Genomic DNA, 70,585 nt, shown 5'->3' with positions numbered 1-70,585 from the left:
CTAGAGTATCATTTGGCTCTCCGCTGGGGAAAGGTCAAGAACCCCTCACAATCACCACGATCAGAGCCACAGACAATCACCAACCTCCACTCGACGATGCTCGCTACTCCAAGCCATCTAGGTGGCAGCAACCACCAAGAGTAACAAGCGAATCCTATAGCGAAACACGAACACCAAGTGCCTCTAGATGCAAACACTCAAGCAATGCACTTGGATTCACTCCCAATCTCACAAAGATGACGAATCAATGATAGAGACAAGTGGGAGGGCTTTGACTAATCTCACAAGGTTGCTATGTCAATGAAAATGGCCAAGAGAGTGAGCTTGAGCTAGCCATGGGGCTTAAATAGAAGCCCCACAAAATAGAGCCATTGTACCTCTTCACTAGGTACTGCTTGGGGCGACCGAACGCACCTAGTCCAGCGTTCGGTCAACGGATGCACGCCATGTGTCGCCTCTATTCAACCTCAGTCGCTTGATCTCAACGGTCAAGTGATGACCGGACGTAGCTGAAAGGTCCTCATGTGGTTTTGGTAATTGAGTGACAACCTAGATGGACTAATTGTGTTTATGTGAGATACACATGTAATTAGTCCACAGGTACATGTGTGTGAGCAACATATGCCATGAAGGTGAAAATGGCTTGGAGATGTTGCAAAGCTCACACATGTGATGATGAAGGAGCTTATTGCACATGAGACATGACATTGAGTCATGTGATCAAGGTGGAGAAGATCAAGACATGACTTGGCTTGATGGACCGGTTGCAAGCGTGAAGGGCAAGTCGGAGGCTTTGGAGCAATGGACCGTGTGGCGGTGAAGCTTGAGCAAGACTTGGCGCCGATGGATGAAGGCAACGGTGAAAAGCAAGTGATGTCAAGATCGATGAACCAATATGACCACGTGATGATATGAAATGGATCATATCATTGTTGATCATGTTGGTGCATGTGTTGCATCGACATTGGAGGAGATGGAATGGAATGCGCAAGGCAAAGGTATAACCTAGGGCATTTCATTTCACTGGTCATAGGTGTGTAGAGAAGTTGATGACCGGGTTTAGGATAGATGGTCGTACTATCAAGAGGGGCAAACTTGTTTGCATATCGGTCATCTAGTGCCACTCGAGTGATCTAACTTTGTATCGTCGCTAGGATTGAGTGACATGGCAAGTTGAGTGGCTAATCCTTTGAAAAATGATTGTGAAAATGCTAACACACATAAACATGGTGGTGTACACTTGGTGGTGTTGGCACATTTACAAAGGAGATGAAGTTAGAGTTGATGTGGATCAACTCGGCGATGGAAAGGAGGTGAGAAGGGTTCAAAACACCACCGGCGGAGTGTCCACCCATAGAGTGCGGACAGTCCAACGGTGCCACCGGCGCCCTGTTCCGAAAGATAGGGTCTCACAGAGTGGACCGGACACTGGTCATGTAGTGGCCGAACGCTGGGTTCTAGCGTCCGATCAGCAGTGGCAGTCAGTGGGCAGGCGTCGGTCATCGACCGGACGCTAGCACTAGAAGTGACCGGACGCTGATAGGGTGCGTCCGGTCAGGGTGACGTGTGATGAAGCAGGCAGAGCAGAGAAGCTGGAAGTGACCAAACGCTGGTGCTACGTCCGATCGCGACCGACCGGACGCGCCCGGTCATGTCTGGTACCTTACTAGAAACGACCAGACGATGGGGTTGCTGCGTTCGGTCAGTTCAAGCTGCTGTGTCCGGTCGACAGATGGCCGTTGAGATAGGGCGAACTGTGTTTGAAGAAGGGGACATGTGGCATGCATCGCACGATCGGACGCTGAGGTCCAGCGTCCAGTCGATCGGACCGGAGCATCCGGTCGTCCCGACTTTTGCCTAGTGAAGGGGTAACGGCTCTATTTATTCGTGTGATTATAAATAGAAGCCATGGTCGGCCTTTAGCCATGAGCTTGGATAAGCAAAGCACATTAGAGCCTTTGGTGGCTTGTGTAGTAGTGCTTGGGAGCCCTCCATCTCACATATACTTGATAGTGATCATTTGATTGTGTGAGAGAGCGATTCTAGTGCGATTGCATCATGAGGTTGCATCGAGTGGCACTAGGTGATCGAGTTACAAGCTAGTGGTGCTTGTTACTCTTGGAGGTTGTCACCTCCTAGACGGCTTGGTGGTGGTCTCCATCAAAGCCCGCAAGAAGCTTGTGTGGTGCTCTGGAGAAGAGCTTTGAGGGGCATTGTGCTCGCCCCGCAGGAGCCACGAAGAGCAACTCTAGTTGAGCATGTCATTGAGCTACCCTCACTTTTGGGGTAGGTTCTTGTGATGCAAATTAGCCGCCGAACCTCCAAGTGAGCGGTCGACACAACGGGGACATAGCGTGTTGGCAAGCACATGAACCTCACGAGAAAATCACCGTGTCAACCTTGTTTTTCCCGTTGGTTTGCAATCCCCTTACACAGCTTGTGATTACTTTTATATACATTGTGCTTGTGTAGTTGCTCTTGTAATTAGTTAGCTTGTGTAGCTCACTAGTTACCTTCTTGCTTGTGTAGCATAGAAGTAGCTCCCTTGCATGGCTAATTTGGTTTGTGTAACCTTGTTAGTCACTTTGCTTAGTTTGTGTAGCTAAGTATTTGCGCTCTCTAATTTGGCATTGGTTGCCTTGTTATTGAGCATTGCTAGTGAGCTTAGTTGGCTTTGTGCTTTTGCTTACTAGCATGTGTAGGAGCTCCCTTGTTGCTTAAAGGACTAGTGGCATAGGTTTGTGTGACCTTACTCCTAGAATTGGTTAGGTGAGCTCTAGCTAGCCCAGCACCTTTGTTGCTTAATTAGTATCTTTGGAAGGTGCTAGAGAACATAGATAGAGGGGTGTAGTCTTGGCTAGACCGATAGTTCTAATTTCGCACTTGTTTCGGTTAGCCAATGTGATTAATTTTAGAAAAGACTATTCACCCCCCCCTCTAGTCCGCCATCTCAACCCTACAACAGCACAGTGCCAAGACCGGACGTACCTCTGTCGAGTTCAGTTGTTTCTAGAGAGGTTCCATTCACGACTGAACACGTCAGTTTGATCACGACTAGATATAGGACCCCAGTGTCCGATCACTTCCAGTAAGGTTCCAGAGGTGGAAATTCATGACCGGAAGTGTCCGATCGATCACGATTGGACGCAGCATCAGCGTCTGGTCCTTCTCCTCATCTTCTATGTTGCCACATCTGTAACACCCTAGGTGTTTGGCTTCCACATTATTGCATTTCATTTTATAAACAGATGCATCATCTATGTCATCATGCCATTGTCACTAAAACATACATATGCAACATTCGCAAATTCTGATTGTTTCATACTTGATTTGCTTGAGAATGGTAGTAGTGCAACATGTGAATGCAACATGAGTTTCTCATACCTTGAAACATGGCAACATGGTAGGAATGTGGCAAGTTAAGCTTGCAACAAAAGTAATGAAACATGTGAAACATGGAATTGCAACAATTGAGTGAATTGATTGTTTTATGCTTCATCACATGTGATCATTAGAAATTGGTATAACAATTGTGTAAAGTGGTTGATCATGGTCTAATACACCTTAACTACACTTAGGGTAATTGTTTGGACATTGTTCATGTGGACCAAAATGACCAAATTGCCCTTTAGGAGAGGTTTGACTTGAATTGACCCTTAGAGTGCCACTATTTGACTGAGTCAAAAGACCAACTTAGAGACTTTGCATGGCTGTGTACTCTTTACCAAAGTTGTAGCTAATTTATCAAGGAACAAAAGTTGTTTTATGATCAACTCATGAAAATGTGTGGAACATCCTCAAACATGGCCCACAAGTCATTATTGATGGTGGATTCAACACTAAAAAATATTCTAAGTCCTAACTGTATTTTCAGTTTGATTGAGCCACCTTTGGCTTGATACAACTCAGGATACAGGGTGAATTAGCTGTAGATTTCTAAATCAAAGTTGTAGCCCTACCATAGCTCTGCAACTTTTGTATACATTACTTTCACTAAATCGTCACGGTTTAAGAGATCCATCACGGTTAAGTTCGCCTGTCAGTCATCGTCGTTGATCTCTGAATTGGAAATTTCAAAAAACAGTCAGAGTTCGCCGTGGCCGACCGGCGCAGGAGCTGCTCGTCGCGTGGCGCGCATGCTCTCTCGACGCCTCCACGTCACGCGTCCAAGCTCCAGAAGAAGGCCAGCGCCTGCCCGATGCACTCGCCTGCTCCATTTGCCTCTCTCTCGCCTCCACCGCGCGCAGCGCCAAGCCGCAGCAGCTTCCCCATTTCTGATCGAGCGTCGCCGTCGTTGTGCGCGCTCGCCACTGCAAAAACACGTTGCCCAGTTCGTCAACAGCTTCGCCGTGATCCCCTCTACCACTTCCATCTCTCAGTCGGTTCGTTTGAGTCTTGGTAAGCGCGAATTCATCATTTCTTCCACCACCGCCATGGCAGGACCTTGCCGGAGTTGGCGCTCCACGTGGCCAACTATCATCGCGCCCCTTGCCGTCCCTTCTCTCCCTTGTGCTAGGTCTAGTGAATGCCACTGATGCTCGTAGGGTCACCCATTAGAGCCGTGACGCCGTCATCTCGCCAGAGTCGGCCATGCCATGGCCGTGCGCCGCCATGGCCGTCGCCATTGCCAGTAGCCACAACAATAGCTTCGATTGAGGGCACCGCTAGATGCGCACGGGCGAGGTGAGCACCATAGTACCGCTGGACTCACCGGAGAGGCCACTGGTGACGAGTTGTGCCGCCGCCTCCTCCTCCTCCCCTGCCTGTGTCACTGTCGCGCGGGTCCCCTTTGTCAGCCGCTGATGCCAAGGCGAGAGCCAGCTTGGGCTGCTCTGTGTTTGGGCCACGCTTGCACGTGTTGCGTGGGCCGCCGGGTTTGTTCGGGCCGGCCCAGCAGTAGAGTTAGGATTCAAATTCATTTTTGGTTTTATTCTTTTCATAGATTTTTGTGTATAGATTCAAAAATATGTATCTCCTAGTTGGTAGCTTCAAATGATGTGGTTCCAATTTTGCTGAGTTCATGATAATGTCTAGTTTTTATTAAAAATATAATTTATGCTATGTTCTGTTATGAAAAATGGAGTTGCTAATTATCTCTTTTAATCATGAAAGAAATAGGGGTAATTATATCTTTTTCTATGTAGCTCCAAATGGAATGAAATTTTTATGGTGTATTGCTCATATCATGAATAGTTTGTAGTTAAATTTTTATACATTTTGGACACTACATGTAGGAGTTAGAAAATTCTCTTGTTTGCATGGATGGATCTTGTGTGAATTTTCATAATTTTTCTATAGATCCAGTAAAGGAAAAATTTGGTGAGTGCTGTTCTTATGCTAGAATTATGCTAGGAAAAATGAGAAATCTGTTTCTCGACAATTTTCAATAGGGTTTCCTAATTATGCTAAAAATAGACATGCCACCTGTTATTTTGAGTACAGCAAGTTTTGCTTGCTCAATGGCTTTGAAATTTTTATGGTAGTCTATGTGAAGCATGAGATAGCTACTGTAATTTTTGTAGATTTTTTTGAATAGTTTTACTATATATTGCTTTAATCACCTAATTAACTAAATAAATTAGAAAAGGACATTAAATAAATTATTTAGAAGTTGGCACTATACTTTCTGATGTTCCTCTGATATGTGCAATAAGTTGGTAAACTTGGTTTGGTCCAATTATGCTTTTGCATCATCGCTAAATATTTAAATTAGTAGACCTGTCATTTTTGGATAGATTCTAGGCTTACTGGAATTCGATTTGGTTAACGTAAGAATCATGCTTTGATGTTTACAAATGATTTGTAGAGAATTTCATAAGCTTTCCAGAATATCTTCTTGCAAGTCATTTGAATTTATAGAACTCTGGTTAGGATTGAATTAAGGCACTACCCGTGTGCATATGAAACTTTAACTGTTGTTTTAAGTATGCCTTTACTATTTCCTAAGCTTGTGGTAATGTTCCTAGGTGTTAGGCCTTTAACTGAAGATGAGCATCTTTATTTTAGGTTATTCAAGTTAGGTAAGTTGATCTTGTTCTTCCAGTTAAGTTAGATACATGTTTTAAAGTAATTTGAATAGAGCTATTCTTAATCGGTAAACGAGTGTCCAGTGATGTTTTCGTTAAACACTTACTGTGATTCATTCATCATGATCATCATGTCATTCCTTATGCATCCATGATATTTATCTTGTGCATCGGCATGCAATAGGTGTACCGGAAGGAGTGACCCTACTGGAATTCGAGGAACCGAGCGAGCAACAGCAGCCGACACCGGAGGTTCAGGAGGTGCAGCCTTCAGGAGAAGTGCCAGACGAGGTCGCCGTTGAGTGCCCGGATCACCGTCCGTGCAACTTTGTGAAAGGCAAGCCCCGGAGCATATTAAGCCTCCTAATTTTCAAAATGTAGTTATAGTATTATTGTTACATATATATATTGTTGCATTAAGTTTAGATGTTGGATACAAACACTTGCTGCATTGGTTATCCAATCCTTGTCCAGATATTGATACCCTAAATCCTATGTAGCTCAGGCTCGTGTAGTGCTTAGCCCTACTTAAACACGGTAGAAGTCAGGTGATTTCCTATCACCTGTGAGATATAGGAAGATACATATGGCATGGTTGGCTATATTTGCTATCATAGAAAAGAACCAGTCTTAATTTGAAATGAAGACCAGACGGAGGCTTGCCGGTTTGCAGTGACTCCGTCTGTGTCGCTTAAGGACTGAATCTTAGAGCCTTTCCTGTTCATGTTGAACACATGCCTCTCTCTTAGTTGGCCGTGTCTGAAGACCGACCGCGAAGCCGAGTAGCTCACCTCAGGCCGAGAGTCGATAAGTATAAAGTACGCCTCGGAAGGGAGCCATAGGCGTGAGTCCAAGGGCAGATGATTTAAAAGTCCTGATTGTCCTAGCAGAAGGGTAATCCCTGAGAGCGATGGCGCTGATCGAACCTGCGAATTTGGTTCCTGAGTTGTCCCAAAGGTGACCCACGGCTACCCTTGCAAAGTATGCCAGGGTGAGAGTTAGGAATACCCCCTCAGCTGAGTTGTAATTCGATTCGAGTCGCCGTCTCTCCCGGTTAGTGAGAACTTGACGGGCTTATCTCCAAAGTAGATACACTAAATGACCTAATGGTTCGGAAATGATGATATGATGATGACAGCCTTATTATACCTGCTATGGTTAATATTGTTTGCCCCTAATAAGTGAGTGCTCTAGTACAGGTGCTAATCTAGTGGATAGGTAAATGATGATAAGCTTGATGCTAAGTTTTAAATTGGTTACTATATTCATAAGCTCTTTTATGCAACTGTGTCAAGTTAGCCCACCTCATAAGCCTTGCATGACCCTTAGTGTCTTTTATTTCTAGTTTTGACGGGTAAGTCTAGCTGAGTACCTTCTCATACTCAGGGTTTATCTCCCACCTGTTGCAGATGACCAGTTCTACTTTGGTTGCTGCAAGTATTGCCTTCTCCCGGTTGGGGATGAAGACTAGACCGTTGGGCATGGTCTCTACTAGTTCTCGTACCTGTTGATGCTTTTGTGGGACATGACTCAGACTTGGCAATATATTTGAAACTATGAAGTTATGTATTAAACTATGTTGCTTCTGCAAATTCGAACTTGGTTTGTAATATTTATTTGAACTCTGATGGATGTAATCCGAATGCTACTTGTGAAATGTTGTAACAAATGATGTGTTGTGTTGAATCACTACGGTCTTGGTTTGTATGTCGAGAGTTGGTTGAAATTCTTTGTGATTTCCGGACTACCGGGATTATGGGAGCTTAAGTACAGGAATTTGATCACTTCGGTGATTGTTTTTGTACTTACGTTCTTATGATTTGGTCGGTTCTGTTACAACATCAGCGGGACTGGACGCACCCACTTCGCGTATGGTCACGAAGTGACCCAGCATTCGGTCGAAGACCGACACCTAGCATCTTCACTACTTCCACTGACTGGACGCGCCGGTCTAGTTGAGGCCAGCATCCGATCCACTCTGTGAAACCCTATCTTTTCTATTCAGGGCATCGGTGGCACCGTCAAACTATCCGCACTCTATGAGTGGACACTCTACCAGTGAAGTTTTGAACCCTTGCTCCCAAGTGCTAAACACAATGTGTATCACCCTTATGCATGTGTGTTAGCATATTTTCACAAACATTTTCAAGGGTGTTAGCACTCCACTAGATCCTAAATGCATATGCGATGAGTTAGAGCATCTAGTGGCACTTGGATAACCATATTTCAATATGAGTTTCACCCCTCTTAATAGTACGACTATCAAACCTAAATGTGATCACACTCGCTAAGTGTCTTGATCACCGAAACGAAATGGCTCCTACCACTTATACCTTTGCCTTGAGCTTTTTGTTTTCCTCTTTCTTCTTTTCAAGTCCAAGCACTTGATCATCACCATGGCATCACTATCATCATGTCATGATCTTCACTTGCTTCACCACTTGGAATGTGCTACCTATCTTATGATCACTTTGATAAACTAGGTTAGCACTTAGGGTTTCATCAATTCACTAAAACCAAACTAGAGCTTTCAGTAGGTGCTTTGCGAAGTGTTTAGGTTGATTAGACCTCCACTGATGTGCTTGCTCTAGATTTAGGCCTAGTGTTTAGTGAGGTTTGCACACCTCTTATCACTCGGAGCTTGCGCGCAACATTGTTGTACATCAGAGGGCTTGTAGTCTTATGAGATCACACCAACCACGTTTGTGGTGTGGCCACCATCATGTACCGAAGGGAACAAGACCCGTGGCATTTCGTTCGGAAGCTTGATAGTGAAGATGGTGAGGTGCATCCGAGAGAGGCTTGCCGGAAGGCACATCGGAGAACCACTTGCGCGTGGGGAAGGCCCAAGGCTATCCATAGAGTTACCTGACCAAGAGCTTAGCCCTTGCGAGTGATTCCTTGAGAGGGGATCCAACGAGGACTAGGGGGAAGCTTGCACGCTTCTCGATACCTCAGTAAAAATACCGGAGTCATCGATGGGAGTTTGCATATCTATACCTTACTCTTTAGCTTCCACATTTACATTGCAATCTTAGTGTGTGCTTTACTTTCCTAGCTTAGTGATAGGCTAGTTGATAGGTTTAGAACCTAGGTTGCATAACTCCTTTTGCGGTAGAGATAGCAACATACTAGCTAAATCGTAGTTGCACATTTAGATAGTTTATCTTTTGCATAGGTTTTGTTAAGGGTAGAAAAAGAGGGCTTAGTTAGAGGTAGAGTTTTAAGTTGCCTAATTCACCCCCCTCTTAGGCATCATGGTCCCTTACAAGTGGTATCAGAGCCAGGTTGGCTCAATTTGGACCTTTGGCTTCACCGTCGTTGAACTGACGCTATTTAGAGTGGTTGGGATGGATACCTCTATGTATTGAGAAAAAGAAAACAAAGGACAACAAGTTGAGACAAGCTCAAGCTCAAGCACCTCAAGTGAAGATGAAGAAGAAGATGAGGATGACGACGACAAAGAATCAAGTGATGATGATCAATCTTCCTCCTCCACCTCCGACCTTGATGAAGAATCTATCAAGCTTATCAACAAGGTGGAGAGATGATCCAAAAACTCAATGTCAAGGGTGTGTCCATCCAAATTCAAGATTTCATCTTCACCAATCAAAGAAATGAGCAAAGAAAGAAAGGATGCTATGGATGCAGCGAGTTGGGGCACTTTGTGGAAGTTTGTCCAAACAAGCCCACACCCAAGACAAAGAAGAAGGCATGCAAGGACAAAGCCCTCACATCAATAAGGTCATGGGATGATTCTTCAAGTGAAGAAGAAGACCACCACAAGAGGCACAGGCACAAGCACTCATCATCAAGCACCTCTTGTGTGTGCCTTATGGCACGAGGTAACAAAAAGCCTATCCCTAGTGATAGTGATAATGCTAGTGATAGTGATGATGAGCTACCTTCTTATGATGAATAGAATTTGATTGATGAAATAAAAACTAGCATGCATAGGATGATAGCTAGACACTTGGTATGCTTTTCAAGTAATGCTAGTACCTTGCTTTTAATGTTGATCTCACGAGGTATCTAGTGCTTTTATTTCCAAGTGATATCTAGCTAACCATTGTGCTAAGGATGAACTTAAAGGTGCAACTCTGATTGGTATCACGCTTCAAAGGTTTACTCTATAAACCTTAGCATCATTTGGTAATAATTACTCTCCCACAATTCCAATCTATGCATATGTGCGAGCTTCAAACCAAATACTCTAGAACATATGGAGGGGGAGCTAATACTACCAATTCGGGTTTGTGGTACTTGTCCAAAATCATTTACACATAGTAAGATTGCTTGGGCAAGCAACATGAATCCAAAAGAGCTTAATTTTCATATCTTTATAGAGTTGTCATCAATTACTAAAAAGGAGGAGATTGAAAGGTCCTTGTTTAGTTTTGGTAATTGAGTGACAACCTATATGGACTAATATGTGTTTATGTGAGATACAGAGGTGATTAGTCTACAAGTACATGTTTGTGAGCAACATATGCCATGACAGTGAAGATGGCTTGGATATGTTGCAAGGCTCACACATGTGATGAAGGAGCTCATTACATATGAGACATGACATTGAGTCATGTGACTAAGATGGAGAAGATTAAGACAAGACTTGGCTTGATGGACCGGTTGCAAGCGTGAAGGGCAAGTTGGAGGCTTTGGAGCAATGGACCGTTTGGCGGTAAAGCTTGAGCAAGACTTGGTGTTGATGGACGAAGGCAACGGTGAAAAGCAAGTGAGGTCAAGATCAATGAACCAATATGGTCACGTGATGATATGAAGTGGATCATATCATTTGGTGATTGGTTGGTGCATGTGTTGCATCAACAATGGAGGAGTTGGAATGGAATGTGCAAGGCAAAGGTATAACCTAGGGTATTTTATTTCATCGGTCATAGGTTGTGTAGAGAAGTGCTTGACCGGGTTTAGGATAGATGGCCGTACTATCAAGAGGGGCAAACTTTTTTTGCATATCGGCCATCCAGTGCCACTTGAGTGATCTAACTTTGCATCATTGCTAGGATTGAGTGGCTCAGCAAGTTGAGTGGTTAACACCTTGAAAATGTTTGTGAAAAGCTAACACACGTGCACAAGGTGTTGTACACTTGGTGGTGTTGGCATATTTGTAAAGGAGAAGAAGTTGGTGAAGAAAAGGAGTTGAATGCGCTGGTCATGGTGTGACCCAACGCGTCCGACATGAATACCGAATGTGTCCAGTATCTGACTCAAGCGGCAGTGTTCCTGACATGATCGGATGCGTCTGATATCAATACTAGACACGTCCGGTATTCTGGCTAGGCGCGAGCAGAGTTGCCAAGGTGACCAGACTCTGGCTCATAGTAATGACTGGACGCTGAGCAATCACTGTTTTGCGTCAGGTCATGGTGACATGGGGCACGGGTGTTGGTCTAGAGAGGACTAGACGCGGGGGCATGTCCGATCATAGTTGAGTGGCTCTAGGAGCTCTCTAGACTCGATCGGATGCTGCCTCTCCTGCGTCTGATCACTTCACTGCAGTGTGTCCGATGCGTCATGTCAGATCATGTCAGAGAGGGCTGTTGGGCGACAATGGCTACTTTGTTTGAATGGGACATGTGGTGGTCAAGCAGTGACTAGACGCAGCGATCGGACATGTCCAGTCGCCACCCCAGACGCATCCGGTGCACACGACCTACGCGTCCGGTCGTCTCGAAATCTACCCAGTGAAAGGGTAATGACTATTTTAGCCCATGGGGCTATAAATAGAAATGTTGGTCGGCCTTTGGCCAAGAGCTGAGCACCCTTGAGCCTTGGTGGCTTGTGTAGGTGTGCTTAGGAGCCCTCTAAGTCACTTGAGCTTGATAGTGTTCATCCGATCTAGTGAGTGAGTGATTCTAGTGCAATTGCATCGTGAGGTTGCATCGAGTGGCACTAGGTGATCAAGTTGCAAGCCGATGGTGCTTGTTACTCTTGGAGGTTGCCACCTCTTAGATGGCTTGGTGGTGGTCTCCGTTGAAGCACGCAAAGAAGATTGTGCGGTGCTCCAGAGAAGTGATTGTGAGGGGGATTGTGCTCACCCCGTGGGAGACGTGAAGAGCAACTCTAGTAGAGCGAGACGTGAAGGGCGATAAGTGGTCTGGCCAGGTCAAGTGCTAGAGCTTGTGGTAAGCACTCCACATGGGAGAGTGTGACTTGTGGGTCACCACTAGTAAGAGGACCGACAACAACCTTGGAGCTTGTCTCAACGGGGACTAGCGTGTTGGCAAGCACGTGAACCTCGGGATAAAAATCATCATGTCGTCCTTGTATTCCTGTTGGTTTGCATCCTCAATACACAAGCTTGTATTTACTTCATTTACATTATGCTTGTGTAGTTGCTCTTGTAATTAGTTAGCTTGCGTAGCTTGCTAGTTACCTTCTTGCTTGTGTAGCATAGAAGTAGCTCCCTTGCGTGACTAATTTGGTTTGAGTAACCTTGTTAATCACATTGCTTAGTTTGTATAGCTAATAAATTTGTGCTCTATAATTTGGCTTGTGTAGCTTTGTTATTGAGCATTGCCAGTGAGCTAGGTGGCTTTGTGCTTTTGCTTACTAGCATGTGTAGGAGCTCCTTCGTTGCTTGAAGTACTAGTGGCATAGGTTTGTGTGACCTTGCTTCTAGAATTGGTTAGGTGAGCTCTAGCTAGCCCGGCACCTTTGTTGCCTAATTAGGATCTTTATAAGGTGCTTGTGAACTTTGATAGAGGAGTGTAGTCTTGGCTAGACCGATTGTTTTAATTCCGTATTTGTTTTGGTTAGCCGGTGCGATTAAATTTAGAAAGAACTATTCACCATCTTTCTAGTCTGCCATCTCGACCCTACAACTACAATATGTGCGACACCAAATCTAGTTTGCAGCATCTAGAGGAAATATTTGCAACATATGTCTGAAAATAGTTGAAACACTTGCAACATATGTATAAAACATGAGGAAACACACATGTGTAGCCACTACAAAACAAATGCAATATCTAGATAAAATACTTGCAACATATATGTGAAAACATATGTAGCATTCGAATAAAACACTTATACAACATAGGTGTGAAACATATGCAACACCTAGACACGTGCAACATCCGTCTGAAATAGTTGAAACATTTGGAATAGACTCTTGCAACATACGTGTATAGCCATTGCAACATATACAACATCTCGATCTACTTTTGCAACATCTACATGAAACAATTACAACATGCATATCAAACACCTAAAACACTTAGAACATACGCTTGCAACATGTGCTTGCAACATCTGAGGAAGGAAGGGAGCGCGAGGTGCAGCCAGAGATGCCCACTCCAGGTCTGACCACTCCCGATTTCATGATGTTGTGAGCTAAGGTCGAGCGTTGCGGCAGCGTTGGAGTCGATAGCGGCCCATGACCTCCTGGTGGGGAACGGCTGCGGCGATAGCACCTCGAGGAGGCGAGGGACGGTGACCGGGCACAGCGTGATGAGGCAGAGTGGGCATGGTGGGGGATGGAGCATGGCACAATGATAGACGTGGCGCGACTCGACACGACATGGGGATGCCGCCGCGAGGCGGTTTGGAGCGGGGTGAACGGTGCGGTGAGCCGCAATGAGCGAAGTGAGGAGTTGGGGATTTCTGTCGGCTATCGCAGTGTAGATGGAGTAGATAGAGGAGAAAGCGTAGATAGGCCTGTTAGGCTGGTCGCTTTGCTAGAGCGAGCGCGGAGTAGAGCACTCATTTTTTCAAGATTTCGAACATATGGTATGTAGCATGACCGATTTAAAATATACTATTGATTACTCGCTAACAAACAGCTTCTGCTCACTCTTCTTCCAGGCCTCCAGGGCACATTGCCTTTTCTTTTCATTTTTATATACTTTTTTTCTTGCTTGCTGCATTGTGATGTCTGCAGCAGCAACAAAAACACAACAATACGCTGGATTCAGAAGGTCAGTTTAGATTCAGTTTAAAGTTGGATCTCCAACAGCACAAAAAACTAAAGCAGCGCCACAGCCGCTATCGCCGTTGCCGCTGCCTTGCACCCCCGCTGGTCCCCCTCCCTTATCCTTCGGCATCTCACCGAAGACCGGAGGAAGTGAGGATCCATTATTTTCATAAGTTTTTCTAGTAGATCGAGTCCTTAGAGTTATGGTCTTTTCATGCTAAATTTGTTGGTATTGGAGATTTATCTCCACATCTTCCTCTCTGGCGGCGGTGAAAGGGTCGAGATAGCGACTAGAGGGGGGTGAATAGTCCTTTTTGAAACTTAATCACGTTGGCTAACCGAAACAAGTGCGGAATTAAAACTATCGGTCTAGCCAAGACTACATCCCTCTATATATGTTCACTAGCACCTTGCAAAGATACTAATTATGCAACTAAGGTGCAGGGCTAGTTAGAGCTCTCCTAAACAATTCTAGGAGCAAGGTTACACAAACCTATTCCACTAGTACTTTAAGCAATAAGGGAGCTCCTACACATGCTAGTAAGCAAAAGCACAAAGCTAACTAAGCTCACTAGCAATGCTCAACAACAAGGCAACCAATGCCTAATTAGAGAGCGTAAATACTTAGCTACACAAACTAAGCAATGTGACTAACAAGGTTACTAAAACCAAATTAGCCACGCAAGGGGGCTACTTTTATGCTACACAAGCAAGAAGGTAATTAGCAAGCTACACAAGCTATCTAATTACAAGAGCAACTACACAAGCTTAATATGTATAAAAGTAATTGCAAGCTTGTGTAATGGGGATGCAAACCAATGGGAAGAACAAGGTTGACACGATGATTTTTCTCCCGAGGTTCACGTGTTTGCCAACACGCTAGTCCCCATTGTATCGACCGCTCACTTGGTGGTTCGGTGGCTAATTAGCATCACCCGCTAAGCCCGCACGACGGGTGCCGCAAGAACCTACCCCTTGAGTGAGGGTAGCTCAATGACACGCTTTACTAGAGTTGCTCTTCGCGGCTCCCGCAGGGCGAGCACAATGCCCCTCACAAGCACTTCTCCGGAGTGTCGCACAAGCTTCTTGCAGGCTTTCATGAAGACCACCACCAAGCCATCTAGGAGGTGGCAACCTCCAAGAGTAACAAGCACCACCGGCTTGCAACCCAATCACCTAGTGCCACTCGATGCAACCTCACGATGCAACCGCACTAGAATCACTCACTCACACAATCGGATGATCACTATCAAGTATGTGTGAGATGGAGGGATCCCAAGCACTCTCAAGCATGGACACAAAGCCCCCCAAGGTGCTCAGCACCAGCCATGGCCGAAGGCCACTTCTATTTATAGCCCCAAGGGCTAAACTAGCCGTTACCCCTTCACTGGGCAAAAGTCGGGCCGACCGGACGCTCCGGTCGTGTTTACCGAACGCTGGACCTCAGCGTCCGGTCGCCCGCAGACGGCCACATGTCCTGATTCCAACGGTCACTTAGTTGACCGGACGCTCCGGCTAAAACTGATCGGACACAAAATCCTTAGCGTCCGGTCATTTCCAGTAAGCTCCCCGAGGTGTATTTCTTCGACCGGACGCGTCCGGTCCACCTTGACCAGACACAGACCAGCGTTCGGTGCAATACCCTTGGTACTGTGCAGACCCGTCAGTTTGACCAGACACATACTGCCAGGGTCCGGTGCTTTTAGACCCAGCGTCCGGTCAGTTGACCGACACCAGCGTCTTCGTGATCAACTCATTTTCACTTCTAACTTCTTCATCCTTGCTCCAATGTGCCAACCACAAGAATTTGCATCCGGCGCAATAGAAAATAGGCATTCCATTTTCCTGAAAGCGTCGAATACCACCAAGTGTACACCACCATATGTATGTGTGTTAGCTTTTCACAATCATTTCCCAAAGGATGTTAGCCACTCAACTTGCCACGCCACTCGATCCTAGCGATGATGCAAAGTTAGATCACTCGAGTGGCACTAGATGACCGATATGCAAACAAGTTTGCTCCTCTTGATAGTACGGCCATCTATCCTAAACCTGGTCATATACTTCTCTACACACCTATGACCGATGAAATGAAATGCCCTAGGTTATACCTTTCCCTTGCACATTCCATTCCATCTCCTCCAATGTTGATGCAATACATGCACCAACATGATCAACAATGATATGATCCACTTTATATCATCACGTGATTATATTGGTTCATCGATCTTGACTTTACTTGCTCTTCACCGTTGCCATCGTCCATTGGCGCCAAGTCTTGCCTAAGCTTCACTGCCACACGGTCCATCACTCCAAAGCCTTCGACTTGCCCTTCACGCTTGCCACCGGTCCATCAAGCCAAGTCTTGTCTTGATCTTCTCCACCTTGATCATATGACTCAATGTCATGTCTCATGTGCATTTAAGCTCCTTCATCATCACATGTGTGAGCTTTGCAATATTTCCAAGCCATTTTCACCTTCATGGCATATGTTGCTCACACACATGTACCTATGGACTAATCATCTGTGTATCTCACATAAACACAATTAGTCCACCTAGGTTGTCACTCAATTACCAAAACCAAACAAGGACCTTTCAGGCGGTGAAGAGGAAGGGTGGAATTATTTTCTCCATGGCGGCTCTGTTGGAGCTGAGGGCGGCAACTACGGTGTCATCAACTTCACCGGCTTGATGACATGGAGACCTTTCTTTCTGGACGGCAGCATCAAAGTTGAGATGATATCGTCGCCATGGAATAATTTTCTCTGGTCTCTTCTCCGTTTTGTCATGGTTAGATCTGACCACGATAAAGGACTAGGGAGAATAATTTTCAGATCAGTCTTCCTCATTCTTTGGTGGCAGAAAGAAGAAGAAGAAAGAAGATACCTGAAAGAAAAAGTTTCTCAACTCCACCGACATGAATGTGGGCCGTCGTTCGTTGGGCATATATTCTCATGCCTTTTGCTGAGTGTTTACCTATGCGGTCATCCATAGCGCAAAGTGTCAGTGTTTTGGACCGGTGGGCCCTCAACCAACTAGTGAAAATGTACTGCGTGCTCTCAATTCCAGATGGTGATGCAAAGAGACACAAGGTTTATACTGGTTCAGACAATAGGTGCCCTACGTCCAGTCTGAGAGATCGATCTTGTATTCCTTGCACCGAAGTGCTTGTAGTAGGGGGTTACAAGCAGGGCGAGAGAGGGAGCTAGTCCCAAGTCTCTGCGTGGAGTGGTGTGAGTCACTTGAGATGTTGATCTCAAGCGATGGGGAAGTGTGTGTGTTACAGAGTGTCACTTGCGCGAGTGAGTCTATGCCTGCCTGCGTCTATCCCCTCTCAAAATGGCCCCGGTCTCTCCCTTTTATAGTTGAAGGGGGGACAGGGGTGATACATGGGGTTGCTACGTAGCGTCGTGCGAACAGAGGCGGCATGTTTGAGCCCTGTAGCCTATCACTGTGGCGGCATGGTTGATGGAGTGGTCCTGTCCTTAATGCACTGGTGCAACGCGTCAGTCGCACCTGATCCTATGCAACGTGGGAGCTCCAGTGATAGCTTGACGTAGGGCATGGCGGACGACATGCCGATTACTGTGTGTTGACAGTGTGAAGAGCCGAGGCTCAGTTGGTGCCAAGGCCGAGCCATCGTGGGGGCTCAGCGGGCGTGAATCCTGAGGCTGTCGAGACCCTAAAGTGGATTGCCGAAGCTTGGAGGGAGCAGTTGGTCTTGTACGTCGATTTCAAGGCTACAGCGACCCGGACTTGACTCCCCACGTCGCGTTGTTGCTAGAGCAGGGGTTTAGGTAGCATAGTGCAGTGCGGGCGTCAGTCGTGGGCATAGTACCAAGCACAGCGGTCGGTACCCCCTGCCCCATCCCGTCCTAGATGGCCTGGTGTTGATGCGACTTCCCATCTCATCAGCCACTCCATTGTGTCAAGCCATTATCCGGCTGACATCGCGGGAGTGATTGGTCGCGTTAGTTGGACATGACGTTTTGTCAGGGAAATCGGTCGAGGTAGAGGCAACGGGGCTGTTGCTGAGCCGGCCTCGAGCAGGACGAAGAATTGATACCGCGTCCAAGGCCTTATGTGCGGGGCCTCGAGCGAGACAGAGAATTGATGCCCCATCCGAGGCCTTACGCGCGGGGCCTCGAGCGAGACGAAGAATCGATGCCCCGTCTGAGGCCTTATGCGCGGGGCCTCGATCGAGATGGAGAATCGATGCCCTGTCTGAGGCCTTACGTGCGGGGCCTCGAGCGAGATGGAGAATCAGTTCCCTGACCGAGGCCTTTCGTGCGAGGCCTTGAGCGAGGCGGAGAGTCGATAGGCCGTCCGAGGCCTTTCGTGCGAGGCCTCGAGCGAGGCGGAGAGTCGGTAGGCCGTCCGAGACCTTTCGTGCGAGGCCTCGAGCGAGGCGGAGAGTCGGTAGCCTCAGACAAGGCTAGGGATTAGCCAATAGTTGTGTCTTAGCTTTGATTTTGACAGGGTCTAAGCGATTTTTTTGGTTTTCGCTTAGGGGACCCCTTTTTATGGTACCCAATAGTAGCCCCCGAGCCTCAGGGAGAGTGTGAGCACTCTCCCTAAGGTTTTGACGAGACTCGGCTCATGGCAGCTCCTGGCAGGATGGTGTTTCGTACTCGAGGCCTCGGTGGGTGCGCGCGAGCGCACCCGCCAGGTGTAGCCCCTGAGGCCCTAGAGGAGTGGATTTATTCCTCTAGGGGCTTTTCTCACGTCATGCGAGGGGTTTCATTGCATTTGCCGAGACCCTAAACATGAGTTCGGGTCGCTGGGGTCTTCGGCTTGGTTGTAGGAAGGGCCCCTGAGCCTCTACGCGGAGCAAGAGGGCGATCAGGAGTTTCCTTGTTCTTTTTATGCGACCCTCACGCATCCTTTTCATTCGAAAGGAGGGGTGGAGGATGCCAGGCTACCCTCGATGGGCGCGAGCAGTGACACCTCCGATGAGCTGTTATTGGGTAAGTCCGAGTGGAGGCCCGTGCCCCATTCAATAGGGGTCGGCTAGCAGTCCAGAGACGCACTCCAAAAGTACCAGAGGGCTTCTCTAGTGGGTCCTAGGGCCGTTTGATTGGCCCTAGGGGCTCGACGCCTCCCTACAGTGGGATCCCATTCGGAGACCTCCCTGTCGGTCTCGGACATGACTTAGGGCATCCCAAGCATTTGCTTGCTTGGGCCTTGGCCATGTATGGGCTTGCCCATAGTCATCCTTAACTCTGTTTGTCTTGGGGAGGCTGTCAAAACCTTTGGGGCCCAGCCTTCAAACCCCTAGACTGTAACGGGCTTGGTGTCCTTTATTGCGTTTTTCCGAGCCTTTGAGTGCGAGCTTGGGTTGCTTGTCTTCATCTTAGGTGCAGGAGCCCCCAAGCCTCCGCACGGAGCGAGAGGGCGGTCAGGAGTTCCCCTATCTTTTTGTGCGACCCTCGTGCCTCCTTTTCGTTTGGAAGGAGGGGTTGTTTACTGAGCCCTCGGGTGCGAGCCTAGGTCGCTGGGTCTCGACATGATTGCAGGAAGAGCCCCCGAGTCTCCGCATGGAGCGAGAGGGCGATCAGGAGTTCCCCTGGCTTTTTGTGTGACCCTCACGCATCCTTTTCGTTCGGAAGGAGGGGTTGTTTGCCGAGCCCTCGAGTGTGAGCCTAGGTCGCTGGGTCTCGGCAAGGTTGTAGGAAGAGCCCCCGAGCCTCTGCACGGAGTGAGAGGGCGATCAGGAGTTCCCCTGGCTTTTTGTGCGACCCTCGCGTATCCTTTTTGTTCAGAAGGAGGGGTTGTTTGCTGAGCCCTCGGGTGCGAGCCTGGGTCGCTGGGTCTCGGTAAGGTTGCAGGAAGAGCCCCCAAGCCTCTACACGGAGCGAGAGGGTGATTAGGAGTTCCCCTGGCTTTTTGTGCGACCCTCACGCATCCTTTTCATTTGGAAGGAGGGGTGGAATATGCCAGGCTACCCTCGGTGGGCGCGAGCGATGACACTTCTAGTGAGTTGTTATTGGGTAAGTCTAAGTGAAGGCACGTGCCCCGTTCGATAAGGGTCAGCTAGTGGTCCAGAGACGCACTCCAAAAGTACCAAAGGGCTTCTCTAGTGGGTCCCAGGGCCGTTCGATGGGCCCCGGGGGCTCGGCGCCTCCCTGCGATGGGATCCCATTCGGAGAATTCCCTACCGGTCTTGGACATGACTTAGGGCATCCCGAGCGTTTGCTTGCTCAGGCCTCAGCCATGTACGGGCTCGCCCATAGTTGTCCCTGACTCTGTTGCCCTAGGGCGACTGTCGAGACCCTTGGGGGCCTAGCCTTCGAACCCCTAGACTATAATGGGCTCGGTGCCTAGTTCCTTCATCTGAAAGGAATTAGGTGGGGGATATTCCCCTCCCGCCGGCTGACAACAATAGGTGCGCCTTTTGAGGTGGTTTTCTCGGGGAGGTGGAATGGCGTCTGCCACTACTGCGGTCGGACGCGACGCTGTGTCAGCGGATGGGACATAACTGTTCATGCGATTAATAAGGAAACAGTGGGCACATGGGCAGTAAAATCGGATCTGGATTAACTATATCAGATTTGAGGGAAACTTCCCCAATTTCATCGCCCATCTGCTTTGCCCCCTTCCTACATAAATACGCAGCGAGCCTCGCCCCTCCCCTCCTTACCTTGCCTGCATTCGCCTTTGCTGCCCTCGAGCCGTTGCTAGGAACAGAGAGCGTCGGGGAGAAGAAGGGAGAAGGGCGAGAGAGCAAGAGAGAGGAGGAGAGGCAGAGCGAGGTTTACCACCGTAGCCGCATTCCCCACCGCGCAATGGCCGGTGGACCTGTTATCCTCCCGGTGGATCTTTGGGGTCCGTCCAACATGTCCGTGGAGACGCTGCAGTCGCTCGTCGTCGACGGCATTCTCTGCCCAGTTACCGACCCCAATAGGCCAGAGTGGATTTCTCCGTCGGGTGAGCCGGAGCCGAGGCCACGCAACGGGTACATTGTGAGCTTCGTGTCTTTTCACGAGCGTGGTCTCGGCCTCTCGGTGGACCGGTTCATGTGGGCGCTCCCGCATTACTATGGCGTGGAGCTTCACAACTTCAACCCCAACTCCATCGTGTAGGCGGCCATCTTCGTCGCCGTCTATGAAGGGTACTTGGGCATTGCCCCCCATTGGGAGCTGTGGCTCCACCTCTTTTGGGCGGGGCATACCACCAAGCTGGCGAGCACGACGAGCACGAGGAAGGCGATGAGGGCCGACGGCTGCACTCTCCAAGTGTGCCAAGACCGGCAGCACCTTTACATCCTAGCCCAGCTCGCATCATCTAATCACCGCTGGTACACCAGCTGGTTCTACCTCCTCAACAACGACGGCGGACTTCCCCCCTACACCGGGCGGATCGTGGAGAGCCAGCCAAAGAAGTGGAGGTACGGCGTCCTGCTGGCCGACCAGCCCAAGCTACAGCCGCTCCTGGAGGGGCTGGAGAGGCTACGCAGCCATAGCCTCACGACAGCTGTGGTCATGGCGGCCTTCCACCACCGGAGGGTGCTTCCGCTGATGGCTCGGTGGTGGCGCATGTTTGACATGAGACCAGATGAGCCGATCGAGGGCATCCGAATGTCCGCCGTCGCCCTCTCCGATGAGGAGATTCTACGGCGGGTAAGGGAGATGGTGGAGGGGTGGCTGAAGAGCAGTGGTCTGACCCCTATCATGATGCGCCCATCACGGGGGTACCTCTCTCTGGTGAGTCATGCGCTGCTACAGCCCCCGAGGCCTCCTCGTTTCTCACCGTATTCTGATCCCTTATTTGTGTTCGCCATCCCCGCAGGGGATGAGGGACGTGCGAGCCTCCCCGCTGCCCGTTCTCAAGGACGTAGAGCGGCGAGCGGTGAACCACGCGCTCGCCGAGACGCAGAAGAGGCGGAAGGACGCCAAGGAGGCAAAGCGCAAGAGGAAGATCCTTGAGCGCGAGGAGCTGGAGAAGCGCCGCCGGCAGTAGAGGCAGGACGGTCTCCCGGTGGAGGTGTCTCTGTCGCTGTCACTGTTGATGGACTCTTCGGGCGAAGGTGACAAGAGCGAGGTGGGGCGGGGTCCCTTGGACCATCTCCCTGATGTTAGGGGGACAGCGCTCGGGGTGTCAGCGAGCAGCCCAACACTTCTAGGAAGAGGAGGAGGTGCCTCGGGGCCGGTGATTGCTCGCCCCAAGGCCAAGGCCGAAATGCCCGAGGCACGGGCGTTAGGGAAGCGTGCCATCAGCCCGGTGGGCTCGACTGTGGAGGTGGAGCAGGCGGTGGTAGGGGCAATGCAACTACCCTCGCAGAGGGTCGAGGGGGCGACGGAGTCCAACAAGGACCGACCGGCACCAGCGGATACAGAGGTCGTGCCACCACCGCCGCCACCACCGTTGTAGAGGAGGGACACAGTGACGAAGCTGTTGTGTCCCCGTTCAAGGTGAGTGTTTTTTTTCAGCGGAGTTGGCAGCATCTCCTATTCGTTCCTTGGTCGTATGCTGACCTTGTCGGAGTTTTGTTTTCAGCCAAAAGTGTTAGGCGGAAGTGCCCACCCTGGTGCCACATAAGGCGCTCAAGGTGAGCACTAGCTCCACCACCCAATGGGTGGTGGAGGCGCAAGCTGCCATACAACGTGGCGCGGCGATGGCGAGGACCAACCCGAAGGAGCCGGTCACTCAGGGGGAGGCTACCGAGGCGGCCACGAGGCAAGCAGGAGAGGAGGAACCTATGCCCCGTGGGGCCAAGGCCCGCGAGTCAGATGGGGCCAAAGTGCCCTCAGTTGCCAAGGCCACCGAGGGTGAGGCCGAGGCCCCCTAGACTTCCGAGGCTAAGGCGATGGAGGCCGGGGCACCCAGGACCACCGAGGCCGAAGTGGCGGGGACTAGAGCCCCCGAGACCACCGAGGCTAGGGTGGCGGCGGCCGGCGTGAGCGTGGTGAAGCCAGCGGCCTAGGAAGTGGAGATGGAGGCGGGGCAAGCTTCAATACCTCCGCCAGTCCAAGGCTCGCCGCCATTGCAGGAGAGCGCCCGAGAAGTGGAGGTCCATTCGATTTCCTCCGATGATACTTCCTGGGCGAAGGAGGTGGCCGATGCTGAGGCGGCGGGTATCATGGAGCAGCCGGCTCTGACCTCTGGCAAGGGAAGCTTGGCCCTCGTGCGAGTACAACCCGAGCCCTGCGGGTGGGATCACCCACGTGTCTTGTGGCGGAGCCGGGATGACCCTAAGGGGGAGCCTCTGTTCGCCCTCGAGGATGCGGCCGAGGGGGGCGCTAGGACACCTTCGAGCAATACCACCGTCTAGCAGAGCGGTCACTGCGGACAGCGCTGTCTATCATGGCCAACGATCTGCCTAGGGTCACCCAGGTTTGCGCCTTCTTTTCTCGTGCGGTGCTAGTCTTTTTCTGAGTTTTGTCGCAGTGCATGACCCCTGTTTTGCCTATCAGGAGCTCGAGGCCCGGTCTCTTAGGAAGTCGTTGTTCCTCCAGTGGGAGAGAGACATCTGGGACCAGCTTCGGCAGCAGAAGGACCTGCTCGCCAATGCCAACGAGCTTCTATCGGCGCAAAGCGCAGAAGTGGAGGACCTTCGCCTTCGCTGTGCTGATATGAAGGCCGAGGCGGCCATGGCTCGGGAGCAGGCCACCCCTTTGGCGGCGCGGATCAAGGAGTTAGAGGAGGAGCTAACCCAGGCGGTCGGCGATCGGGACACCTTCAGGTCCCGGGCTGAAGAAGCGATGGTCTCTGCCAAAGCCCTTGCTGGGTAGCTAGGGGCGGAGTAGGGTGTGCACCTACTGACAAAAGGCGCCCTGGCAGAGGCCCTCAAGGGGGCCAAGGCATCCCGGACCGAGGCTCTAGTCTAGAAAGGAAAGGCCAATGGTGAGTCCCATTCCCTTCGTTTTACTTGTTTTTCTTGTGTTCAACCCCTAACTCCCTGGTATGATGCAGAGCTGGAGACAGAGGCTTCCAGAGTGGCCGAGGCTTCTCGGGTCGAGGTCTAGAGCTGGAAGGAGAAAGCTAAAGCCTCTCGGGTCGAGGTCCAGCACTGGAAAGAGAAAGCCGAGGGTGAGTCTCATAGGGCTTCGCCCCTGTTTGGCTTATCTTCTTTTGCACTTAACCCCATCCTACTTGTTTTGGCGCAGGGTTGGAGAAGGAGGTCTCCCAGGCAGCTGAGGCCTCTGTCGCAGTGCAGGCAGTGCTCGAGGCCGAGATCGGGGAGCACGATGCGTTGCAGAGCGCCGCCCGTACTGTTTGTGAGGCCCTAGAGGTTGAGGGGGTCGAGTCGGGCAGCTCCCTTAGGAGCCGCTTGACCGTGCTGAGCGGCCAGGTGCGCGAGAGACTCTGGGGAGCGCTGCACATGGGCGTCAAGCGTGCCCTGGCCATCGTCTCCTCGCACTACACCGGCGTCGACCTCGAGGCCGTTAGTGACGGCTACGTCTTGGCTGAGGACAACGAGGAGGCCAATGAGGAGGTCATGAAGCTGATGCAGGCAGCTGAGGGCCCCAGCACGGTGCTGGCTAAGCTATTCGAAGAGGAGGTGGTTCCTCCCACATCGTTCGCCGACGTAGGAAACCCTAAACCTTGACCTAGGCCAAAGGGGCCATGTAAATAAATTAAGATTATTGTCGTGATGTTTGTGGCCGTCGAGGCCCTTTTTTAAAGTACTTATGCGCCTACGCTTTCTAATTGTTTTTACAATATTTCCGAGCCTCTGCCCTCTGTCTCATTTCTAAACATATCTCTTGTAAAAACATCCTCGGAGCCTAAGTTGCCCCACGGGCAAAAGGTGGTGAGGGAGTGCCGTAGCCTAGAGGCATAGGCCATCTCGCGACTCGGCCGGCCTTTTGGCCCTGAGACAGGCTTTTGGTCCTTAGGTCTTTTACAATCGATTTGACAGAGCGTGTTAGAGAGTTTGGCGTAGAATTTTTTTTTGAAAACGACTAAAAAATGGTGCGTGGGACTTAGGGGGGAATCCCCCTTTCTAGCCCCCAAGGGAGGCTTGGTTCTATAGAGGTAGAGCCGTGTTTCCCTTATGGTGTTATCGTAACGCTGAGGCCCACGATGGGCTCGGGGGATTTCTAAAAAATTAGAACAATTAAAGAACGCTTCTTTATTGTATTTCGAGAAACAATGTATACAATGCTTGGAAATTTAAGGGTAAAAGCGATGTAGCTATTCTATGTTCCAAGCGTTGGTGAGGATTTCGCCCTTTTCATTGGCTAGCTTGTAGGTCCTGGGCTTCAGCAATTGGGCGACGATGTATGGCCCTTCCCATGGCGGGGTCAGCTTGTGGCGGCCCTTGTTGCTCTGCCTCAGTCTTAACATAAGGTCGCCCACCTTCAGGTCTCAGCTTCGAATGTGCCAGGCTTGATAGTGTCGTAGGGCTTGCTGGTACTTGGCCGAATGTAGTAGCACAACGTCTCGGGCTTCCTCTAGTTGGTCGAGGGCGTCCTCACGGGCAGTGCGGTTGCTTTGCTCGTTGTAGGCCTACAGCCTCGGGGAATCGTACTCTAAGTTAGTGGGGAGGATGGCCTTGGCTCCATATACCAGGAAGAATGGTGTAAACCCCGTGGCTCGGCTCGGGGTGTTCCTCAGGCTCTAGATGACCGATGGGAGTTCGGCAAGCCATTTCTTACCAAATTTCTTCAACCGGTTGTATATTCTTGGCTTGAGGCCTTGTAGGATCATGCCGTTGGCACGCTCTACTTGGGCGTTTGTCCTGGGATGTCCTACGGCCGACCAAGCCACATGGATGTGGTGGTCATCGTAGAACATCAGGAACTTGTGGCTAGTGAATTGTGTCCCGTTGTCAGTGATAATGGTGTTTGGGACGCCGAACCTGTGGATGATATCAGTGAAGAACAGCACTGCCTGCTCGGACTTGATTCGATTGATTGGGTGAGCCTCGATCCACTTGGAGACCTTATCGATTGCTACCAGCAAATGGGTGTAGCCCCCAGGGGCCTTCTATAGAGGCCCAACCATGTCGAGCCCCCACACGGTGAACGGCCATGTGATGGGGATGGTTTGGAGGGCTTGGGCTGGGAGATGCGTCTGCCGTGCGTAGTACTGGCATCCCTCGTAGGAGCGTACAAGCTTGGTGGCGTTAGCAACAGCCGTTGGCCAGTAGAACCCTTGGCAGAAAGCGTTTCCGACGAGCGTCCAAGGCGCTACATGGTGCCCGCAGGCTCCCACGTGCAAGTCCCAAAGTAGGGCTTGACCTGCCTCGGTGGTGATGCATCGTTGGAGGACGCTAGATGGGCTTCGCCTGTACAACTCGTCGTTGCTGAGGACGTAAGTCTTGGCTCGCCGAGCAAGCCATCAAGCTTCGGTCCTATCTACGGGAAGCTCTCCTCGGACGAGGCAATCAAGGAATGGGACTCACCAGTCTATGCCCTTGTTGGCCTCAGGAGGCTCCGCGTTGACTTCCATGACCTCAGGCTCGGCCGAAGGAGTCTCGATGATAGAGGGGGCCTCGAGCCCTATGGTGGGCTCGACTAGTGGGCCCTCTTCTGCTATCGAGGCGTAGTCGATGGAAGGCTTGTGGAGATCTCTGGCGAAGATGTTTGGGGGGACCGGGGCCCATGCCGACGCCATCTTTGCCAGTTCATCTGTGGCTTCGTTAAATTTCCACGCGATGTGGTTGAGTTCGAGACCATCAAACTTGTCTTCAAGGTGACGTACCAACTTGCAGTATGCCTCCATTTTGGGGTCATGGCAGTTCGACTCCTTCATCACTTGATCGACAATGAGCTACGAATTGCCCTGTATGTCGAGACCCCGTACTCCAAGTTCGATGGTGATCTGCAAGCCGTTGTCGAGGGATTCGTACTTGGCTGCGTTGTTGGAGGCGGTGAAGTGGAGCCGAATCATGTAGCGCATGTGCACTTCGAGGGGTGAGATGAAGAGCAGACCCGCGCCTACCCCGGTCTTCATCAGGGACCCGTCGAAGTACATGGCCCAGCATTCCGCTTGGACTTGAGCAGGTAGCAGTTGGGTGTCAGTCCACTCAGCCACAAAATCGGCCAAGACCTGAGATTTGATTGCTTTCTGAGGCACAAAAGACAGGGCTTTCCCCATGAGTTCGACAGCCCACTTGGCTATCCTACCCGAGGCCTCCCGGTTATGGATTATCTCTCCTAGGGGAAAAGACGACACCACGGTCACCGGGTGAGACTCAAAGTAGTGACGTAGCTTGCGTCGAGCCAAGACTATGGTGTAGATCAGCTTCTAGATGTGGGGGGTAGCGTGTCTTAGTCTTAGAGAGCACTTCGCTGATGAAGTAAATAGGTCGTTGGACGGGTAGGGCACACCCCTCTTCCTGCCTCTCGACCACCATGGCCGCGCTGGCCACTTGGGTCATTGAGGCGATGTAGAGTAAGAGGGCCTCGCCCTTGGCCGGCGGTACCAGGATGGGAGGATTGGTGAGTAATGCCTTGAGCTTGGCGAGGGCTTCTTCGGCTTTGGGGGTCCAAGAAAAGCGTTCTGATTTCCTCAAGAGGCAGTACAGAGGCAAGCCTTTTTCGCCAAGGCATGAGATGAAGCGGCTTAGGGCCGCAAGGCATCCCATAACCCTCTGTACTCCCTTGAGGTCTTGGATTGGTCCCATGTTGGTCACGGCCGAGACCTTCTCTGGGTTGGCCTCGATGCCGTGCTCCGAGACTATGAATCCCAAGAGCATGCCTCAGGGGACCCCGAAGACACACTTCTCGGGGTTGAGCTTGATGCCCTTTTCTCTGAGGCATCTGAAGGCTATTTCCAAGTAGCCGATGAGATCACTGGCCTTCCTAGACATGACCATGATGTCGTCCATGTAGGCCTCGATGGTTCGCCCGATGTGCTTGCCAAAGACGTGGGTCATGCACCGCTGGTATGTGGCCCCTGTGTTTCTGAGGACGAACAGCATAGTCGCATAGTAGTACATGCCGAATGGTGTGATGAAAGAAGTCACGAGCTGGTCGGACTCTTTCATCTTGATTTGATGGTAACCGGAATACGCATCAAGGAAAGATAGGGTTTCACATCCCGCAGTGGAATCGATGATTTGGTCGATTCGATGTAATGGGAAAGGGACTTTTGGACATGCTTTATTCAAACCAGTGTAGTCCATGCACATTCTCCACTTCCCATTTTTCTTCTTAACTAATACAGGATTAGCTAACCACTCCGGATGAGATACTTCCTTGATGAACCCGGCCGCCAAAAGCTTCTGCACCTCCTCGCCGATGGCCCTACGCTTTTCCTCATCGAATCGGCGCAGGCGCTGCTTCACCGGTTTGGAGCCGGCCCGAATGTCCAAGGCATGCTCGGCGACCTCCCTCGGTATGCCCGATATGTCCGAGGGACTCCACGCGAATACATCGGCATTCACGCGAAGAAAGTCGACGAGCACTGCTTCCTATTTGATATCGAGGGTGGCGCTGATCCTCAACACCCAGTCGTCGGAGCCATTGGGGTCGACCGGGATGAGCTTGACGGCCTCCGTGGGCTTGAAAGTCTCGGCGCGATGCTTGGAGTCAGGCGCCTCGCTACCAAGTTGGTCGAGGTTGATGATGAGGGTCTCGGCCTCTATGAGAGCCTCGGCGTACTCGATGCACTCGACATCGTAGTCGTATGCATGCTCGTATGTGGACTCGACAGTGATGATGCCATTGGGGCCCGGCATCTTGAGCTTGAGGTAGGTGTAGTTGGGGACCGCCATGAACTTAGCGTAGCATGGCCGCCCCAGGATGGCGTGGTAGGTTCCCTTGAACCCAACCACCTTGAAGGTGAGGACCTCCTTATGGTAGTTGGAGGGAGTACCAAAGCAAACGGGCAGGTCAATGCACCTGAGGGGCCGCGTGCATTTCCCTGGCACAATGCCATGGAAAGGCGTGGCATCACCCTAGAGCTGTGACTGGTCGAGCTCCAGGAGCTCTAGGGTATTGGCGTAGAGGATGTTAAGACCCCTGCCTCTGTTCATCAACACCTTAGTGAGCCGAGTGTTGCCGATGATGGGGTCGATGACAAGTGGGTACTGCCCAAGGTTTGGGACATAATCGGGGTGGTCATCCTGATCAAGGTGATCGCCTCTCGAGACCAGTTAAGGTACCGGGGAGCGGCCACCTTCACCAAGAAGACCTCCCGGCGCTCCCCCTTTCGTTGGCGTGCCATGAGGCACGCTGAAGGCCCGCCGAAGATCATGAAGGCATTGTGTACCTCGAGGAACCCATCGTCCTTGTCGTCATCCCTGTCATCGGTGCCCCTCTTCTTAGCATCATCGTCAGGGAGCCCAAGCCTAGCATAGTAACACCGAAGCATGGTGCACTCCTCGAGGGTGTGCTTCACCGGGTCCTGGTGGTAAGGGTAGGGTTTCTTAAGCATATCATCGAAGAGCCCGGGGCCTCTGGGACCTCAGGGATTCTTACGCTCTGCGGCCGTGACTAGGCCAGCCTCGAGGCCTTTTTGCTTCCCCTGGCGACCCTTCTTCTTTTGCTTGGAGAGGTGGGGAGCCGAGGCCTCGAGGGCCTCGTCCCTCCGCTTCCCCTTGGCGTCGTTGTCGGGGAAGATGGCCCTGTCGGCCTCTTTGCCCGAGGCGAAGTTGGTGGCAATGTTAAGGAGCGTGGCCACCGAGGTCGGCATGTTCCGACCTAACTCTCGGACTAGGTCTCGGCAGGTGGTGCCGGAGAGGAAAGCCTGGACAATTTCCGAGTCGCCGACGCTTAGCAACTCGGTGCATTTCTTGGAGAAGCGTCAGATGAAATCTCGGAGAGACTCATTCGGTCCCTAGCGACAATTCTTGAGGTCCCAGGAGTTCCCAGGGTGCACGTATGTGCCCTGAAAATTCCCGACGAAGACCCTTACCAAGTCACGCCAGTTGTGGATTTGGAAGGGAGGGAGGTGTTCGAGCTAGGCTCACGCCGAGTCTGACAGGAACAACGGGAGGTTATGGATGATGAGCAGGTCATCGTCTGCACCGCCTCGCTGATAAGCCAGGCAGTAATCGACCAGCCAAAGTTTGGGATTGGTCTCACCGCTGTATTTCATGAGGTCGGCCGGTTACCGAAACTGGGTTGGGAAATGAGCAGCGCGGATAGCTCTGCTAAAGACTCAAGGGCCAGGCGGCTCAGGAGAAGGACTACGGTCCTCCCCACTATCATAGCAGCCACCCCGATGCGGATGGTAGCCCCAGGTGGGCCCCTCATTGTCGTGGCACCGTCGCCTGCTGACCACATCGTGGTTGCCTTGGGCCTCGTGTCGGTCGCCGAGGCGGTCATGCACCGAGGGGACCCTATTGGCTGTTGGTGCCCGAGCGGGCTCAGGACGAACCAAGGCCTCCCTATCCTATCGAGGCAGTGCCGTGAGAAGTTTCGAGGTGTCTCCGCGCCGTCGAGAGGCGGAACTTTCGGCCTGCCGCACCGCGGCAGTCTCAAGGAGCTCTCAGAGCTCACCGTGAGCCCATCGCCCCTCCATGGTAGAGGGCTCAGGCATTGTTCGGAGCAGCATCGCTACCGTCGTGACATTCTGGCTAGCGCGATAGAAGATAGGGGGTTGATCGTCCCCTTCGTCGTTGTTGATGCGGCGGTGGACGTCGCGGGCCCTTCGCCGGGCTACTCCGCCGTCACCGCGACCTCGCTGCTCTTGCTCGAGAGTGTCTCGGAGCTGCTGTAGCAGAAGTCGGTCTTGTTCGACCTTGGCCTAAAGCTCGCGGAGCTGCTCTAGGTCCGGGCGTTGAAGTTGCTCGGGGGCAAGGTTCTTGTTCCGCGCTGCTCGAGGCTCGATGCGTGGTCATGCGGTGCCGCTCGCCCCCTCATGGGGCGGGGAGCGAGAACCTGCCCCTTCATCCTCATCACCCGCGCTTGGCATCCCAAGCTCGACGTGGAAGCACTCACGAGTGGGGTCGTAAGCGCCTTCGTCATCAGAGTCGAGTAGCTGAAGCAGTAGTTGCTCGTGGCCAGGAAGCGACACATGGCTTCAGGGTCATGGAGCCTAGAGAAGTCTGCTCCGGCCCATGCCTCATCCTCCTCCAAGGAGTCAGCATGGGTGTGGGTCGAGGTCATGGCATCGAGGTCGAGGGCGAAGCATTGGTGGCGTCCTGAGGGTTCTGTGTGAGCAGAAGCGTAGGCGGAAGCATAGGTGGCGGCGGCATTCCTTAACCCGAAGGGGTACAGGGATGGTGCCATCGTCGGGCTTTGCTCCGCCAGAGTCGACTCCTCAGGAGGTAGCAGGGCAGAGCTTGATGATGGGGCGTCGCTGTGCACCACCAGCGCCTTTCCCCTATCCAGGCTCAGGCTAGATAGGTCCCCAACCAGGGACCTTATGCCAATAGCTGGGCAGGGGATACCGGTAGAGCGCGGCGCGTCACCCTAAGCTTGCACGGGGTCAGGGTGGTCCCACCCGCACCGTACTTAGCGAGCGTGATAAGAGCGGCGGCCTGGGCGTCGCCTGCGCCTAGGCTACTGGGGCATGACGTCGTCATCGGTCGGTGGGACTTTGGGTGAGAGGAGTACCATATCGTACTCATATCCTAGAGACATGAACTCTAGGCTCCCAAACCAGATTATCGTGCCGAGACGCAGTGGTCGCACGGGGTCTGCCATCCGGAACTTGTCGGGATGACGAAGATGACACGCAGTAGCCCCTATATGGTGCGCCAACTATCGGTGTTTTGGACCGGCGGGCCCTCAACCAACTAGTGAAAATGTACTGCGTGCTCCTAATTCCGGATGGTGATGCAAAGAGACATAAGGTTTATACTGGTTCAGGCAATAGGTGCCCTACGTCCAGTCTAAGAGATTGATCTTGTATTCCTTGTACCAAAGTGCTTGTAGTAGGGGGTTACAAGCAGGGCGAGAGAGGGAGCTAGTCCTAGGTCTCTGCATGGAGCGGTGTGAGTCGCTTGAGATGTTGATCTCAGGCGACGGGGAAGCGTGTGTGTTACAGAGTGTCGCTTGCGCGAGTGAGTGAGTCTGTGCCTGCCTGCGTCTATCCCCTCTAAAAATGGCTCCGGTCTATCCCTTTTATAGTTGAAGGGGGGACAGGGGTGATACATGGGGTTGCTACGTAGCGTCGTGCGAACAGAGATGGCATGTCTGAGCCCTGTAGCCTGTCACTATGGTGGCATGGTTGACGGAGTGGTCCTGTCCTTAATGCACTGGTGCAATGCGCTGGTCACACCCGATCCTGTGTGACGTGGGAGCTCCAGTGATAGCTTGACGTAGGGCATAGCGGATAACGTGCCGGTTACTGTGCGTTGACAGTGTGAAGAGCCGAGGCTCAGTTGGTGCCGAGGCTGAGCCATCGTGGGGGCTCAGCAGGCACAAATCCCAAGGCTGCTGAGACCCTGAAGTGGATTGCCGAAGCTTGGAGGGAGCAGTTGGTCCTGTACGCCGATTCCGAGGCTACAGCAACCCGAACTTGACTCCCCACGTCGCGTTGTTCCTGGAGCAGGGGTTTAGGTAGCATAGTGCAGTGCGGGCGTCAGTCGTGGGCACAGTACCGAGCACAACGGTTGGTAACCCCTGCCCCATCCCGTCCTAGACGGCCTGGTGTTGATGCGACTTCCCGTCTCGTCGGTCACTCCGTTGTGTCGAGCCGTCGTCCGGCTGACATCGCGGGAGTGATTGGTCGCGTCAGTTGGACGTGACGTTTTGTTAGGGAAATCGGTTGAGACGGAGGCGACGGGGCTGTTGCCGAGCCAGCCTCGAGCGGGACGGAGAATTGATACCGCGTCTGAGGCCTTACGCGCGGGGCCTCGAGCGAGACGGAGAATCGATGCCCCGTTCGAGGCCTTACGCGCGGGGCCTCGAGCGAGACGGAGAATCGATGCCCCGTCCGAGGCCTTACGCGCGGGGCCTCGAGCGAGACGAAGAATCGATGCCCCGTCCGAGGCCTTACGCGCGGGGCCTCGAGCGAGACGGAGAATCGGTTCCCTGACTGAGGCCTTTTGTGCGAGGCCTCGAGCGAGGCGGAGAGTCGGTAGGCCATCCGAGGCCTTTCGTGCGAGGCCTCGAGCGAGACGGAGAGTCGGTAGGCCGTCCGAGGCCTTTCGTGCGAGGCTTCGAGCGAGGCGGAGAGTCGGTAGCCTCGGACAAGGCCAGGGATTAGCCAATAGTTGTGTCTTAGCTTTGATTTTGATAGGGTATAAGCGATTTTTTTGGTTTTCGCTTAAGGGACCTCTTTTTATGGTACCCGACACAAAGTGTCGTATATGTTTGGTTTTGAGATCTGGAGCTATTCACAGTATGGGTATAATTTAGATGAAAATCAGTTTCTAAATAGTTATGTAATCTATATAATTTGAGTCTGTCTACCCAACAACCATATGTTTTATGCAGTTTCAACACATGAATTTTTTTACACCATAGAATTAAAATCCAACAGCTACCTCCAGCTTTTTTCTACCTCCACAAATCATAAGATCACAGATCCACATATCACAAAAAATAATTTTTTTCTATGCAAGGACAAGAGAACAAATCGGTTTTTTTCCACTAAAACATGAACAGGAAGCGGTGCTCCCGCTCCGATCCGGAACAACTCGGCAACGCGTCTTCGTGCGAGGAGCCGAGCGGTGGGTCGTGACTCGCGCGTGCTCGTGCAAGCACAGATGCAACGCGTGCGACCGGGCATCTTCTTGCGTACAGCCTTCTGTAGTTTCGCGTTCGAGCGTGCAAGAGCCAAGAATTCATATGTTTTTTCCACTAAAAAAATTCATATGTTTTTTTCACTAAAACACATATGTGTTGTATAGCATTTCTGTATAATTTTTCTTTGGTCGAAAGAAAAATATGCTGGATTCACACACACGGACGGGGGTCCCACAGACGGACACATGCGACATGCCATCCACAACACGGTTTCCCAGTGTGCCGCTGCTGCATAGTCGCCTATAGGCTATAGCTATAGCTGCGGGTGCCGGGTGCGCGTGCGCATTCCACTACACTACTTCACGTCCGCACTTCTTCCTCTCAAACCAGCTCTCCGTAAACCCGCACGCAACCATCCCAAACCCCCCGCCGCGGCCCGCGGAGGCGGAGGCGAGGCGGGAACCCTAGCGACCTATACGAACCCCGACCGTCGTCGCCGGCGGCGGCCATGGAGGCACCCTTCGATTTCAAGATGAGAACCATTCTCTGCCTGAACCGCAACCTTCCGTACGGCACCACCGGGCCGGACATGGACTTCTTCGAAGCCGCGTTCGAGGGCGACCTCCCCCGCCTCAGGGGTAAGCCGATCGCCGACATCCCGACCTGGAATCGATCTCCGTTGCGCGCCGCCGATGCGTCGGCCGCTGTCCCCCGGCCACGCTTGTTTCGCCTTGCATTTTGCGCTGGGGTTTTGGAAGGGGTTCCGCTTTGGCCTTGCTTCGCGGGGAGCGCGGCTACTGTATAGTACTAGTATACTAGTATTTGTTTGGTCTAACTGCTGTTCACGGATTCATTTTGTGATCGGATTGAAGAGATGGCGAGCGGCAAGGACGCGGAAGAGAAAGCGCTGCTGGCGGACGTGTGCTTTGACGGCCTGGGCCCGCTCCAGGTGGCGGCGCGCATGGGGAGGCTGGACGTCGTCAGGTACCTGGTGGAGGACCTCGGCTTCGACGTCAACCACGGAAGCGCCGGGTTTGGTATGTGCGCGCTTCCTTTCTCTGCGTTAAGATTTTGCTCCTCTGATGCATCGATGAGCCTCTGATTTTGCAAGTTCATCATAATTATCTACTTGTTCCATTATTAGAGATCCATTAACTCTGAAATGCTAGGTTCATTAAATTCGTGCCATTAAATCCGTGGACTACTGGTTGACGTGGCTTGCTATCATTGATATTTTGCATCCTTTGTTGCCAATTGTCAAGGGTATTTATGAACTCTGCTTTGTTGGCTTCTAGCTAACTTGGCTTTTCACTAAACATCATATTTGCAGCTAGATGACTATGTGTTTATTACCCTGTGCAAGTATCCTTTGTACATCACGTGCTCTATAGTTGGGATATGCCGACTTGGTAGATTTGTAATTGTACTGATGATTACATTTACAGCCAGTGACTCTGTTTCAATCTTATATGGCAGGTTTGACAGCTTTGTCTTCTGCTGCATTGGATGGGAGACTGGACACTGTGAGATACCTTCTGGACAACGGGGCTGATCCAAATCTGCAAGACGAACTTGGCGAAGTTCCTCTTCACTGTGCTGCAAAATATGGTGTTCCCTCTAAATTTTCTGAACTTTCTATCTGCAGATTTGCTGTTGTATAAAAGGAATAGATATAGTACAACAGATTATTGTGCTGGGATAGTTAGCATTTCTGGTGCTGCTCATTTCCTGCCCTTAGTGAGATGTGATTTTCTTGTTCTTTGAGCTTTCTTACAAGCTTTGAAAAGATTAATTGTTGATCTTTTGTATGCTTTCCCTATTTTCTGTCCTTTAGTACTGTCCAATAATATAATAAGTGTGCTCTTTACCTTTTGACCCCTGGGTGAGATGATGTTGAGGACATCACTACTTTTCCTTCAGTTTCAGATACCTTTTTTTTGTTGCAAGTTTGAGAACTAGCAGTCGCATGACTTGTATTTGAGATCATATAGAACATATGGTTAGGTTCTTCCAGATGAGTTTTACTTAAATTATATGTTCAGAATGTATGATGAAACCATACATTCTAAGATTATATCCTCGTTGTTTAGTCAATTTGTGTAAGAATTCTTATGCTCATGGTATTTAGGAGAGTAAAAGTTTGTAACTTGGATTTTTGTGCTTTTTCTATAGGGCATGACAAAGTAACAGAGCTGTTACTATCTAGAGGAGCCAGTGTTGATCTAACTTATTTTCATGCGACGCCACTACATATTGCTGCTGTCTACGGGAAGGCCAGTGTCATGAAAATTTTATTGGAGCACCATGCAGATGTAATTAGCAAACTCCAGTCTTCTTAACTTGTGTTTTGTATGCTACCTTGGTAAATAATGCTAATGCATGTAGTTTGTTGGAGTACACTTCCACTGTGACCTTGTCTCAACTTTTTAAGTCTTTAACTCTTGATATTCATCTGTACTCCGAGTTACTATCAGCTCAAAATCATGTAGAGAGTTGTCAGCTGGAACAAACATTTCATCTAGACCTGTTGTTTTCTACAGTTGCATCTTCTTATTTCCTTATATTTGCGATTGCTCAATCTTTACGGTATAGCATGAGGTTATGGATAGTGCCTTGTTTTTCATCTTTAGTTCCTTCTCACTTTTAAGCATGGACATGGGGAAAAATTCTTGCTGTACCCTCTCTGATTTCTGGTTATGTTTGCCACTCAATACAGATATCTGTTTCATTGTCGCTTTTTTTTTTAAGGCTGTTGTTACTATTAACGCTTAGCGATTCCTAAGAAAAGCATGTTACAAATTGTCATGATCCTGCAGTATTTTATGCTGACTGCAAGCAAAGGCAAGGTTATTTATAACAATAGGGGGTATGTTGAGTTTCTATATGTTTGCTTGAGGTTTTGAATAAGATGACCTCTGCATTTGCATCTTGATGTATTCTGTACTCCAAAATATTTTGGCTCCATATTTCTGGTCCAGCATTTTATGTATTGCATAGATCATAATACATTTTTCACTAGAGGTGATATTTTCTTTTTCAAAAAAATTGTAGCCGAACATGGTTTCAGAAGTTTTAGGTACACCATTGGTTGCGACACTTCATGCTACTACGGAAGGACTTGAGGAATGTATTTCTTTGAAGTGTGTGAAGGTACTTGTTGAGGTCAGTTACTATTTCACCTTCACTTCATGTCATTGTATTAAACCATACTCATTCAAAACTAATGTAAGCCGTGGAATCAGCATATAACCGGACCATTTGTACCTTTTAATACAACGGCACACATCTTTTCTCCGGGTTTGAGAATAAAAATATATTGAAAGTCTAATCTCATAGAATGAGTATGGTATTAACTTTTTTTGATAACTTGCTACAACTTTTAATTCTATGTAATTCATATCTACAGGCAGGTGCTGATGTGAATTCTACTGATCCTGACACTCCCTTAGTGGTCGCAACTACTCATGGCTTGACTGACTGCATTAAGTATTTGTTGAAGGCTGGTGCAAATGCTAACATTCCAAATAGTTGTGTGAGTATTTTTCAACATTTTGTATTCTTTTTACCTGCTCATTGTTCTTGGTGCTTGCAGTTTTGTTAATCATGCAATGCCTTCCGTTATTTTTTTTACCTATATATACACACACACTTTTACTGAAGGATCTATTTTTTATTTTGTTAATCATTGGTTTTATTTAGGATACTTGGGAAATTCTTGCATAGGCATCTTTTTGTTGTTTTACAATAATGCCTCTTCCTAAGCCATACAATCGATATTCTACAACCTTCATGTTAGTGACTAACAGTTTGTTACCATGTGGCACATCTGTTGATAGCTTCCCTATTGCTACTGCCGCTACTATCCCATGGTCAAATGTAGTCTTTAGTTTGGATCCTACAACTAGGACAGAGGTTGTGCCTTGTTGTCTTGAGACCTGTGCTCTTGAGATTTTGGGCAGATGTATTGAAGGAAAGTGGTCTCGAATTTGTGGTACTTCCAGCTAGTTACGTGAAGAACTAGAATGTCGACATGAATATTACTTAAGTACATATAATTGTCTCACTTAAGTAGTGCTTAGTGTTGAAAAAAGGGAAATAAATAGCGTTGCTTCTTTTCTTTCTCGAAGACAGTACAACTACAGATGTCCTTAAGGAAATTGGTCTCAGATATAAGTCTGTTGCAAGAAAAAGGAAGTGCTCTTGGTCATCACAATAGCAATGCGTAATTGTTTTGTATTGAGTTAAATACACCAGAGGTACATGGATTTGTCATGTTGTGCCACTTAGGTCCACAAACTCTGGAAACCCATATGTTCATAAAAAAACATATGTCATGCTATCATGCCACGTCAGCAAGGAAGCACCACCAAAGCGTTATGGACTTGGACGCATCATTTAACAAGCTTAGAGACACATAAATGCATTTTCGGAGTCCATGGACCTAAGTGGCACACCGTGACAAGTTCATGGACTGCTGGTGTATTTAATTTTTTTTTGTATTTGTTGCATTCTCTACTGTTTATGTGTGCTGAGCAATGTTTTCAAGTCGTCCAGTCAAACCTAGTCGCCATGGGACCGACCAGGCGACTAATCGTGATTAGTCGTCGACCAGACCGATTAGTCGAGCAGACAAAGCAAAGATAGGAGGGAGGAGGCAGTGAGCAGAGGAGATAGGAGCAGGTAAGCAAGGGAGGGCAGACCTGCAGTAGCAGCCGAGCAGGGGACGTGCTTACCTGCGGGAGCAGCTGCCTGGCGGGGAGGGGAGCGGGCGGCGGGAACAGGCGTGCAGCTGCCCGGTGGGGAGGGAGACTGGCAGGGAGGAGGGAGACCGGCGGAGGCCGGCGTGCGGGCTGCGGCGGGTGGTGGCTCTCCTCCGGTCCTCCCAGATCCCGGCGGCCGGTGGCCGGCGGGGTGGCGGCTGGCGGCTCTCCTCTGGTCCTCCCAGATCCCAGCGGGCGGCGGGTAGCTGTGCTGCACCGCGGACGGCGGCAGCAGACAGCAGCCATGGGCGGCACTCGCGGCGCGCCTGCGGCGTGCCCCTCAGGCCGCGGCTCGCCCTACCTCCTTTCTTGAGCTGGGTCCGCCAGTGGTACTTTTCCTCTGTGCGTCTTCTCGAGTATCTGCACGCGCTCTCCCTCTTATCCTTCCCGCACGCTCTTCCTTCGTGCTTTTCGCGGACTGCGGCCCGCCTGCCTGCTCTTCGGCCGCCAAAAATCGGCAGGCTCGCGTTTTTTCCGCCCGCGCGTGTTTTTTTTCGGCCGCCCAAAAAAAACAGAGCAGTCACCCTGGTCGTCCATAGCCTAGTCGGACGACTAATCGTGATTAGTCGTCGATTAGTCGGACGATCAGCTTTCTGGTCGAGCTAATCGAGTCGAACCTCCTAATCGAGCACCAGGGACCGACTAGGACGATTAATCGCGATTAATCGCGATTAATCGGACGACTTGTAAACATTGGTGCTGAGTACAGATGAGTCTTGAGAGATCCGTATCAGCCTTTTCAGTTGTTACATCTATGTCTGTATGATGTCCGTCATCTTTTTTGAATCACCTGACGTAGTACTTCTAATAAGGTTCCTCTTCTTGTGTTGCCTGACAGTGTGGTGCTATGCCAATAGAAACTGCCGCAAGCTGTGGAAGAAGAAAGCATGTGGAAATGCTATTTCCTTTCACTTCTCCCATTCAAACTGTGTCAACAAGGACTGTTGATGGAATTATTTCTCATGTGAAATCGTCAAAACATTTGAAACATTCAAAGCCCAAGGTATGAACTGTATGTGTTTGTACTTTATCCCTCATTTGCAAGATAGTCTGGGCACATCTACAAAAGGCCAGAGCACCCACACACCATAGTTGTTAAAATCTATGATATTACTATACGATTTTACGCCTTTACAATCTTAACTAAGTGATCTGATTCTACGATCCTAGTCAGTAGTCTACGTTTCTATGTTTTTTTTTATGTTTACAATCTTATAAGAAAAACTATAGCTCATGGGCATTTTGCTAAGAAGACCTCACGCGGGTCGAGAAAACCCCCGAGCCCCTACCCCACCCATACACAACGACACTATAGCTCATGTGAGAACGACCATGACCTGGGCCAAACCTTAGACCTATGCTTTGGCGTGGAATTTTTTTAACCCTAGCATGAAATTCGCTCCCACGGGGAGTCGAACTCAGGACATGAGAAGTGCTACTAGAGCCTCCTAACCAACTCAACTCAACTAGAGGTCCATTTGTTGATTACGGTCTTATGTTGGTTTTATTGTGGAGTCTGGTTTTGTTTGGGTGGTTTTATACATGAGGTAGGTTACACCTTCTAGTATGGTAGGTTTGGAACCATGTTAAGAACTCTCATCATATAAGAAGGATTTGCTGACTCTATGTAGGTACTCTTACCTTTGTATCCTTTTTCCTGCCCAGAACTTCTGTTTCTCTACTTCTGCTATTCAATGTGCTCTCTTCCATTGTTTTTGTCTTTTTCACCCCTGTTCTTCTTTCGTGACCAAACCACAATTCTCTGCCGGGTATTAACAGACCAATACCATACTATTATAATCTTCCGGTGAAGTGGATTGAAATGAGGTGAATACTGTACTATGTCACCATGGTGGCATTTGCTTGCAAAACAAGGCTAGGTTGAAATCTTAGTTTACACCATGTTTTTTTCGTTATTGCACTTACATTTTTTTTAAAGTGATAGGTTTGTTTTAACTGTATGCAACTTGGTTATTTCTGAAATCCTTGCATATGTTAGTGTGATGTCACCTCATTGAACTTATGTCTTTGGCAAGCATTATATATTTCATGGTTTAGGTTGGGCCATATGATGAAAGCTCAAAAGTTAAGCTGAAATTAGATGGTGACAAGGCTGTTGGGAGAAAGAACTATCCTGCCACATCAAAGCTATATGGGGAGGTCAGTGATATGATTTACATTTTGTTTTTATTATGCTCATCTGAAGCTTGATTTGTCTTCATAATTTAGGCTGAGCAATATGATAAAAGCATGAAAGATGAGCTGAAATTAAATGGTGACAAGGCTGTTGGGAGAAAGGATTACCTTACCGCATCAAAGCTCTATGGCAAGGTTGGTGGTGATACTAGGAGGAACTTTATGTTATTATGCTCTTCTGATGCTTGACTTAACCTATGCTTGCATTAACACTCTGCATTAGTAGAGGGGTGTATACTTTGTTTACACCTGCTGGTGTTTGAAAGACCTGAATTCAAACCTTTGTTTTCAGGTTGCAATCTAGAACCTTCATCAGACATCAATATACCATTATGGCATTGATTATAGTCATACACTTTCGATAGCCGGACCCATGCTGATGGCACCGAAATCCTGCCCCTCCCGCAGATAGGCCCGTCCCTTCTTGGGCAACCCTTAAAGTCTCTTCTTGTACGGACTGAAACAAGACAAACTACTTGCGGGACCCACTTCTGATCTCTTTCTTTAGTTTTCCGCTTTATTCCTTTATTAGAAAAAGTAGCTTTCCTTATTAGTAGCGCTAGTATCTTTTCATAATGATTACTTTTTTTTTTCAGAGAACTTACTTCCTAGATTTTGAGAAGCTGAGGCATTGCCGGTTGGGGGGACAATTGATCGAAACGAATAACTAGTCACGATTAGGGACAAAGCTCAGCTAGTATATGTAATGTGTTCAAGGCGCATTTCCTCCAATGACTAGACTAAATAATATGGGCGGAAGGATTGACTTAAACGTTGTTGCATGAGCGGCTTCTAAATGAGTGGTTGATGATTGTCTGCTGTTGTCAAAAGTTGTTGGATTATGTTGCTCACTGAGTTTGTATGTTTTTTTTTTTTGTTGTTCTAAAAAGCACTGAGTTCGTATGTGTTCTGATGCAGGCAATTGAGCTAGACCCAGCTGATGCAACACTGTATTCAAACAGGAGCTTGTGCCTTCTTCAAATTGGCGAAGCAACAGAGGCTCTGTCCGATGCCAAAACTTGCATCAAGATGCGACCTGAATGGATAAAAGGTTACTACAGGAAAGGAACTGCCCTCATGTCACTCAAGGTTAGATCGAAAGGGCATAATTCCTCCTGTATACCGTTTTATGTCACCTAGTGGTATATTTATCAGCTCAAATCTGTTAGATTACCATAGTGTCTCCTTGGTTATTGTGTTAGTTACTCCTAATTACTCTGCTATGCGCCACCCTATGTGGGCTTAGCCCCTGGCCTTCCCAGGCTAAGGCTCTATATATTTGTAATCCCTGTGTAAACATAATCTAAGTCAGATTGGCATTCTGCCTTCATGGTATCAGACGCCTAATTCGGGTCCTGTGCCGACCCTTCCTCTCCCGCCCACCTCTCCTCTGCTTCCGCACGCTGCTTCCGCCCCTTCCTCTCCTCTGCTTCCGCTCGCGCCCATGGCCGCTTCAGCCGCCGCACCGCCTCCTCTCACCGGCGATTCCAGCACCGGCGCCTCGGCTGCCGCCAACGCGGCCCTGCTGCGCGACGATGCCACCGCGGCCGCCCTGCGGCTCGAGGAAGAAGCCACCGCCACTCGAGCGGCCAACACCGAGCGCGCCGTCCAGCTCCAGAAGGAGGCGGACCTTCTCAAGTCCGCCGCCGCCGCCCAGGAGCGTGTCCATGCTGCTGTCGACGCCCTGTCCAAGGAGCGCGCACAGGCCGACGCCCTGGAGGCGCAAGCGGCTGCCATCCGGGAGCGACTTCGTCTGGAGGCCATCCACGACGATGAAGCCCACGACGACGACGAGCACTCTGTCTCCTCTGAGGCTGCTGCTATTGCGCACCTGCACAGCCAGGCCTGCGCCGTCCAGAACATCAAGTATCTGGTCCCCATCGTCCTCGACCTCAAGTCCCCCCACTACTCCAAGTGGCGCGGCTACCTTCTCCTTGCTCTTGGTCGGTACTCTCTGAAGGACCATGTCCTCAGCGACGATTCCCGCCCCACCGATCCGGTCTGGTACCGCATGGACTGCGTGGTCGTCTCCTGGATCTTCAACAGCATCTCCACCGACATCATCCACGAGCACGACGGTGTCACTGCTCGGGTGGCTTGGCTCGGGGTTGAGTAGCAATTCCTGGGGAACCGTGAGTCCCGGGCTTTGCTCCTTGATACTAAATTCCGCAACCTCTCTCAAGGCGATCTCTCCGTTGATGACTACTGCCGCAAGATGAAGGGCATGGCTGACGCCCTCGCTGATCTTGGTGAACCCCTCAACGACCGCACACTGGTGCTGAACGTCCTGCGGGGCCTCAATGAGCGGTTCCAGTTCATGGCTCAACTCATCACTCGGCAGAAGCCGTTCCCTCCGTTTGCGGACGTCCGCACTGATCTTCGTCTCGCCGAGCTCAACATGGTGCAGCCCTCAGCGGCTCCTTCTGCCCTTTTCGCCTCCCATCAAGCAGGCCGCCCTCCACTGCGCCGGCACCCAGTTTTGCCTCTCCGCGCCCCCCTCATCCTCAGGGCGTGCTCCCTACCGGTAGGGGCTCTTCAGGCAGTGGCCGTGGCCGGCGTCGCCGCGGCGAGCGCAACCAGGGCAACCAAGGCGGCCCCCAGTGGCCGTCCCTCTACAACCCGTGGTCTGGATCCATTCACATGTGGCCCGGCCCCACGCCTGGCGGTCCTCGCACTCCACCAGCACGCGCCGGCGTCCCTCCTCCTCAGCAGCACGCCATGATGGCTGGCGTGCCTTCCCCTGGCTACCTGGCACCTCCACCAGGGCTGGGCCTCTACTCACCGGCGCTGCTACCTACTCATGCGCCACCTCCAGCGTGGTCTCCCTGGGATCCTCATTCCCTCGCCCAGGCTTTCAGCACCGTCTCGCTCACTCCACCCACTCCGCCGAACAGCACGGACTGGGTTTTCGACTCCGGCGCCTCCTCCCACATCGCCTCCAACCCTGGTATTGTTACCCGCACATCCTCTCCCCCCTTTCCCTCCTCCATCGTGGTGGGTAATGGTGCCACTCTCCCTGTTGTTGGCACTGGCTACTCGATCATTCCCGGTCCTTTTCGCCTTAACAATGTTCTTGCTCCTGGCATTATTAAAAACCTTTTATCAGTTCGCCAATTCACTACTGATCATCATGTTTCTATTGAGTTTGACCCTTCTGGCATTTCTGTGAAGGATCTTCGTACCAGGAACGTCCTCCTTCGATGTAACAGCTCGGGGCCCCTCTACACCTTGCAGCTACCATCGACGCCTTCTGCTCCCTGCACTCTTGTCGCCACTCCTTCATCGTCCATCTGGCACCGCCGTCTTGGTCACCCCGGCAAGGAAGCTCTTCAACGCCTCACTCACTCTTCTTCGATCGCCTGCAGTCAGCCTGCTGATGACCATTTATGCCATGCCTGTCAGCTAGGACGTCATGTGCGTCTTCCGTTTACTAGTTCTTCGTCGAGGGCTTCCAAACCATTTGATCTGATACATTGTGATTTATCAACATCGTCTGTTCTCAGTGTATCTGGATTCAAATATTATTTAGTTATCCTTGATGATTTTTCTCATTTTCTATGGACCTTTCCACTTCGCCTTAAGTCTGACACCTTTTCCGCTCTTTCTAGTTTCTTCACGTATGTTCGTACTCAATTTGGGTGCCCCATCAAATCTGTCCAATGTGACAACGGTCGCGAGTTTGACAATTCTGTCTCCCGCATCTTCTTCCTCTCTCACGGTGTCTCTCTTCGCATGTCATGTCCCTACACCTCTCAGCAAAATGGCAAAGCTGAGCGCACCCTCCGCACCACTAACAATGTCATCCGCACGCTACTCTTCCAAGCGTCCATGCCCCCCTCCTACTGGGCCGACGCCCTTTCCACTGCCACATATGTTCTTAACCGTCTTCCCACCAAGACCCTCAACATGACTACTCGCTTCTTCGCACTCCATGGTACTCCACCCTCCTACCATGAACTTCGAGTTTTTGGGTGCACCTGCTATCCCAACCTCACTGCCACCACCCCCACAAACTTGCCCCACGCTCCACTTTGTGTGTCTTCATCGGCTACTCCCTCGATCACAAAGGCTACCGGTGTCTCGACCTCTCACCTCCAACCGTGTCATCATCTCTCGTCATGTCATCTTCGACGAGACGACTTTTCCTTTCTCTGGACACCAGACCTCACCTCCCGAAGAGCTTGATTTTCTAACTAATGATGAGCCTCTACCAGCTCTTTCACCTTCTGCAGGTACATATGTGCGGCCTCTCGACGCCCCTCTGCAGACCGTGCCGCAGGCTGCGTCCGAGTTGCCTGACGACACCTCGTCGGTGCTCTGGCCCCTCAGCCCGGCTGGGCCAGCGTCCCGGCCTCCTCCAACAGGCTTCTCCGCGCCTCGGCACGCACCGCCCGTGGCACAACAGCCACGAACGGTGCCTTCAGCGCCCTCCCAGGTGCTCCCGTCGGCCCCAGCAGCACCCCCTGTGCTGCCTCTGGCAGCTGCCCCGGCCCCAGCAGCACCCCCTGTGCCACCTCTGGCAGCAGCCCCGGCGCCCCCTGTGGCCCCACCTGCTTCCCGTTTCAACAACGTCTACTCCCGGCGCCCTTCACCAGCTGCTCCTCCTTCACCGCCGACACCACCACCAGCTGCCGCTCCTCCTCGCCGCTCCAACATCATCCCATCTCCACCACGGTTCATCAAAGCTGATCCTCCACGTCCTGTTGGTGCTGTCCCCATCCCACCGGTCGACAATACTCATGGCATGATGACCCGTGGGAAGTCTGGATACATACAGCCGCGCCTCCATCTCCACGCCGAGGCTCTGTCCCCGATTCCCCGGTCTTGCCGCGACGCCCTTGCTGATCCTCACTGGCGTCGCGCCATGGAAGATGAATATGCTGCTCTCATGGAAAATCACACTTGGAACCTTGTTCCTCGCCCCGACAAGGCCAACGTGGTCACAGGCAAGTGGATTTTCAAACATAAATTTCACGCTGATGGCTCGCTGGACAGATACAAGACTCGTTGGGTTCTTCGCGGCTTTACACAGCGTCCCGGTATTGACTATGATGAAACATTCAGCCTCGTTGTCAAACCTGCAACTGTTCGCACAGTCCTCACTTTGGCTCATTCCCGGGACTGGCCAATTCATCAACTAGACGTCAAAAATGCTTTTCTCCATGGGACTCTTTCAGAAACAGTGTACTGCTCTCAGCCAACAGGGTTCGCCAACTCAGCTCTTCCTCAGCACGTCTGCAGGCTCAACAAATCTCTCTATGGCTTGAAGCAAGCCCCCCGTGCATGGTACAACCGTTTTGCTTCATTCCTGCTCTCCCTGGGTTTCACTGAAGCAAGATCAGATACATCTCTCTTTGTTTACCGTCGCGGTACAGAGACCATTTATTTGCTGCTCTATGTGGACGACATTGTGCTCACTGCCTCCTCCCAGCAGCTCCTTCGCCGGGTCATTGATGCTCTGATGAAGGAATTCGCCATGAAGGATCTTGGCCCACTTCACCACTTCCTTGGCATGGCAGTCCAACGACGGGTTGACACTTTATTTCTCTCCCAGCACCAATATGCTCTAGACATCCTGGCTCGCCATGGCATGAGTGACTGCAAACCATGCTCCACCCCTGTTGATACCTGCGCCAAGGCTTCTGCTGATGATGGCCCTCCTGTTGCTGATCCCACAGCCTACCGTAGCCTTGTGGGAGCTCTTCAGTACTTGACCTTCACCCGGCCCAACATTGCTTATGCCGTCCAGCAAGTTTGCCTTCACATGCACGATCCTCGGGAGGTTCACTTTGTTGCTGCCAAACGGATCCTCCGCTATCTCCAGGGTACTCTTGATCATGGTCTCATTATTCCTCGGACTTCTCCGACACAGCTCGTCGTCTACACTGATGCTGACTGGGCTGGCTGCCCGGACACTCGCCGATCCACCTCTGGTTATGCTGTATTCCTAGGTGGCAGCCTTGTCTCCTGGTCTTCTAAACGACAGCCCACTGTCTCTCGCTCTAGCGCTGAGGCAGAGTACCGTGCTGTCGCCAACGGCGTCGCTGAAGCTTCCTGGTTGCGGCAGCTTCTCCAGGAACTACACCACCCACTCGACTCCGCATGCATCGTCTACTGCGACAACGTCAGCACCGTCTACCTCTCCACCAACCCTGTACAACATCAGCGCACCAAGCATGTGGAAATCAACCTCCATTTCGTCCGAGAACGCGTTGCCATTGGTGCTGTCCGTGTGCTTCATGTGCCCACCACCTCCCAGTTCGCTGATGTCTTCATCAAGGGTCTTCCTTCTTCTGTGTTTCAAGAATTTCGTTCCAGTCTGAATGTCCGCTCTAGCGACGTTCCGATTGCGGGGGGGTGTTAGATTACCATAGTGTCTCCTTGGTTATTGTGTTAGTTACTCATAATTACTCTGCTATGCGCCACCCTATGTGGGCTTAGCCCCTGGCCTTCCCAGGCTAAGGCTCTATATATTTGTAATCCCTGTGTAAACATAATCTAAGTCAGATTGGCATTCTGCCTTCAAAATCTTCATCCCAGGAGTACAAAGAAGCATGTAATGTGTTCATGGCTGGGTTCAAGCTAGACCCTTCAAATGCTGTGATGGAGAGAATGTTCTGGTAACCTTCTATTGACCACTAAACTTCTTTTGTGTGTGTGTGTGTGTGTGTGTGTGTGTGTGTGTGTGTTTGTGTGTGTGTGTGTGTGTGTGTGTGGATCTCTTCTCTGGTTTCTTTGGCACGACAGTAAGCCATTTGTATCATGTGCAATGGATATAGTAACCGTTTAGATATATTCTCATAATAATCACAAGGTTTGGTGAACTCCATTTTTGGGATAAACTGCCCTTGATAATCATAAACTTATGACAGTTCTGCCAGAATAAAAGGATATATACATTTTAAAGAAAGATTTTATTGAGGGAGAAAAGTTGTTTCTTATGCCGGCTTTTATGGAGCTGTTTAATGTTCTTCCATATTTCGCAGGGAGGCAGCTGAGGCCATGAAAAAGGACCATGTTGGTACAAAGGACTTCCATCGATTAGAGGAACCAGCACTGACATGTCCAGGCACTGGGGTTTCTTTTGTGCTGCCTATTTTGTATGGGGATTCTTTTGTGCTGCCCATTTTGTACATATGTAGACAGCCATGGTGATTTCCTGCTACGAAGAATTGTCCCATATACTATGATTCATTTCTCGGCTGGCTAATGAGCAGCTGTGGACTGTGGTACACGGGCCTAATGAGCCGAATGGTTAATTTCTTGACTGGCTAAATGGGCTACTTGGCGGAATATTATTTATATGGGCAAGGCCTTGATTTGTCACTTCACGATCAGAGTTAAGGAGCGATCTCACTCTTTACATTATGATCAGAGTTAAGGAGCGATCTCTAACTCTTATACATTTACAGTCAAATAGTACGCTTTCTACGACTTGATCGCGATCTGCCATCCGACTATCCGGGTTCCATTTATTCTTTTTTTTCCCCTGCCAAGTCGCACGATGAACATGAATATCGTTATCGAATGGCTCAATTCAGAAAAGAAAGAAAAACGAGCACTCGGGTTATTGTACTTATAGCATTGCACGTGAATTCAGACAATCGCTGGATTCTGAAGATGATTCTGGAGGAGTATTTCTCGCTGGATTATGAAGGAGTATGTCCTTTAAAAAAATATATGAGACACATGATTAAGCATATATAGATACAAATAAATTAATATAATCCTAGAGCAACAGGACCAATCAAGAGTTGGTGTGGGGGTGTGTGTGTGTGTGTGGGGGGTGGGGGGGGGGGGGGGGGGGTTGATGCAATTGTGTAAGAGAAGAGTTTTAATCTTTGAGACGAATCAGTTTATCTTTCTCGGGGTCTTTTTCGCAAAAGCATCGGGGGCTAGGCCTGGCCGGCTTTTGGCCTGTTCGACCTTAGAGCCGCGTGGCGTTTGGGCTCGCGTCCCGACCCAGCCTCTCCCGGCACCCTAGCCTGGGCCTGCCGTAGCGCCACTCTTGGGCCTTAGCCGCGTAGGGCCGGTGCCACTTACCTGGGCCTTTTCGTGGGGTCTCGAAGGAAATTTGTTTTTCCTTTTTTTTTCTTTTGCTGCAAAAACTTCAAAAATCATAAAAATGCCAAATAATTTTTTGTTAGCTTTATAAATTCTCTATCCTTAGATGCTATGTTCCGTCTTAGGTGGTGTGATATCCATAGGTGTAATTAATTCGTGCTTGCATTTGTCATATAGGTCCCATGAAGACCGCAAACACGCCTGAACGGATCTCCTACTTGCAACATAGGAGTGGTAGGTGCTCCAATGGATCTCCTATATAATTTCCTGTTACTAAATTTTTAGATGTCCTGAAAAGATCATCCTCTTCCCTAAAGAAAGGAGAGCCCCTCCCTCTTCAATACAACATTTTTTGGTGAGGACTTTTTCTGAGCACGCACCCTGCCTTCCTTCCTTCCTCCGTTTTGGCACTCCTCTTCCTCCGTCACTACATCTTTCTCTACTAGGAGCCACTCCCTCTTACCTTCTAGATCTCATCCACCTCCAACTTGGGGCTGAGTAGATCCATGATGGTCGTGACTGAATCCATGGCTAAGCCGATCGGATCAAGCTCTAGGATGCTCCTCATTGTTGGGGCCAAGCTCCTTTGTGCCACCATAGAGGGGTGATAATGGTAGGGTGTAAGGGCAGAGTTGTGCCGATGGTGACACCAAGAAGAGAGAGATGGAGTAATATCGACTAGAGAAGAAGAGAGAGATGGAGCGATGTGGAAATGAGAGAGAGGAAAGAGCTAGGTATTAAAAATGAAAAAATAAAAAAGAATTCAGCGACTGACAGGTGGACCCCATATGTCAAGCGAATTTTAGGAGAGAGGTGGGATTAGTAATATGCTTGAAGGAGGCGACAAAGAATAAAAAAGATGGTGGACATAATATACCCTATATGCTCTTTTGAGATACGGTGGATAGGAGATCTATTGGGGATGCTCTAAGGTCACCTACAAAAGAAGTTCCAATGGCGGACTTAGGACTATCCGATAGGGGCCTCGCTACTTGTTTCTCCTCTCTATTCCTATACCTCTATTTCTTCTCCTTCCTCTTCTTTATCTATGTCTAAAATTGTTTGGGGGCGGGTGTTAAGGGGATCCATTGCCTGCAAGAGGGAGGGGGTGGATTCGCCCTTGAAGAAATTCATGTATATTGTTTGGTGCACCAAAATTAGCAAATATTTGGTTATGACCTATATTTTTTATTTTTATTATACACTTAGGAAACCTAAAATGTGAACGCGCCCACATTCAGTAGGTATGGAAGGTTAGGGTTGGCAACAACTTCTCTTTCTTCTCCTGAGGCACTTTTATTTCCTCACACGTCTTATTTCTCTTCTTTGCCCTCAAGCATACCTAACCTTCACCCATCATAGAGCCATCAACCCAAAGGCTATTCACGATCCGCAATGCAGAGATGCTTGTGTTATTATGTTCTTGTTGAAACACTATGCCTTGCAAGAGTATGTTGGATGCTTGAGCCGCTGGAAGACCTCACCGCTTTTAGCTATGGTTGTAGCTGCTATTATCTAGAGTGAGTTCTAGAAGCCGATTTGAAACTTGGATCTTTTTTAGCAAAAGTTTAGATTGAGTTGTATTATGAGACATGATTCAGCATTTTGTGTCTAAAGTTTTCAAATTTGAGTTGAAAGGAAAACGTTGTAATCGAAAGTTTTGGATCTCAGTTGAAGATTTTTTATGCAAGTTGGGAGTTATGAAGTTGAGTTAAAATTGAGGCAATCGCTAAAGAACTTGCCTTATTCAAGTTGAAAGATGGGATCTTGGAAGTGGTTAGAGGAGGTGAACTTATTCAAGCTGAAAGATGGGATCCTGGAGGATTGGAAGCAGCTGCGGAGGGTGAACTAAAATATAGGGGGGGCTAATTTGTCCGATGCTAATTGTAATTACACTAATGCTACAGTTTTTTTTAAGAAATAAAAAATGGATAATGCCTAGAACGTTAGCGGCCACTAGCCAGCTAACGAGGGCCGTAGACCGTAGGAGAGCTCCGTAGGGGACTCCATGTACGATTTACTTATTGGGCTGCTATGCTAGCTTGTTTTAAAAGCAAGGAGTATTACTGGTTGCTTCGTGGTCTAGTTAGCTAGTAGTCATTATACTGGTTGCTTACTGGGCCTTCAGTTTTTTGCTGCACTGGGCTCCGCCCCTGATTGGAAGTGGTTAGTGGAGGGGAACAGCCATCCCCGACAGGGGAGGTAAGTTTTCTAACAATTTGCTTGTATGAATTAATAGAAACCATTTGTCAAAGAACAGTTTGAAAATACTCTGATACTATATCAGTTGCAGTCAAAATCTGCAAAAAAAAAAAAAAAAAAAGCGCAATGTGTTGATAATCGCTTCAACGTATGATCTAATTAAAAAGAATAGTATTATGTCAAGAAGATTCAACAAACAGGTTCAGTAAAAAAATCAACAGACAGCACTGATTGGGATGGTTAGAAGTGAAATGTCATATGGAGAAGGGGCTGTTTAGCTTGGCCTTTTTAAGTAGACAAACCAATAGTTTGGGTAGCCATGCTGAAACCTAAGGGATGTCAATTCCAGATAGTTTTTTTAGCTTATAACCATACCGGGCAGGACTTCTTCCACAATCATCCATCTATACTAGAACCTGTCCTAATGGGCTTTTATGAGTCTTTTTTTTACTTTTCTTTTTAATACAAGAAAAAAGTCCACATTATCGCTCTCAACTTTTGCGAAAGTGTACTTTTCCTCCCAGAACTCTAAAACCCGATAAACCACCTCCCTAAACTTTTAAAACCGTTCGTTTTACCTCCCTCACCGGTTATAAGCGGCTTTGTGTTTTTCTTTTTTATTTATTTCGGCTAAATCTTTGAAAAATTATAGTAAATCACAGAAAAATTATAAAATAAAAAATCCAATTTTGTTGGACTCCACATGAGTAGATCTACACAGTGAGCATATAATATCATATGCTTTAGTACATTTTTTTTTGCTGTAGCTTTAAATCCACTTTCATACTCATTGGATCATGTATAACTTAGTTATAGATTTATTTAGGTGTATGCTTGTTAAAAAATATTTATAAATCTAAAGCATAGATCTAAAACTACAGCAAAAAAATTATACTAAAACATATAATATTATATATTCACTGTGTAGATCTACTCATGTGGAGTTCAACAAAATTGAATTTTTTATTTTATAATTTTTCTGTGATTTACTATGATTTTCCAAAGATTCAACCAAAATAAATAAAAAGGAAAAAAACAAAAACGCCTTTGAAAACTACTTATAACCGATCAAGGAGGTAAAACGAACGGTTTTAAAAGTTCAAGAGGTGGTTTACCCGGTTTTAGAGTCCAGGGAGAAAAAACAAACTTTCGCAAAAGTTAAGAGAGGTAATGTGGACTTTTTCCTTAATATAATGATACACAATTCTCATTCGTGTCAAAAAAAAGATTTGACTCAATTCGGCCTAGTAGTCTAGGCAATGCAGATTTTTTTAAAGCATTACCAAATTCCTGCATTCAACCAAGTGATGACAAAATTGAGGTCACTAGCGCAGTTACTTGCTGGTGACCTAAGGCCATGCCCACTTGCACATATCACTAACCAACACTAACATCATCCACATTGTCTTCTCATAAGTCAAGACCCTATTCACTTATGCAGATTTTTTTAAAGCATGACCAAATTCCTGCATTCAACCAAGTGATGACAAAATTGAGGTCACTAGCGCAGTTACTTGCTGGTGACCTAAGGCCATGCCCACTTGCACATATCACTAACCAACACTAACATCATCCACATTGTTTTCTCATAAGTCAAGACCCTATTCACTTAGACTTATCAGCCATGGTACAGTGTTTTTCTCTAAAAAAAACAGTATCAGCCGCAAAAACCATCAACCCTGCAATGCAGACACGAACAGACATACTCAACGGGATAAAACAGATGAGCGAACAACCACTTCAGCACTGACCGTAAACTGCAATATCACAAACATTATTCTAATATCCTCCTTTTTTTTTAATTTTCCTGCAATAAGGTGATATATTTTCCATACAGGGATAAACTATACTTTCTCCATGAGCCATATGCTACAGAAAACCAGTAAAAACCTGGTCCAAAAGCACGCTACAAATGTTAGCTGAACCAAGTTAGCAGACGACGCACGTTGTTATGTAAATCAGGCAATTACAACACTCCCATGAACAAACGGACGCCCATTGGTGGTCGGCAAATAGAGGCATCATGATCCACGAGGCTAAAGTAAACTGCAACTAATGGTTGTTCCTAACCTGCTTGCTGATGTGACCTGAGACTATGGTTGCTTCAGATGCCCCTCCCCTTCAGCAACCCCACCCACAGAGGTGGAGATGTGGGTTATTGAGCTCAGCTGAGATGGCTGACAAAGAAGTTCTGCCTCTGGGTGCCGTGCATTGAGAGGAATCTCCAGCAGCAAGTCTTGATCAGAGTTGGCATACTGAGGAGGGACAAATAATGATAACTTTTCTGGGGGTAACATGAATAAGTTAAGTGCTCCTCCAGTGCAAGCTGAATCTTTGGTGGCGTAGCCAGATTTTGGCAAAGATGAGTTTTTAAATTGAGTCATCAAAGCTCCAGATTTTAGAACTCTTAAAGGACTCCTCATGGTACCATCTGCATGTTCACAAGCAAAGAAAATAAGAAACCTTTCTGTTACAGACATAAGGAAATAGTAAAATAGAAATATATACTACATAAGACATTTTTGGATGTCACATCTAGAAACTTGATGCAAATCAGGATTAGAGAAAATAATATTACTAACCTGAGTCGCTCTGAAAGTGGTTATCGTCACGGGATCTTTTGACTGGTTTTATGGTAGACTTGGTAAAGCCTTTTGATCCACTGATATTCTCCACTCCTCTTGTTTCCTTAATTTCCTTTTCCTGAACAAAGAGAAATACCTAATTAGCCATGTACAAGCAAGCTTGGAAGTTCATATCGGCAATAAGTCAAAAGAAGATAAAGTGGAAGGGTTGCCCTGGGGGAGGGGGGAGGGAGATGTCCGTAAATGTATTAGAAAGCCATTTGGATACCTTTAGTTGTTTATAGCACTCCAGCCATTTGCATTTTGTTAAATTAGTTAAGAGCGTGTTTAGTTCCCCAAAGTTGGATATTTGGGCCACTGTAGCACTTTCGTTTTTATTTGGCAATTAGTGTTCAAACATGGACTAATTAGGCTCAAAACGTTCGTCTCGCAATTTCCCACCAAACTGTGCAATTAGTTTTTTTTTCGTCTACATTTAATGCTCTATGCACGAACCGCAAACATTCGATGTGATAGGTACTGTAGCACTTTTGGGGATTTTGGGGTGGAACTAAACACGCGCTAAGGCAAGTGTCTTTACTTTCTTCCACTCTTCATCACTGCAGAAAGATGAATCAAGAATTCCCTCTCCAAGCAGTAGACTTGAGCATTTTGAGGGCCGGGCCAGGCCGAAAAAAAGGCCGATTATTTGGGTCCGAAAACGTCCCGTCCACGACCATCCCATTGGGCAAGTCGGGCCTAATTTTTCAGGCCGTGCACGGGCCTGGGTGGGCCGCCCGCGCATTTTACACTGTAAATTAGCTAAAATAGTATTTCAGGCCGGGCTCGGGCTAAGAAAAAAAATTTCTGGGCAGCGGGATCTGTGCCCAGGCCCTGTCCACTATGGTTCGTGGGCGGGCCAAAACCCGGGCCAGGCCGGGCCAGGCTCAATTTGCTCAGGTCTACCAAGCAGCATTTGGTAGCTGTCTATAGCATCAGAAAATTGGATAGAACTAAACATGGGTCTAAGGCTGCAGCAAGAACAAGATACAAATGAGGACTAGCGTAAAGTGGCCTCAGGTTGTGTTACTTAAATTATGGGCAAGAATAAAGTAAACCTTTCAGGTGTCAAGGAGTCTAACAGGAGGAAGAAATTTGAGCAACTGTTGTTGGTCCTCTTTAGTTAGATATTTCATGAAGTTAGTATAGTTGATAACATCCTGCTCAAGAAGAAGACAATATATACATGTTTAGTTTCAATGATGATTAGCCAACATATGTATATGTTAAACATACTCAGTGGTGTTCAGTGCAAATAAACATCTGCAGACTACAGATCATCAACCCAAACAAAAAAAAGCATGTATAGGACAGATACCTCTAAATCTGCTGAAACTAAAGGTGAATCAACACTCTCCAGGATATGTTGATTTTCATAATGAAGTTTATCCCTGCAAAACAAAGATAAGACCGAAAAAGAAAACTTAGATTGTTTCTTACCGAAGTAACCTGTGTAACCAATACTGAATGAGCATAGACAATAAAACCAATGCTGAAATGCCCACTTCTATGTTAATAAGAACATAAAAAGTATAATACCTTCTACCATTATCTTCAATACGCAGAAGTGACCTTTTTGGTCTCACAGTTGCAGCATTTAAGTTGATTGCTGCCTTGTTTCCACTATGAGAGACAAACGACACAGACCCTGAATAGGATTCGCTTGTAATGTATGATTTATTATCTGCAGGAATGGAGCTTGCTTCTGATTCTTCCTCCAGTGATTTTGAGTTCGGATGCCTTAGAAGCACACTTCCAGAGCCAATCTCAAATGAACCAACAGGAGTTTCACTATGGTACAGTAGGTCTTCCTCTGATGATCCTGAAAGGTAGTATAACTGCTCTTCATGCATGATGGAGTTAAGATCTTTTGCAAGCTTTTCTACAGATGAAGGCTTCGGACGAGTGACACAGCTCCTCTTTCTTGATGGCACTAGGGATTCCCAAGCATGTGATTGTGCTGAACCTGAATTGGCAATATATCATAGTCAAATGACATATATAACAAAAAAAAAGGAAAGGTAATTTCTAGAGTATGGAAAATCTTGGGAATTGATATTAGATCTTTATTTTGTTTCATAGGCTCAAAGTGATTAAACACCACTTCAGAGATGTGGTAAAGGACGACACACTATTGCATATCATGCATCAAGTATTGATTTTTTTTAGCAAACCAAGTATTGATATTTAGTTAAACATTGTCTTATTAGATATTATGCTCCATGCCATCTGAATCCAATATGTAGACCACAATCGTTCACGGTTACCCCATGATAATAGTAAGTAATTTAGTCACAAGTAGATAGTGATTTATCAAACCACCATAAGTTCTAAACTTCTTGCGAATTCATAGTTCTAAACTACAGACAACAGGAATTTAATAAAAAAAATATTTGGGTGGCACCAATACGGTTGTGAAAAACAGAGAAGAAAAATAAGATCTGCAATACAAGCTTATTATTAATATGATCTCTCAAAGGGTAGCAGTAGAATAACTATATAAAGATGTCTAATGGAAATTTTAGTGTATTAAGCATAACTTTGCAGACAAGCATACAAGAATGTATTTCTGGCATTCATCTGGATTGAGTCCAATCTCAAGCGCATACTCGAAGAATGAGAGAGCACCCAAATTATATTATTAAGCAATAACAAAGTAGGCATGAGATCACTGACCAGTCATTTCAGCAACACGACTCTCAGAGTATGATACTGCAGATCCAGAACTAGACCAATTGCTTGGGTCAGCACCCCCCATCTTTTGGAAATTCTGACCAGAAAATGGCTCATTCTCCATTATGATGTGATTTGATTTTTTCTTCTGGGACTTTGACTTTGATGTTGGTGGCTTCAGCCTACTAACTCTAGGTTCATCATCATCCTTGCGATGCATTGGAGTGTAGTTTGCCAATGAACCCTTTGTTCTCCATCTCGAGCCACATGCATTGCAGAGCACTGGCTTATCTGGTGGCCCATTTCGCCAAAGGGGAGTACCTGTTCCAGCATTTCCCATGAGAAAACCATCAAAACTGATACAAAAATATGGGCAGCACACAAGTTCGGCAGTGTGCCCATTACTACTATTTACATGTAGCAAGACATGGTGACATCATGGTACTACGGTAGGGAACATAGAAAAAGGGTAAGAAACTATACATCATCAAGAATGTATCGAGAAGGCATCGCGTAACCAATCACATATATTCAGATATTGTTTTCAATGCCTCAATGGTTAGTTCAACTGTACAGGCATGTAATTCTTAATATGCTGTTCTACGCATTGGCCATACTGAGTGCTGATAGCCACTTCAAAGGAGCATTTTGCTGTAGTAATAGTTGAACAAAGTTCAGACCATATAATGCTGCTGGCACAAGATGGGATAAACCTGTGTAATTACAGAGCAAAGCAATGTTTTCACTTCAATGGAATCCTGAAACTAAGCATATTTCTGTAGCAGCAGCAGCAGCAATTGAACTCTAAATGACAGAAGCAAATGGTTATTTTCTTCTTCTTGAATTGGAGCCTGAGCAGAATCTAATCTCTCATTATCTGCAGAAGTCATCAAAGAAGCGTATATCCACCGTAGTCAAACACAAGCCTAAATGTGTTCCGTGAGCATGGTACAAACCGTTCGTCACGTTCAGAATTTTATAGGCAAAGACCCTAGAAACCTCAACCGTATCCACAGATTTCTCTTGAACACTGCTGGCAGTTCAATGAATCCAGAGTAGTAATAACCGCCAACGAAAACACAAAGATGAGGAATTCGAGTCCGATTTTGTCTAAGGCCCGCTTCCCAGATGCATAATCGGGGAAATCATCACCCGTAAAGTACTAGTTGCTAAGGAACAATGAGAGAAAGAGAGGAAAACAAGAGAAAAATAAAAGAACTGGAAGAAAAAATTTAGCTTTATTCAAGCATAAGAGCTCACTTGTGACTCCGCAATGATGGCAGGGTCCTTGCTTTCCCATGATTCCCTCTGCTCCTCACCTTCCCACAGGTGAAGAAGAATGGACCAGAGGAAAATCTCAACAAAACAAACACGGGAAAACAAAGCAGAAACAAGCAGTTCTCCTGTACAGGTAAATTGTTGAGCACAAGAAAGGAAAAAAAAACCGAAAAAAGTATTTCTCTGTACGAATCTCGTCAAACCCAGAGGGGGTTCCTGAGGACAATTCCACAGCCCATGGAGGTGCTAAAGAACCAAGCCTTACTTTGGTGTTCTTCTTCCTTTCTCCCTTCCCTTCTGGGGGGGGGGGGGGGGGGGGGGATAATGTAGAAGGAGAAATGCAGCAGCAGCCGGCGGGGGAGATTAGCAAAGGCAGGGCGAAAAGCATATGGGGATGAATCCAAAAGAATTATAATTTAAAATGCATATGTTTTTATTAAATCTAGAGAGAGAAGCAATTAGGAATTGGGCAAAGTTGGGAAAAAAGATGAGGTAGAGTGACAGAGAAGAGGGGAAAGCTTCTTTCTCTCTTGTATCTTTCGGCCTTTGGGGTTGATTTTTGTTGTGATTTCATTTCATTCAACCGCATTATTATTCATCTGGATGTGACTAAGTTGGAGCTGAGGATATTCCCTTGAACTAATTATTAGTCAATTTGCTTACCTTAAAGCCCTCCACTCCGGGTGCCATTAAAAGAATCTTTTTGCCTTGGGCCATTTGCATCTTACCCCCTTGAGAAAGAGCACATGTTGTCCACCAAAGTCGTGTATGGAGACGCTACACAAGCTCAACCAACAATGCATTGTTGTTGTAAAAAAAATGCATTGTTACATAACGGAGTTTAGATTGAAAGTCCATTTTGATAGGTTAAATGCAATTTGGTGTATAGATTTTAGGCATAGATCGCAAGCTTACAGTATTGTCAATAAAAGTCCATTATGAGAAAGTGCACCAAAGTGCTACCCAATAGCAACAAAAGTCAGGCTAGAACCCCTTAAACTAGAGTTGAGGGCCCGTTCATGTGACGGGTCGCGCAGCTCGTCACTATGTCCTCCTCCCCCATCACTGCCTCCCACTAGCTTCAGCAGCCTCCACCGTCCCGCCGCTGTCCTTCGCTACCTCCACCGCTTGGCTAGTCGAAGCTCTGCCACCTCCACTCACTCGCCCATAGCCACTATCGACCGCGCCTATGACGAGAGCCCTCCAAAAACCATGAAACCCTAACCCCCCGACCACTAATCATGTGACCTTCTTCGGCAATGGCATTATGCGATGCGGTCGCGTGCTATCACATGACAGTGTGCGGTAGAGTTCCTCTAGAGTTTAAGATCATCAGACATCCTTTAGATAGGTACTACCTCCGTCCACAGAAGAATGCAATTCTCACATGTTGAGGAGTCAAACAGTTTAAACTTTGACTAAAATTGTATGAAAAAGTGCTAACACTCATGAGACAAAATAAGTATCTTTAGATTAGTTATAGAATATATTTTCATAATGAATTTATTGGAGACATAAATGCTAATATTATTTACTACAAACTTCATCAAACTTATGGTAGTTTGACCGATACGGTTCCCATAATTACATTCTTTTGTGAACGGGGGGACTACGTGGTATCTAGTGGTCGGGCAGACATCATTCCCTAGAGGTATATTGGCATAGATGAAAGTTGTAGTTCAACCTCTGTGCTACAAACATGATAAAACGAGGCAAAATTTGATAACTATTTGAAATATTTGAAATGAGCCTAAACTATATTTGCATTTTTTAGGTCGATCACAGTATGGAAATGACTAAGGTAGGAAGTTAGGCGTCATTAATAGCGTAAATACTGTGGGTAGAACATCTGTTTCATTCGGATGCGCGTTGGTGGGTCTCAACACCGGCCTGAACGACCCAACAATGCCATCTGCACGGACGGACCCATCTCACGTTGCTCAAAATAAAAAATCTCCGTCACTTTCCTCTTGAATCGCTGCTGCTTCCGCATCCATTCTCGAACCGCCGTCATGCCCGCACCACCACGGCGTGCTCTACCGTGACTGCGCTACCGGCGGTCGAAACGCGGTGGCATGCTGCACCGCGCCCGAGCGCCATCGCATGCCTTCCTATCCCCCACCACTACTCACCACTCGCTGCCGAGTTCTTTGAGTCGACACAGCGTGGTCCACGGTGACTCTGCTCTGGCGCGGTGTTCTTCACTGCGCCCAGCCGCTTGCCTACCGCCATCCTCCCTCTCCACTGCACCCGAGCGTCGCTTGCTGGCTACCGCAGTTCCCCACCAGGTAGGTCGTGGCCGCCGTCGCCGCCATGTTCCAAGTGTTTTTGGGTGTTTCAGAAGTATGTTTTTAAGTGTTTCATCTAGATATTGCCTATGTTGCAGTGGTTATATATGCACGTTGCAAGTATATATTTTTAGTGTTTCAGTTGTTTCATACGTATGTTTCAAGTATTTTATCCGGATGTTGCAGTAGTATATCTGGACGTTGCATAACATGCATGTTGCAAGCGTATGTTTCAAGTGTTTCAGGTGTTTCATACGTATGTTGCAAGTGTTTTATCTGTATGTTACAAAAGTAGATCTGGATGTTGCATGCATTTGCAATGGCTTTCAACTGTTTTCAGGTGTTTTGCAATTGTTTCAGACGTATGTTGCAAGTATTTCAACTGTTTCGGATATATGTTGCAAGTGTTTTATCTGGATGTTGCAAAAGTAGATCTGGTATTGCACATGTTGCAATGGGACCACTTGCTGCAGCCGTCTGATGCAGTGCTGGGGCGCCGCTAAGCGGCGTAGAATGTCCCCCGCCTACATGCGCGTGGAAAACGTACGAGGCACGAGCAGTCTCCGCGTGTTGTAGGTCGGGTGGGCGGCACGTGAGGTCAGGGTGGCGCGGGCTCCGCGTGGGTGCACCGGGGTGCTGGCACCGGCATCCGGATGCAGGCGTCCGTCTGGACGTTCGGGCGCTAGCAATCCCCTGTTAATAGAGAAAAATTCCATAGTGCATCCGGTGATCATTGCCCAACGGCTTAGCGTATAAACACAGATTTGGTGAAGACAGCTGTTTATTAGAAACAGAGTGCGAAAAGCACTGCAAGTTCCCAATATGGAGGGCTGTACACAGGCCGGTCCCAAAAGCTGGTTTCGTGGTGTTTGACAAAAATAAATTACTAGGTGATCTCGTACTATTCGCTAGGTGATCTTACAAGTCAGTTGTTGAATTGACAGTGGCACAATGACATCTTGCAATATTTTTTTTCTCTAACATAACATAGTGTATTTGGAAATCCTGATGCTACCCAGCATTTTACACCCAAAGACAAGCGACTCTGCGCTGTATCAAATCCAACCAACAGTCATACAAACTCCAAATCTGACCACATGAATAAGGCTGTGTTTAGTTCGCGAAATGAAAATTTTTAGATGTCATATCAGATGTTTCGGGGATGTCGGAAGGGGTTTTCGGATACTAATAAAAAAACTAATTACATAGCTCGCCTGGAAACCGCGAGACGAATTTATTAAGCCTAATTAATTCATCATTAGCGCATGTTAGTTACTGTAGCACTTATGGCTAATCATGGACTAATTAGTCTTAAAACATCCGTCTCACGATTTCCAACCAAACTATGTAATTAGTTTTTTTCGTCTATATTTAATACTCCATGCATGTGCTGCAAGATTCGATGTTATACTTTGGGTGAAAATTTTTTGGAACTAAACCCGGCCTAATTGGCTCTCGACCTACTAGTCCCGTTTCAGCAGGGCATTAAATTCCGCTTGATTCAGTCCCTTTTTTAAAATAGTGGGTAATTTTCACATACATCTATTTTTCTCTTCTCGAATACTCAGGAAATAAAAATGTGCATCTTTGTATTGATTCCGATCACCTGTGCCAAGCGGCCCGATGGTCCAGTTAATTCTGAATTACGTTCTAAAAAACATACTACATCTCTTCTTGAAACTAAAGCTGAACGAAAATGAAGCAAAAGTATTGGGGCGTGTCTGTCACCCATTCAACGACAGCCACCAGCATGTTCGTTTTGCCGTAAACGATCATGGATTATTTACTACTGGCTAATTTAGTGTGAGAGAAAAATATTGTTTCAGCTTATAATCTACGATCGTATACGAGCAAACGATCAGGCTGCACATCTTCACCTCTAGGAAGAACAGCGTTAGCAAAACTGTTACGACCCTAACCAGATAGATGGGTTCGCCGGCGTGCACGCGCGGCTGGGAGCACGGCGAAGGCGCCGCCTCGAGCAAGCAACAGAAGGAAGAAGAAGATTCGGGAATTAGGTTTGTGTTATTCGCTGTCCTCCCATCCTCCCACACAGCGAGTATTTCATCGGTTTAACGACAAAAACGGGCCGGGCCCAAAGATTACATCCACGCGGCTCGCAGGCCGTCTTACTGGCCCATCTCAATCAACAGCCGGAGTCCCGTTCGTGACATCTCCCCCTCCTTAAGCTGCAGCGCGCCCTCGCGATGCAGACCCCGCTGACTGCAGCAACGCTGATGGTACAGCCGTGGCACGCTCCCAGGTGGCCCAATGTGCTGGACAGGACTCACGTTGCAACAGAGCAACTGGTACAACCCGGTGACCTACTAGATGAAGCCGCTGATCCAGTACCTGGGATGGTGGAAGACCTTCCAGCATGTAGAGAAGCTGAAGCTGATCATCAGTAGACAGGGTGGTGTTCGGAGGTAAAGCTTTCTTGAGCTGTGACACATGCAAAACAGGATGAATTTGACTAGTGGCAGGTAACTGAAGCTTGTACGCTACTTTACCCACGGTTTGGAGCACCAGATATGGTCCGAAGTACTTGTAGCTGAGCTTTTGGTTGGTGCGACGAGCAACAGATTGTTGGATATGTGGTTGCAGCTTGACATAGACCCAATCACCCACAGAGAAGGTTCTTTCCTGGCGATTCTTGTCAGTTTGATGTTTCATACGCTGCTGAGCGCGAGCTAGGTTTTGCTGAATATGCTGCAACATGAGGTTACGGGACTGGAGCCAAGCCTCCAGATCAGGAACTGAGCAGGCATCAGTAAGTGTAATTCCGAAGTGCTTGGGCGGATAGCCATATAATGCCTCAAAGGGGGTATGACCATGGGCCGAGTGGTAGGTGGTATTATACCAAAACTCGGCTAAAGGAACCCACTGAGCCCATTTGTGAGGACAGGAGTGAACCATGCAACGAAGATAGGTTTCGAGGCACTGGTTCAAGCGTTCCGTTTGACCGTCGGTTTGTGGATGATAGGCCGAGCTCATGTTGAGTGTGGTGTCAGTAAGTTTGAAAAGCTCTTGCCATAGGTTACTAGTGAAGAGGCGATCGCGATCTGAGATGATGACAGATGGCATTCCGTGCAATTTGTAGACACTAGAAATGAAAGTTTGAGCCACAGACAGGGCAGTGTAGGGATGGCTGAGGCATATGAAGTGGGCATATTTGGTTAGTTTGTCGACAACGACCAAAATAGTGTCAAATTGCTTGGACTTGGGTAGACCTTCGATGAAATCAAGGCTGATAGTGTGCCAAGCATGTTGGGGCACAGGCAACGGTTGCAATAAACCGGGCAAACGACAATGTTCAGGTTTAGCCTGGGCACAGACCTCACAGGCATGGATAAAGTCAATGACAGACTGCTTCAAATTGGGCCAGGCAAACAGGGCACGTACCTTGTGATAAGTTGCAGTAATGCCACTGTGGCCTCCCAGACCACTGGAATGAAGTGCCAATAGCACTGCCTGATGTGCTTCTGTGTGATGGCCCAGCCAAATTCTGTTTTTATATTTGATGAGACCATCAGATAAGGTGAAACCTTTATCATTGGATCCAGTGAGGCTGAGTTCTGTGAGCAGTTGCTTGGTCTGATCATCCTTGGTATAACCTTCCACTATGATTTCTAGCCACCTGGGTGTACTGGTAGAGATGGCTGCCACTGTGCTAGGTTCAGCTTGCCGAGATAAAGCATCAGCAGCCTTGTTTTCCAACCCCTTCTTGTACACTATCTTGTACTGCAGCCCTAGGAGCTTGAGAAAGGCTTTGTGCTGCATCCCTTCCTGTAACTTTTGTTCTCCCAAATGTATCAGGCTTTTATGATCAGTGGCTATACTGAACTCTTGATGTTGCAGATAGGATTTCCATTTGGTAACTGCCAAGATGAGTGCCAGGCATTCTTTTTCATATGTAGATAATGCTTGAGTTTTGGGACCAAGTGCCTTGCTAATGTAAGCCACAGGGTGGTTGTCCTGGGAAAGCACAGCACCCACTCCTGTGGAGGATGCATCTGTCTCAATGGTGAATGGCTTGCTGAAATCTGGTAGGACCAGAACAGGGGCTGAGATTAAAGCCTGCTTGAGAGCCTCAAAACTCATTTGCAATTGTGGTGTCCAGTGAAAGAGAACGTCCTTCTTGAGGAGGTCAGTTAATGGTCGACTGATAAGGCCATAATTCTTGATGAATTTGCGGTAATAACCAGACAATCCAAGGAACCCTCTTAACTGTTTGAGATCTGTTGGAGTGGGCCAGTTGGCCACCGCTTCAATTTTCTTGGGGTCTGTGGCAACTCCCTCGGCACTGATGATGTGTCCCAAGTACTCCAAAGTCTGTTGGGCAAATGAGCACTTAGAGCGCTTGAGGAAGAACTGATGCTGCTCGAGGATTTGAAAAACCTGCTGTAGCTGTTGCAAGTGGGCATCTAGTGTTGGACTGTAGATTAAGATGTCATCGACAAAGACCAGCACACACTTGCGGAGCAGGGGCTTGAAAATTGTGTTCATTAAGGCTTGAAATGTGGCAGGGGCATTGGTGAGCCCAAAGGGCATTACCCTAAATTCCCAATGCCCACTATGTGTTTTGAAGGCTGTTTTCTCTTCATCAGCTGGTTGCAGTCTGATCTGATGGTAGCCAGAGCGCATATCCAGTTTAGTGAACCAGGCTGCTCCATTGAGTTCATCCAAGAGTTCATCAACAACTGGCAGAGGGTACTTGTCCTTGACAGTGATGTTGTTGAGCTGTCTGTAATCCACACAAAAACGCCAGCTGCCATCTTTCTTCTTTACCAAAAGAACTGGGGAGGCAAAGGGGCTATGGCTGGGCTTAATAATGCCATTGGTTAGCATTTCTTGGATTTGGCGCTCAATTTCATCTTTCTGAGAAGGTGAATATCTATAAGGCTTGATGTTGACAGGTTTGACACCAGGAATCAATGGGATGTGGTGATCAAACTCTCTAGGTGGTGGAAGGGAATCAGGCTCTTTGAAAAGGTGGGCATGGCTGTCAACAAGGTTTTGGATGGATGGTGGGATGGATTGGGTGGGTTTGGTGGTTTGTGTTTGACTAAGATGTATCATTTGAGCCACTCCCCCTTTTCTGAGCAGACCTCTCAATTTCCTTGCCTTGAGCTTGTGACAGGTAGACAGTTGGTCCTTTACGCCTTTGAGACTAATTCTGTGCCCAGAATAAGTGAACCGCAACAATTTTCTCTTCCAGTGGATCCACATAGGACTAAATCTCTCCAACCAATCCATACCTAACACCATGTCATAGTAAGGTAATGGAAGAGTGCGGACGTTGGTAGAGAAAGTATGCCCCTGAGTCCACCAAGTAAAATTGAGGACCTGCTGTTGGCTCATAATCTTTTCACCATTAGCCACAGTGACTGTTACAGGAGGAGCTGATGTGAGATCACACTTTAAGGTGTCAGCAGTCGTCTGACTGAGGAAGGAGCTGGAACTGCCTGAGTCAATCAGGATCAAAATTTCCTGACCATTGACCAAGCCTGTGAGTTTGATGGTTTTCCTGCCTTGTACCCCCACTGTTGCAGCTTGAGATAAAGAAAAGACCTCGTCTTCACTGGATTCGTCAGAGGTAGGCTCAGACTTGTTGGGTTCTGGAAAAAGGTCCATAACTTCCTCTAGGATATGGAGGGAGACCTTATCAGGGCATTTATGATTCCGGCCCCATTTTTCACCACACTTCATGCATAAGCCTTGAGCACGGCGTTGAGCTCTGAGTGTAGTCCATTTGTCCTCCCACTGGGGTTTAGCGTCTTCAGTTGGAGTGGCGCCCAGAATACCAGGTGCTGCTGCCTGAGGTGGCTTGGCTGGAAACTTGTTGTACTCTCGATAATGGCGCTTGCCAAAATACTTGGGTTGAGACTCCAACACCTCAGCCTGCATAAGAGCCAGTGACAGAGCCACATCAACTGTTCTCGGCTTATGTAAAACAATAGCAGCTCTGATGTCAGGATGTAGCCCTTGGAGGAATTTGCTAACAAAGAAAACATCATCTAGTTGATTGTTATGAACAAGCACTTTATGCATGACAGTTTGGAATCTATCATAATAGTCCTGAACATCAGAGGTTTGCTTAATGCTTAGTAATTCCAACATAGAATTGTGGTAGAGATCTTTGCCAAATTTAGATTCAATAGCAATACAAAGTTCAACCCAATTATCTACCCCATGCTGTGCTTCGTAAGTTTGTAGCCATAAAGCAGCATGCCCTTTGAAATGAAGGGTGCCATACTGAGCCCAACGATGCACAGGAACATTGAACATATCAAAATATTTTTCCGCTTTTTCTTTCCAGACTTTTGGGTGAGACCCATCAAATTTGGGAAACTGGGCCTTAGGCAGACGACAGTCATTGGAGGTAGGTGCAGCATGATAATGAACTGGAAAGTTGGGGGTGGATGACTGACCATTGGCCAGGGGATGAGTGAGGACCAGAGTCCCCCCATCATGCCCCTGTGGTGATGTTGCAGCGCCGAGGCCCATGGCCCGCCCCTCTTCCTCGCGCTTCGGGGCCGATGGCGGAGCGTTGTGCGCTTCCAACGCCGCGACGCGCGATGTAAGAGTCTTGATCTCCATGGTCAGCTCGGTGGATGCGTGGTCGACCTCAGGACGCCAACGATTGAAAGACTCCATGAGCAGGAGCATGGACTTCATCTGCGCGCTGAGCGCATCGAGCTTTTCTTCAGCAGTCGCCATTCGGGAGGTGAGGGTTGGGGGTTTGGGTTTGCGCGCCAGCGAGTGGGTTGGCTTGGATGGCAGTGGTGGCGGATCGACTGGAAGCGGAAATCGATGGGGAAACGGAAGGAAAATGGATCTGTCTGGTGGAAACTTACCAGCACAGTGGAAGCGGCGCGGATGGAGGTAGGGGAAGGAGGTGGTAGGTAAGTTGAACGGCGACGCTGGCGGATCTGGCGGTGGAGATGCGGGAGATTCGGCGTACGACCTCGCTGCTGCTCGGGATTCAACCGTCGGCGACGGGATTTTACGAACCCGAGAAAGCGATGGATCGGATGGCTCTGGTACCAAATGTTACGACCCTAACCAGATAGATGGGTTCGCCGGCGTGCACGCGCGGCTGGGAGCACGGCGAAGGCGCCGCCTCGAGCAAGCAACAGAAGGAAGAAGAAGATTCGGGAATTAGGTTTGTGTTATTCGCTGTCCTCCCATCCTCCCACACAGCGAGTATTTCATCGGTTTAACGACAAAAACGGGCCGGGCCCAAAGATTACATCCACGCGGCTCGCAGGCCGTCTTACTGGCCCATCTCAATCAACAGCCGGAGTCCCGTTCGTGACAAAAACGTTCCGAGAGTAGTGTACTAGCGGCTCCATCAGCTGACGTATTTTTACACCAAAACAGGCAGCCATTATTCAAATCAGGGATGACAGACAAGTTTACGCTGCGTGCCTGCGTCAGAAATTAGGCGACTTTTACGTGCCAAGCAAAATTGGGCATGCACCGTCAAGGCAAGGGCAGGGTCATCCCATGCGAGCCATATTTTACTCTTGTTGAGCACACCAAAAGGTCGGTCTCTCTCTTCTGCATACGGTTAACATGGTGGCCACCCTGGTTGGTACTCCGTACGAGCCAGCCAGGCTGCCCAACCTAGCTAGTTATACCAAACACAGGTTTCAGAAAGAAGGCTCCTAAGAGGTGTTTGGTTCTTTAATCGCTTCTAAAATTTATGTCACATTGAATATTTAGGTATTAATAAAGAGCATTAAATATAAATTAATTACAAAACCAATTATATAGATGGAGGATAATTTACGAGACGATTTTTAAGCCTAATTAATCTATCGTTAGCACATGTTTACCGTAGCACTATGTTGTCAAATCATGGACTAATTAGGCTTAAAAGATTCGTCTCGCAAATTAATCGCAAGTTGTGTAATTAGTTTCGTAATTAGTCTATATTTAATATTTCATGCATGTGTCTAAATATTTGATGTGACAGGAATTTTAGGAGCCCCTGTAGAAACCAAACATGGCCTAAGATAATGTTGGAAAATACTGTGCTAATTTTTATATATTGCCCGCAATGGATTCTTTTCTCAAAAAAATTCCAACAGATTTTTTTAGTCTAGAAGAAAATAAATTCAATGGACCATACAACACTAGCTAGCTCTTATGTGAAATGCCGGTCCACCTTCAGTATCAATATTCGCCAAATGGTTCAACCTGACATGAGTAATCCATTAGAGACTCCTGAAGTAACTAAACTCTTGTATATGAGTTTTTAACGAAACAATAATTTAACTCGAACAGGAGTTCAAATTTCTCCAACGCATCGCAAGAATGACTCTAATTCAAGAATTCGGTGGAACAAAGAAATTCAAGCTCTGCGTGCAATTCAGTGGGTACCGGGCCCATTTTCTGGATGTGAGTTTAGCACAGCGCGAGGTAGAAGCCTAGAAGGGGACGGTGACATACCATGGCATGAAGTGGCCAAGGGGGTATGGATAGAGAGAGAGCATATCTGGTGTACATATTCGTGTGTTGACATAAGCATGGAGGCCCTAGTTTCTTTCTTTCTTTCTTTCCCCGGAGATAGGCTTGGCTTCGTATGTGGTAGTTCTATTTGTTTTCTCTTTTGAATGGGATAAGAAACGGAGGGAGGCATCAAATAGAAAACCGGCCAGATAGTGGTGCCAACTCACCCCATCACCCCATCCAAAAAAAAAATGCACGCCAAATGCTAGGAAAAACTCCACCGAATTCGCACTTTGCTTTCGTCGCCCTGGCACAACATTATGTGCAATCACCAGTTGATTAGCTTGGCATAATTAAGCCGTGTCCAAAAGTGGTCACTTCTATTTTACTTCATCTTGTTCATCCTCTAGTTAACTCAAGAATCGCATCAATGGTGAATTCATCCCGTGAAGAATAAATTACTTTGGTTGGTGTAACATACTAGTTGTAACTCATAGTAGTTACCTTAGTGGTGAAGGCTCCAAGAGAGGAGCCGACCGGCGAGGGGGGGGGGGGGATCCCTGTCCCGGATCTGCCCTCATGTGAAGGGCGCACCAGGTGGTGCTTTCCAAAAAAAATAGTAGTCACCTTATATGCTTAGGTACCTTTTAGTAATCTGAATTCAACCCCCCCTATTGCTCTAGGGTGACACTACTCATTGCCTCCCTTCTCCTATCCACACCTCGTTTCCACTCAAGTGGCCCATCAGAAGTCCGATAATTACAAAGACAACAAAAATGGACTCTTCTCATCTATCCTTCCGCTCCTTCTACTCTATGCTTTTTCTCAAAAAGGGGTAGACAACACACACAAATAATGGGGTTGTGAGCGCTAGTGTCATGCAGCACAATACCTACACCGAGGAGGCTAGCCTAGTGTGTTAGGTCAGTTGCTGCGGTGGTGACCATTTATATTTGTAGTGGCTAGGGTAGTGTGGTGCTGTGGCACATGCGACGAGGATTACAGCGAGCAAGCCTTGCTCACCAACGTAGTGGCTATTGATGGCCTCCTATCAGGATTGGGGTAGCGGCATGGTGCGGCCACGGTCGTGGATTGGTTTGACAACAAATGAGGTGGCTACATGGAGGTGCAAATCTGCGTGGTGGACCATGCATGGCTCGTTGGAGGGGATAGTTGGGCACCATGGTATCCACACCTTGTTCCTGCCCAAATAGGCCATGAAAGTGAGAAAGTCTAGTAGCTAACAACAATTACAAGCTACTTTTCTCCTCTATCCTTCCACTTTATCCTCTTCCCAAATGGGTGTAGGCGACAACACACAAAAAATCGGGTGTGAGTATCAGTCCTGTGCAGTGTGGTGTAGAGGGGCGTTGGTCTAACTGGCGAAGTTAAACTTGATCCCACTGAATTCTAAAATAGGAAGTCTAACTAGCAATGGGGCGTTGGTCGCGACATGGGTGGCCTAGCAGGCCCACCGCCGCCACACTGCTGTCGTCATTTAGGGTTAGGGGAGGGGGCTGAGATCCATGTCTATGGGCCTAAAGGAGGGGGTTTTGTGGCGGCGGTCATTACATGGAGGTGGAGGCAAGCATCGGACGACGAAATGGAGGTGGCGTCCTGCCACCAGAGCAGGATGGCGATGGACGGCGGTTGGGTGTGGTCAGTGGTAGGGGAGCTTCGCAAGCGACATTAGCGGCGGGCAAGGTTGTCGGACAAGGGCAGACTGTGGGTAGGCTGGCATGTCACGGGTCATGGCCTAGCACCGCCCATTCTAAAGCTTGTAAAGCAATGTCGTCCTCCAAAGCAAACATTCCCAAAGACTGCAAATTTTTTGTGTGTCCCTTCCGTTCAGTTCTTCACATTTCCTTCCATAGTATAAGCAGGGAACTCCAGTTCAGGGAAGTTGCGGCGGTTTTTCTCTATGTTTTACAGTTGTACCTAACGAATTTTTAGCCAACAGTAATGGTACACTGGTACTCTAAAAGGTCCTTGTGTGGTTTTGGTAATTGAGTGACAACCTAGGTGGACTAATTGTGTTTATATGAGATACACAGTTGATTAGTCCATAGGTACATATGTGTGAGCAACATATGCCATGAAGGTGAAAATGGCTTAGAGATATTGCAAAGGTCACACATGTGATGATGAAGGAGCTCATTGCAAATGAGACATGACATTGAGTCATGTGATCAAGGTGGAGAATGTCAAGACATGATTTGGCTTGATGGACCGGTTGCAAGCGTGAAGAGCAAGTCGGAGGCTTTGGAGCGATGGACCGCGTAGCGGTGAAGCTTGAGCAAGACTTGGCGCTGATGGACAAAGGCAATGGTGAAAAACAAGTGAAGTTAAGATCGATGAATCAATATGATCACGTCATGATATGAAGTGGATCATATCATTGTTGATTATGTTGGTGCATGTGTTGCATCGACATTAGAGGAGATGGAATGGAATACGCAAGGCAAAGGTATAACCTAGGGCATTTCATTTCACCGGTCATAGGTGTGTAGAGAAGTTGATGACCAGGTTTAGAATAGATGGCCGTACTAT

General features: G+C 48.4%; 3 protein-coding genes across 4 annotated transcripts; 1 reads left to right on the top strand and 2 right to left on the bottom strand.

Annotated features, from left to right (window-relative positions):
• The first annotated feature begins 33,863 nt into the window (after window positions 1-33,863).
• LOC136521762 (uncharacterized) lies at window positions 33,864-47,725 on the top strand. 2 transcript variants are annotated; one of them, XM_066515539.1, is made up of 12 exons: window positions 33,864-34,131; window positions 34,366-34,530; window positions 34,970-35,101; window positions 35,666-35,805; window positions 36,545-36,655; window positions 36,900-37,025; window positions 39,092-39,256; window positions 40,312-40,413; window positions 40,483-40,584; window positions 41,368-41,538; window positions 46,990-47,069; window positions 47,436-47,725. In XM_066515539.1, exons 1-12 carry the CDS (start codon window positions 34,002-34,004, stop codon window positions 47,602-47,604), a joined length of 1,593 nt encoding a protein of 530 aa, XP_066371636.1. In that variant the 5' UTR covers window positions 33,864-34,001; the 3' UTR covers window positions 47,605-47,725. The 2 variants fall into 2 exon arrangements, with proteins under 2 accessions (XP_066371636.1, XP_066371643.1); XM_066515546.1 differs by lacking the exon at window positions 46,990-47,069 and having other exon boundaries at window positions 47,436-47,577.
• A 4,742-nt stretch (window positions 47,726-52,467) lies between these two features.
• On the bottom strand, window positions 52,468-57,864 carry LOC136538424 (GATA transcription factor 26-like). The gene is made up of 6 exons (XM_066530396.1): window positions 57,273-57,864; window positions 56,016-56,333; window positions 54,879-55,305; window positions 54,658-54,730; window positions 53,298-53,418; window positions 52,468-53,146 (listed from the first exon to the last, which is right to left on the bottom strand). Exons 1-6 carry the CDS (start codon window positions 57,310-57,312, stop codon window positions 52,809-52,811), a joined length of 1,317 nt encoding a protein of 438 aa, XP_066386493.1. The 5' UTR covers window positions 57,313-57,864; the 3' UTR covers window positions 52,468-52,808.
• A 3,843-nt stretch (window positions 57,865-61,707) lies between these two features.
• Window positions 61,708-66,298, bottom strand: LOC136536319 (uncharacterized). Its single transcript, XM_066528655.1, has 3 exons — window positions 62,981-66,298; window positions 61,931-62,020; window positions 61,708-61,854 (listed from the first exon to the last, which is right to left on the bottom strand). Exons 1-3 carry the CDS (start codon window positions 66,296-66,298, stop codon window positions 61,708-61,710), a joined length of 3,555 nt encoding a protein of 1,184 aa, XP_066384752.1.
• Between the last annotated feature and the right edge of the window lie 4,287 nt (window positions 66,299-70,585).

The sequence above is a fragment of the Miscanthus floridulus genome, chromosome 2 (assembly GCF_019320115.1).
Source record: "Miscanthus floridulus cultivar M001 chromosome 2, ASM1932011v1, whole genome shotgun sequence".
Lineage (NCBI taxonomy): Eukaryota > Viridiplantae > Streptophyta > Magnoliopsida > Poales > Poaceae > Miscanthus > Miscanthus floridulus.
The sequence above is the reverse complement of the archived record's forward strand: the minus strand, read 5'-3'. Positions and strand labels throughout refer to the sequence as shown.

Excerpts from the sequence above, each read along its gene's own strand:
- LOC136521762 (XM_066515539.1), top strand. The coding sequence starts at position 34,002 with ATGGAGGCACCCTTCGATTTCAAGATGAGAACCATTCTCTGCCTGAAC. Across the intron at positions 35,102-35,665 it reads TCACTGTGCTGCAAAATATG|GGCATGACAAAGTAACAGAG; the intron begins GTGTTCCCTCTA and ends CTTTTTCTATAG. Across the intron at positions 36,656-36,899 it reads GTGTGAAGGTACTTGTTGAG|GCAGGTGCTGATGTGAATTC; the intron begins GTCAGTTACTAT and ends TCATATCTACAG.
- LOC136538424 (XM_066530396.1), bottom strand. The coding sequence starts at position 57,312 with ATGGGAAAGCAAGGACCCTGCCATCATTGCGGAGTCACAA. Across the intron at positions 55,306-56,015 it reads TCGTGTTGCTGAAATGACTG|GTTCAGCACAATCACATGCT; the intron begins GTCAGTGATCTC and ends TTGCCAATTCAG. Across the intron at positions 53,419-54,657 it reads TAGTTTCAGCAGATTTAGAG|GAAAAGGAAATTAAGGAAAC; the intron begins GTATCTGTCCTA and ends CTCTTTGTTCAG.
- LOC136536319 (XM_066528655.1), bottom strand. The coding sequence starts at position 66,298 with ATGGCGACTGCTGAAGAAAAGCTCGATGCGCTCAGCGCGCAGATGAAG. Across the intron at positions 62,021-62,980 it reads TTACTGCAACTTATCACAAG|CTCAAGAAAGCTTTACCTCC; the intron begins GTACGTGCCCTG and ends CATGTGTCACAG. Across the intron at positions 61,855-61,930 it reads AAGGTCTTCCACCATCCCAG|CACATTGGGCCACCTGGGAG; the intron begins GTACTGGATCAG and ends AGTCCTGTCCAG.